Below are 70,748 nucleotides of genomic sequence, written 5' to 3'. Positions count from 1 at the left end.
CCTGTTCAATTTTCTCAAGATTTTGGCAGAGAAGAAGCAGCTGAGACCTTTGATTGAGAAGGCTCGTCAGAAAACTTGAGAGTCGTAATGCTTACATGAGCTGTAGATCTTTGGAAGATTTTTACACTCTCGTTTTTCAAGGTGTTATATTTCTTCTGTTTATTGTTCAGTTTCGGCAAATAATTTGTTTTGATTTTTGACGAGTGATCATAGCTACCTGAATGCTTCTTTTGGAACATGAGTCCTCATGACAACGGGTTTTAGTGATCAGATAACGCTGTTTCAGATATGCTCTCTAAATGGTCCTAGTTTTAGCTTGTTTATTGTAAGTGATTCAAAACAAGTTCATTGGATGGATGTCTTTCCTTTCAGTTTCGGTTTTTAGACGGGGAGGTTTAAAACTGGCCACTTTCGTTGGAAGTTGATGTCTTGATTGCATGCAAATCTGTGGGCTTTCAAAACATGTGACAAGTTTAATGGGCGGTGGTATGCGATTTCTACAACTTTGTCTAGATATAATATCAATTCTAGCAAGCAGAGACATGGTTGGAAAAAAACCTGAAAGTATCATACTTTTGAGATAAACACATGCCTTGTTACGAGCTCTTGAAATCAGTTTTTGGTCATTAAACCCCTGGATTAGAACTTTGCTACAATGACGAAGTTTTAAGGCGTTTCAACATTTGACACAACATTTGACATCAAATCAAGATAGAAACAACCACAAACTTCAAAGAAATGGTCTGCAGTCATTGGGGACTACGAAGATATCCAAGACCTGATTCACGTTTTCTTGTGTAATGTTGCATGGCATTTGATTCTTGCACGAAAGATTTTTAACTACCGAGACGAAAACATGCTTTGATACCGCTCGAGTAAAAACAGATGTTTAATTTTGTATTAGTAGAAGCACAAACTCAATCATGAATAAAACTAAGTTATCTTTCCGAATTAGTTGCGACAGAATGAGCACCCCTAAAACTTACATTTTCTAATTGTCAATCAACCACCAACTAATCACAGATTCTCCGTTTGGTACAATGAAACCTTAATGTCGTATCAAGGTACATTGAAAAATGTATATATATTTTTTACATATGCGTGTGTGTGGGTGTAAAGCAATTTGAACGAATAAGAAAGTACAAAGATACACATACATTTTTTGTGTGGAAAGGAGTTATTATATGATGCAAACAGTTGTCTCTGTTTCTGATGTCTGATAAAAGCACAATAATAATTAATGTGATTCAATATCCAAAATGCACTGACTCGCTGCAGATGGAGCATGGCTGTCTGCTGTTTCACCAAGTTTGTGTGAGACCTCCGGTGCAAGGCTGGTGGAAATAACACAAACACTTAAATTCAACACGGTGGGATGCACAGCCGATCGTCGAGCCATTTGTCGCAGAGAGTTGCCAGACTGTAGTTCCTGTATCAATCTAGTTTCACAGACAATGATTTGTTGAGGACCTTCCAGTTGTATCACCCAGCCCGATCAAATCGAAATCCGTGAGTCCACCCATCCAAGAGCAGCTAGCTCCTGTCCAAATGCAACTCTCTCTTGAATCCATCAGTAAGCAATCACGATGGGAAGGGTAATCTCGATTCAACTCTTCAAGTTTGAAGCAAGCTTTTGATAGATCGGAAGGCTTCCATGATGTGAAAACAGATGAAACGCCTCGATGTTGGGCTACAAAATCGCAGGAGCGTTGAATTCGTAGCACGTCCAGGAGCAAACGCCGCCATGGTCCGACGAAAGTCGAACACGCTGCCGTAGGGTTTCCGGACTCTTCTGTAACAGATTCACGAATAAAAGATAGGTGCAGCTTTAGAGCTAACCAGAGTACTGCACTTCGCACGGTTGCGACAGTTGCGACATCTGCTCGAAAACGTGAATCGGGCGACGAGAATGTGGAACGACTGGCGCGGAGCTAATCTTAGGGTTTTGAGAACGTTTGTCGAAGAGTTTCGAGAAAGTATCTAGTGTGTGTAAAAGTATATCTGCATTGATAATGGGTTCGTGTGGAAAGTTAAGGAAAAGCTAAGGAAAACAAAGTTACTTGGAAAAGTAAGAAGTTTAGAGCATGTGCTTTAGTGCTTTAGAAATGCTTCTATTGGGTTTCAATCATTAAACATCATTTTTCTTTTTTGTGTGAATCTTTCATATATATATATATATATATATATATATGATAATAAATTAATTTTGATTTTATTTAGCACTAATCAAAATTATTTATTAAAATAAATATTTAATAAAAAAGATATTATATAATAAATTAAACAAAAATAAAAAAATGTAAAACTTTGCATTAAAGAATTATTGTAACAAACATACATATTTATTCCAATAACATAACTAAGTAGAAGTAGGTAAAAGTAGATTAATTTAATAATATCTTATAAAAAAGCTTTCTAAAAGCTTCATAGACGTAGTTTCACCTTTACATGTGTCTATAGATGATTAACAAGTTGAACACTTGGCTAATAAGTTAGTCATGTGTTGCACATGTTCATAGCTTGTATTACAAGTTAACCATGTAATGCACATGTAAGAAACTTGCCTTGTAAGTTAAGATACATATCTTGTAAATTGGACATATGTCGGAGGTCCTATAGAATGTCGCCACATAGCTCCTAGTTAGATAGTATATATGGAGGCAAGAATAAAGCCTTCTTCCCTCTTATCAATGTCTTTTTAGTCTAGTCTTATTTCAAGATTTTATTTATTTATTTATTTATTTATTTATTTATTTATTTTGCAATAGCTATTTTAGTTTCAATATTATATAAATTTTGAGTGAATATCTATTCTTTTCGAGTGATGCAAGAAAATATTGAATTTTACTTTATTTGAAATTTATGTCCTTGACATTTTGACAAGAATGATAATTCATTATTCTTATTTTGTCTTTAGAAATGAGTAGATTATTCCACTTCTATTGTTGTGTTTTGAAGGTTGTGAACTACTTATCTTTAAATAATAGTTTAATTTTCTAATAGTGATTTTTTTCTTAAAGATAATAGACTATCTATTTTTATAAAAAAATCATTTGCTATTAGAAGTTATAAATTATTCTCCTCTAGTTTGACTTGTGAATAGATTGGAGTCATCTATAGAAAGAAAAATTATGGATGTTTCTCTTGGTGGAAGTAATAATAGATTTGTAATTGCTCAAGATCTTCATAAGCTTGTCAACATTTTTAAGATCAAAGTTTCATGTATTTTTACTATAAACCATAATAGTACTATTTGTATGCTTATGGAAGAAGTCAACAATCAGGTTCAAATTCTATACCAAGAAGTTGTATAATTGAGAGAAGCAAATAAATCAAGTTTACAATTGAATTAAAAAATCTTGCTATTACAAATTTGAAGGATGCAAGGATAAATATGCCAAAGACGTTTGACAAAACAAGATCAAAGTTTTGAAGGTTTCTACAACAAGTGAAGTTCTATCTAAAGTTGAATCATTTCCAATATCCTAACGGATTTACTCAAGCTAGATTCATAGGTGCACTTTTATTTGAAAGTACTCTCTCTTAGTTTGAATCTTTGATAGAAAATGATTCATGAATATTTTATATTTTAAATTAATTTTTAGAAATATTTATAGCTATAATAAGAAAAATTAATTTAAAAAATTAATAAAAAAAACTTCTATTTTTATAATAAAAATCATATTATTATATTATAATTATTTATAGTATATAAAATTAATTATAATATATAATATGTTTATAAGTCTTGATGTATATTATAATGTTTAGTAGCTTAATTTAAAGAGAGTTAATGCAAGAAAATTTATTTTAAGATTTATCTATTTTAATCATAGTATTTAAATTATATAGAATTTAAATATTTAGATAAAGTTTTAAGAAAAGATTTGAGCTCAAAGATGAAGATCCAAATTACTAAGAAGCTTATTGGGAGGAATGAAAGCAAGGTATAGACAAATGAAGGAAAGGGGTGAAGGCCTTTATTTCTATTGGTCAAAGGTCATAATCAATATGATTTCAACAGACTATCCGCGACCATAACAAGGATTATGGCTACTTCAAAGGAACATTTGAGAACAACAACAAAGATTGTAAGGTTTAGGATTTGGATTGCAATTTGTGTATAAAATTTAAAGGGTTTGGAGTTAGGATGAAGAAGTTATAGTCATTTGAAGTAGATAGATCTTTTAAGACATATTGTTGCTCTTTTGAGGATATGAGGATTTGAAGATTTATAATGAATTTGCAGTTGAAATTTATTTTGATAGTTCTTTAAAGTGCATCAACACTTTATATAAAAAAATTGAGTCTATTTGGATGGTCCAATTGTGACATATGAATTGTTGAAGTTTAGAGAGAAATTTCCTTAAGAATATATAAGATTTTAAAATATTTTTATCATATTTTGGATGATCTTTGGCACTTAAGGCTCATGTATTGATGTAATTGCTTTTATAGGGATAATTTTATATATAAATTTGGTGCTTTCTTATATTGAGACTTGATTGAGTAATTAGTGACAACTAAAAGCTAAGCGCTTTTTTGAAGCAAATTCTTTCTACTTCAACAATGTTTAGCTATCATATATGTTGTAGAATTTCAAAACTTTCTTTGCAACATTGATTAAAATGATAAAGCTCTTATCAATTAATTTTTAAATAAATTGAAAGATAATACCAAAGATTTATTGTTGACAATATCAAGAGCATATTTATTAGAGTAATTTATTGCTCAAGTCATTTTATGCACTAATTAATTTTTTCAAAGATGCCAAGAATAAAGGTTGTTTGAAGAGGTAAAAATCAAGTCATGGCAATACTTTCTAAGTTTTCAAAAGCTTATTTATGAAGGCCAGTACCTATGCAAATTATCACAATACATTTCAAATCTCTTATTTAAGAAAAAAAGATTTAATGTTGTCAAAAAAGATTGTACATATATTATAGAAAATCTAACGACACTACTCAACATTGTCTAAAGAAGCAACATAATCACAAGATGAGAAGTATGATTGCCAAAGAAGATAATGTATTGAAAAACAAGTTTTTTTTAATTATAATAAGGAGCAAGCAGCTAGAATCTTATATAACACCTAGTAAAGATTTTATTTTTTCTTTATATTTCTTAGTTTGTTTTACAATAGATGTTTATTTAGGACCAAAAAATCAAAAAAAAATTATCTTATTAAATTCAAAAGCCTCAGCTTGTTTTATAAACAAAGCCTCTCTTTAAAAATAAGAAATATTCTTAATCAAGAAAATTAAACATATGCATGTAGAAGTCATAGATAATTCTATGTTATCTTTTAGAGATAGTATCCATAAAATACTTCTTTTAGATTTAAAAACTAAAGATCATAATAATTTAGTAATATTTAATGTGATTTAATTTTCTTTTAATTTAATTATTTTAGGATTTTTGTGGCTAAAGAAGTATAACCTTGATTTTTTCTATGGTTTAATTTAGAATTCTACTAATCAAGTGAAAATCTATTAGTCCAATATAATTAAACAATTATTAGTAGGTACAAGAACTTTCATGCATGCAACAAAAAAAATCAACTTTTGCTATATATACTACATCTATTTTTGATGGAAAAAAAACTTTAAGTGGTATTTTAAGCCAATATCAAGATTATCAAGATATTTTTGATAAAAAAAATGTAGATATTCTTCTAAAATATTGTTCCATTGATTGTTCCATTGATCTTCAAAAAGATACACAACTACCATTTAAATCCATCTCTAGTTTATTGCAAAATAAGTTAGTTGCACTTAAGAAATATATTAATGAGAACTTGGCTAAGAACTTTATGTGTCATTCTAAATCTCTAGCATGAACTTCTAACTTATTTATGAAGAGAAAAGATAAATCTTTGTAAATATTTGTAAACTATTGAGGACTCAATAAGAACACCATCAAAAATTGATATCTTTTATCTTTGATTTTAAGACTTCTTAATCAACTAAATCAAGCAAAGGTCTATACAAAAATAGATCTAAAAAGAGCATACAATGTGATAAGCATTAAAAAAATAAAAAAATAAAAAAATATATTTTGAATCAAATATAGATATTTTGAATATAATGTCATACCTTTTGGATTTATAAATGTACTAAGTCCTTTTCAACATCTAATAAATGATGTATTTTGTAAATTTTTCAATGGTTTTATTTTATTTTTATCTAAATAATATTTTAATCTACTCTAACAATATATAAGAATATAAACTTCATGTTCATAGTATATTACAAAAATTAAAAGATTTATGATTATATGCCAAAATAAAAAAAGTATATATTTTACACTACTTAAGTTGGATCCTATAAAGGTTCAATCTATCGTGGATTGGATGATCTAAAAAAATAATTAGAGATGTATATGGTTTTTTTGGAAATTGCCAATTATTACTAAATCTTTATCAAGAATTTTTCATAAGTTGCAGTTCTTCTTACACGTTTGACATGTTAAGACAAACTTGAGTAGAACAAAGAAGCTAAAGCATCTTTTAAAAGCTTTGAAGAAAACATTTATTTCTACACCAATCTTATATTACATTAATTTTTTTAAGGTATTTTGTATAAAAATTAATACATCAAATTTTACTTTGGGTGTTGTGTTGTCATAAATGGAAGCAAATTACAAATTCTACATAGTAGTTTTCTATTTTAAGAAGGTTTTAGCAATCAAGATCAATTATAAGATCCACAACTAAGAGCTTCTTATAATCATGGATTCATTTCAAGAATGACATTATTATCTAAAAGATGCTTCTAATCCAATGATTATATATACAATGTCGTATAGTAACATGACTATATAGTGTAAAATAAAAATATGGATGTTATTGTAGAAGAGCCTAATAGAAATATGTAACAAAAAAATAAGAATAAATGATAGAAAGATAGTAAAAGATTTAATCTTAATGCTGCCAATTATAGAAGGAACTTTTATTTATTTTGTAGAAGTATAAATGAGCCAAACCAAAAAAAATAAGACAAGAAATTAATATATACAGGTTTTAAAAAGAATTAATAATAGGTTAAATTAAAACTCACCTCAAATTATGAAAGATTGATACCTCAAAAAGATTGGTTGTCAACCACACTCAAAATGAAATTCCAAAATACAAAACCATATCTATATGGTAATTTTGGGATTTTTTTGTAAATCAAAGAATGACATTTGAGAGGAGACTTGATTAATTATTTTTAAGAATTAGATTTATATCATTAGAATTAATACTAAAATTTTGAAATATTTTCAAATTTAGTGATGTTCTTCATTGATTTATATTTTAAAAAATAAAAATTTATTTACAAATTTAAAGTTTTTTAAATTTTTTTAATGTAAGTATAGGTGAAATTTAGGCAATATATTGATGTGCTAGTTGTAAATATGTATGAAAATTTTGAGATCAATCAAACAATTAGATTGAAGTACATGAGGGTTTGTATGGATTGAGGTCTCAGAAATTGGAGTTTGAGGATCAATGAGTATTTCTAAGATCTTCAACAATTTGTTATTTGGATTAAAATGTTTTATTTATTTATTTATTTATTTTTATAGATATTAAACTTTTTTTTAAATATTTGGGTGAAATTTGAGAGCAATTCAATAGTTTAAGAAGGAGATATTGGTACTAGAAGTTTAGTATTAAGGTTGAATTAGGAGGCTGCCTAATATCCAATTTGATTATCTTGCATTTTTTTCAATTGATAAATGCAATCAATTTCATCTTTCTTGTACTTTTTTTTAACTAAGTTATTAAAAAATGTACAAAGTTTGAATTAATATCAACAGTTTGATCATTAGTTGTTGAGATTTTAATTTTCTACAAAATTTATTAAGAGTTTGTTTAAGATTTAGAGTTTGATTAAGGTTTGTTTAGGATTTGGTTTGGAATTTTTCTAAGATTTAGGATTTTATTTGGATTTCATTAGGATTTGACCTAAAATTTGATTAAGATTCAATTAGGATTTAATTAAAATTTGACCTAAAATTTGATTGACGTTAATTAGGTTTTAATTAATATTTAATTAAAATTTGATTAAAAAAATTTAAAGATTTTTATTTTTAATATTTTTTAAATATTTTTTATTATTTTACTTTAAAATTAATTTAGAACTACTTTGTGTGTCTTTTATAACTTCTTTTAAATTTATTTTTGATTAATCAAAATTTGATTAGAATTACTAAGATTTACTTAAAGTTTATTTAAGATTCTATTAGACTTGATAGGATTGTTGCTGCATTTTTATTTAGCTTTGTTAGCTAGGTACTTGATGCATTCTCAAGTAAGAACGCATGTAATACAACATAAGTGGTGAACTTGGTGTGAACACTTGAGGTGAAAGATATTGGAGTTGCTTATTTTATTTATTTATTTAATAAATAACAAGAATAAGAATTTTAAAGGAATTACAAAAAGACCTTCAAATAGAGCTATTAGCAAAGTTTTTATTTTAAAATAAGGTATGTATATAGACCCAATCATTGCAAGCATGTTCAAAGCTTTTATATTATTTATGAAACACTAGCAAATCAATAATCACAAAGAAGTTTTGGCAATTAAAGCATTACAAGCATTAGTTAACAAGATCAATTAATTTGATGGAAGAGACATCTCAAAATATTTAACATGTTATGTATGGAAAATGGAATTAAATTGGATTTTTGAGAAAAAGTTGATTGAGCTATTTGAAATTATCATAGTACCAAAGATATGAAAACATGTTATATCAATTATGAAGCATTATAGGAGTTCATGAGAGATATTTTTACATACACTAAAAGACAAATATTTCTTGGAAGACGGTGATCGAGTCTCTAAGAAATTATTTCTAGAATGGATTAAATGGCCTAACAAGAATTTACATGATGCAAAGCTATTAAGGGAGTTTGAAAGGTAATATTTTCAATTATTAAAGATCAAAAAGTTAATATTGGAATGAAAGAAGATTGAGACATTTTTTCAAGTAGCTAATAGAAAATTACAAGAAAAATTAGAATTGCTTCTTAAAGACAAAAAAAAAGATGAAGAATTAACAATGAAGTTGAAAAATGTTGAAGATGTTTTAGATTTGCTTGCAAAATAAGAGAGGATGAAGGACAAGATTAATATTCCAAAAAAAGTATAAGCACCAAAAACTCAAGTGCATATAATACAACTAATAATGCATATTATTCAATCTCTAGTATCTACATCAAAGTAAGAAGATATGTGAGTTAAAGAAATTATACATGGTTTGTGGGATCTTCAAATCAAATTAGTAAGACTTGAAGAAAAATCTTCTACAACCCATTTAAAAGCTATTTCTAAATAAGAATATATACAAAGATGAATTTAGTGTAATAATTTCTTTCATACTAGGAAATATTGCAATGAATTTAATAATATGATATAATAAAGAATTATTTTTTAAAAAGATAGAAAGATGGCATTAAAAGATACAAGGGACCTCTTTCAAATCAATTTTGGCAAGAAAAGAATGAGAGTATTGATTCAAGACTACTTGATAGTACATGGAGTAGTAACATGAGAAAGTGTAAGATATAGTATTAGGGTAGATGATGGCTTTGTGTCAAGGACAAAGACTCGATGAGGGAAAATATACACAAAAAGGCTATCTCGATATAATAAGTCAAAATATAAACAAGTAGGTATATTAAAAGGAAACTGGAATGGCTATTGCCACAAGACAAGAAACTAAAGACTCTTGAACCTGGACTAGAAGCAAGAAAGGAGTTGACAAGAGTGAAGAAGCCTTCACTCTTGTCTCTATATATACTATCTAACTAGGGGCTACGTGGCGACGTTCTATAGGACCTCCAATATGTGTTGACTTTGTAGGACACATGCCTTGACTTACAAGGCAAGTTTTTCTACGTGTGGGCCACATAGTTAGCTTGATCTTCAAGCTAACAACATGTGTGGCACATGGCCAACTTGTTGACCACGTTTCTAATCCAAAAAGTCAATTAAAGACACCTATGAAGTCAAAGTAGCGTCTACGAAGTTTCTAGGAAGCTTCTATATTAAATATTATAGAATTAGCTTACTTTTATCTACTTTTACTTACTTCTACCTATTTCTATATGTAATTATTAGCTTACATGATTATGGCCGTGACATTACCCCCCCTTCTAGAGACGAGTTCCATGAGGAGCGGTCATCATATGTTGAGGAAATCTATGATGCGACGAATTGTATTCGCCACATACTCTGATCTCTGTTCTCTTCGAAGATGATTGATAGGGCCTCTCAACCATCGGTAGTGTCCCATACCAGGGCGGGAAGACCACCCAGTTATTTGATCATTATTGAGGCCTTCATAACTTCCTTCAAATAGAATATTCGGAACACCATCAGGAGTTGTTCCTACCTCTAGCAAAATCACCAAACATCGGGAGTCCCTTCCCAAATCGTGATACCAAACGCGTTGTATCTCACCATCTATTCGAGGAAGAACATGTCGTTCTTGAAGATCTTCATCTCGATTGCGTCGTCTTGAAGGTTGTGACAATCGTAATGTCTCGTCCGGCAGGTCAGCAAACGAAGGTTCTTGAGTTGAATCTGCTGGTTGTTGGCTCTCCATCTAATTAGCGTCACAAATGCAAAGAAGTTACAAACAAGGATAGGAAATTGAATGTTATCTTGCCTCAATCTTGTCTCTTTTATAAGAGAGATTTTCATCTTGGTTTTGATGGATGTCGTTGATGAAAAACTTTGACTTTAGTTGATGCATTTGCTAGATTCCTGGATGGCTCCCATGTGCGTTCACTAATATCATATCCGCGCCAATGAACAAGATATTCCAGCTTATTTCGGCGCCGCCTTGAGTCTAATATCTCTTCCACCTCAAATTCTTCATTATTATCTACTTCTATAGGAGGCGGTGGCATTTGTCTTCTTCCTTGTATATCCACTGTCTTATATGGTTCAAGAAGAGATACGTGGAATATAGGATGGATCTTCATTGACTCTGGTAGATGTAACCGATATGCAACTGGATTGATCTGTTCAGAAACAGAAAAGGGGCCAAGCCTACGATAGTCCAACTTGTCACAAGGTCGAGTAGTCTTGATATTGCGACAAAGTAGCCATACCTTATCACCAACGTTGATCTGTGGTTGCTCCTTACGATATAGATCTGCGTTTATCTTTTGTCGTTCTTGAACTTCCTTCAATTGTGTCTTCATTATTGCATGTAACTCTGACAACCGATTTGCCATATCTTCTGCTGCAGGATTATCAACTTTTGAAAAATCAAAAGTATCAAGTCGTGGATGATAGCCATAATTGGCAAAGAAAGGTGTTTGTTGCGTGGAAGAATGTACCGTATTATTATAAGCAAACTCTGCCAATGGCAGAAGGGTTGTCCAATCATCTTGTTGGTAGTTGATAGTACACCTTAAATATTGCTCCAAGACTTGGTTTACGCACTCTGTTTGTCCATCAGTTTGAGGATGGAAAGCCGAAGATAGTTTTATGTCCACTTTTAAAATCTTGAAAAGGGTCCTCCAAAATCTTGACACAAATTGAGTTCCCCTATCCGATATGATATATTTAGGTAATCCATGATAGCGATAGATATTATCAATGAAAAGCTTAGCTATTTCTTCACCTGTGATAGATTTTGTACATGGCACAAAATGTGCCATCTTGGTGAAACGATCTACTATCACAAATATAGAATCATAAGATCTTGAGCTTGGAAGATCTGTGATGAAATCCATAGAAACAGAAGACCATGGTTGTTCTGGTATAGGTAATGGCTGAAGAAGTCCGTAAGGTCGATGACGAGGAATTTTTGATCTTGAACAAATATCACATGATTGTACAAAGTCTTTGACTGACTTCCACATTTGTGGCCACCAAAAATCTCTTGATATGAGTTCCAAAGTCTTATTATATCCAAAGTGCCCTGCTGCTGGAAAGTCATGACGTGCTTGAAGAACACGTAAACATGCTTCTCCTTCTGGAACATATAGGCGTCCTTCAAAATATAATAGATTATTCTTGAACTCGAACTTAGAAGGATCATGAGACTTGGAAGAATTATTCTCAATATCATGAACAAGAGGGTCTGAGGACATACTGGACTGGATTTGCTTGAGAAAAGTTGAATCAACAGTCAATGTTGATTTCATTACTCGGAGATGAAATTGCTCCGGTTTCAAGAGGACCGTTCTTTGTTGCTCAAAAGCTACATCTCCTTCTTTTGGTACAAAATAAGAACGTCTAGATAGGGCATCGGACAAACCTTGTTGTTTTCCTGGCCGATAAGTGATAATGAACTCGAATCTTGACAAAGACATACTCCAACGAGCTTGACAACGATTCAACATGCGTGCTGACATCAAATACTCGAGGTTCTTGTGATCTGTATACACAATGACTGGACTAGAAGCGCCTTCTAGATAATGACGCCATTCTTGAAAGGAATCCATGATCGCAAGAAGTTCTTTATCGTGGATCTCATAATTGATCTCGGCTGCTGAGAATTTTCTTGAATGAAAAGCTATCGGATGAAGTTTGTCATCTGTTCCCATTTGTGATAAAACTGCACCCAAGGCAAAATCTGATGCATCTGTTTCCATAAAAAATGCCTTGGAAAAGTCAACACGATATAAGACTGATGCAGAGACAAACGATATCTTCAAGGCTTCAAATGCTGCTTCCGCTTCTTGATTCCATTGAAATTTATCTTTACTAGTTAAGCGTATAAGTGGAGCTGCAACTCGTGAGAAATCTTTGATGAAGATCCGATAGTAATTGGCAAATCCCAAGAAACATTGGACATCTCTTACCGTCCTTGGAAGCTTCCAATCCATGATTGTTTGGACTTTCTTAGAATCCATCATGAGACCATCATTTGAAATGATGTATCCTAAAAAGTCAACTTGAGTAGTGTAAAATACACACTTTTCCATCTTGGCGTACAATCCTGCATCTCTAAGTTTTTGTAATACTTGACGAACATGTATTTCATGTTCTTCGACGTTCTTAGAATAGATCAGGATATCGTCTAGATAGCAGACGACAAAATTGTCTAAGAATTTACGAAATACATCATTCATGAGATGTTGAAAAGCAGCTAGTGCATTCGTGAGTCCAAAGGGCATGACATTATATTCGAAATGTCCATACCTGGTTCGAAACGCAGTCTTCCATTCATCTCTTTCTTTGATCCGTACTAGATTATATACTCCTCTTAGATCTATTTCTGTATAGATCTTAGCTTGATTCAACTGGTCAAGGAGTCCTGATATCAAAGGTAATAGATACCTGTTCTTGATTGTGATCTTGTTGAGTCCTCGATAATCAACACACATTCGTAAAGATCCATCTTTTTTCTTTACGAATAGAATTGGAGCTCCTGCTGGAGATTTTGAATGGCGTATGAAATTCTTCGCTAAATTCTCGTCAATATATGTCTTGAGTTCAGCCATCTCATCTTGCGATAAACTGTAAATTGGTCCAAATGGTGGCTGAGTTCCTTCCTTGAGGTCGATTGAACAATCATATGGACGATGCTCAGGAAGAATATCTGCATTTTTTTTCTCAAAAACGTCTTGATACTCTTGATATTGACTTGGAATGCCACTTGAAGTCTTTACGTTTTCAGAAATAGGTGCAGCATAAATAGCAAAAGTTGATCCTTCTTTTGCTGCGTGTATAAATGCTTTTGTACCTATCAGTACAGGTTTTACTATACTAGACTTATAATTTTTTACTTGATTGGTAGAACTATTAATAACGCTCTGGGAAAAGTCAAGTTTACGTGAATTCCAATCTATTCGAGGGTTATATTTTTCTAGCCAGGATAAACCTAAAATAACTGGATTCGACGGGGATTTAATTATGTTAAAAGCTATGTAGCTATCATGACCGTCTATTGTTACTTTTATAGGATGAGTTTCATGAGTGACATCTCCAGAAGACAAGGGACGACCATCTATGACTTCTACATGTACTGGTTTAGGTTTCTGTACAAAGGATATTTTACGACTTTTAACAAATTGTTCATCTAAAAAACATGCTGAGGCTCCCGAATCTAATAAAGCAGAGGCTTTGTAATTCTTACGTCCTAAATATAAGTCTATTATAAAACAAGGAGAGGGTTCTGAAGAGAGGATAGGACCTTCATTAGGAATTGTACAAGGTTCCAACTGCACGGTCCCTATTGTAGCTGGACGAATCCGTTTTCTGACATGTTGTCTTCTTTGACCGTCGTACCCCTCATTTTATAGTTGCGTCGTTTCTTTGAACAATGTTGAGCAGTGTGCTTAGGTTCTCCGCAATATAAACATAATCCTTCTTGACGACGACAAATCTTTTCTTGCTCAGTTAGGGGTTTAAAACGTACCGCGTCAATTTGCATGTCTTCTACTTTCGAATGTACGTTTGGCAAAGATGTTGATGTTGCCATTGAGTAATAACGTTGAGGTTCCCGTGAATGATTCTCAGATCGAAATTCGAAAAGTCGATTATCACATTTTATCGCAAAATCGATTGCTTGACTCAAAGTTTGAGGATCAGGTAAGTTGAGCATCAATTTCTTTACTTCGTATTGCAATCCATAAAGAAATTGACTAATGAGTGCAGCATCATCCCACTTGATGTCAATTGCAAGTTGTCGAAATTGTGAAGCATACACTGTTACTGAGCGATTTCTTTGTCGTAGAATTCGGATCTTATTTGTTGCAACACGAGTTGCATCGTGTTTATCATACATAGATCGAAACTCCGCCAAAAAAGCTTCCAAATTGTCCAATATTGGATTTCGTTGTTCAAGAAAAGATGAAAACCACAATAATGCAAAACCAGAAAGTAGAGTGACAATAAACCTAACTTGTGATCCTGGAGTTGGATAGCTTTGCGGTTGAAGTTCAATTGCCAATTGTACTTCATTGATGAACCCTCGAAACTTAGATCTCGTACCATCAAATTTCTCGGGTAAGGCAATTCTTGGTTCTCTAGTGCTTATAGGGTGTTGTACAATTGGAGAAGGAACGTGATTTGTTGTAGATGTTGAAGCAGCTCCGATCATCTCTATATCCCCACTTTTTGCTATTCTTGTTCTTTCATGTGTTGGTGAATTGAGTTGATGCATCGCAAGCATTAACTCCCTCATTTGCTCTTGCATTTGTGCCATTGCACTCTTTATTTCAACAAGCTCTGCCATAATGATACTAAGAAGAAAAATTTGTTTGATACTGCTCAAGACAAAAGAAAAGAAAGACTTCATAACAAAGAAGATACTAAGAACAATATCAGTTTAGAAGTGGGTAATCCGCAAACTTCTAATACGCTTATGTCTGGTCAAGAGAAAGGGGTAATCCATTCTCACTCAAGAAAAACAAAGCTCTGATATTGTAAGTGTACTCTTGTCAATCTGTCAAGGACAAAGACTCGATGAGGGAAAATATACACAAAAAGGCTATTTCGATATAATAAGTCAAAATATAAACAAGTAGGTATATTAAAAGGAAACTGGAATGGCTATTGCTACAAGACAAGAAACTAAAGACTCTTGAACCTGGACTAGAAGCAAGAAAGGAGTTGACAAGAGTGAAGAAGCCTTCACTCTTGTCTCTATATATACTATCTAACTAGGGGCTACGTGGCGACGTTCTATAGGACCTCCAATATGTGTTGACTTTGTAGGACACATGCCTTGACTTACAAGGCAAGTTTTTCTACGTGTGGGCCACATAGTTAGCTTGATCTTCAAGCTAACAACATGTGTGGCACATGGCCAACTTGTTGACCACGTTTCTAATCCAAAAAGTCAATTAAAGACACCTATGAAGTCAAAGCAGCGTCTAGGAAGTTTCTAGGAAGCTTCTATATTAAATATTATAGAATTAGCTTACTTTTATCTACTTTTACTTACTTCTACCTATTTCTATATGTAATTATTAGCTTACATGATTATGGCCGTGACACTTTGACAGAAATGTAGAGACAAGTAGATTCTAGACTTTGGCTATTTCTATAATACAAAATAGAAATACATCTTAAAAAGAATTATTAAAAATTACAGCTATAATACAAAGTGCAAAAAATTAGGAAGATCATATAGAAGCTCTTTTATTTCATGTATATATTACTAAGAGCCAATATGAAGTCTTGATGGAAGAAACGAAAAGAAGAAATTTTGACAATATAAGAGAAGGAAATTCTTTCAAGAAGCAAACTTGAGGAGACAAAGCCTGTGAGGTGGCTTCATAAGAATTACTTACAAAAGATATTTTAATAATATTAGAAAAAAAAACAAAGGAAATAAAAGATAAAGGTAAATCAATAACTTATAAACTACTCTTTAATATTAAAGCAATAATAGATTTAAAAGAGGTGTTGAAAGAAAGTATACTAAAAATTAAAGTAGAATTCATATTGAAAGAGATTTTAGAAATTACAAAAAAAATATTTCATGATGTTATTATTGACAACATTAAAAAGAAGAGACAATTAATGGATGATGCTAGAATGAATCATGTTATTGATAGAAAAATACACAAGGATGAAGAGAAGGTGAATAATTGTTACTAGCAATTATCAAGTGAAAAGAATGGTTATAATCAATAAATACATTTTGAAGATTATAGTGACAAGAAAATAGAAGCTTCAAGCCATCATACTCAAAAATATTTGCCAAGAGCAACTACATAAGTATTGGTGAAGATGGAAGATATAGAAGTACCAATTATTTCTTTAATTGACTATGGTTTTGACATAAATCTTATGTCTAAGAATCTTTATAAAAAGCGGTGTCATATTATGTAAAGCCTGACTTGAAAATGTATCAAGCACCTAGTTGTAGAAAATAGATAGAATATTGCAACAAAAAGATTTTGATTTTAATAGAAACTTAAATAAATCCAATTAAATTTTAATAATTCTAATCAAGCTTTAATCAATGCAAAGAAACCTCAAAGAAATTACAAAAGTAGCATGAAAAAATCTTAAAGAAATTTAAAAGAAGTATTAAAATAAAATCTAAAATATATCTTAAATTAATCCCAACCAAATCTTACTTTAATCCTTATTGAAATCCTAATAAAATTTATTTAAACCCTAAGTCAAATCTTAACTAAATTCTAAAAAAACCTTAAATTTTAATAAAATTCTAAATCTTAAATCAAATCCTAATCAAATTAATCTAACCTTGGAACAGTTTAGAACCTCAATATCTATCAATTATACCATTGATCTTTCTTAAGATTTTATACAACTTTTAACATCTAAATATATAAAATTTGTAACAAGTACATAAAATTTGAAGAAGATCGAACTTAATAAATAGAAGATCAATCCTAAATTCTGCTCGGGTATTCGCTAGCCTCCTACTCCAATCTAAATATTGAAATTCTAGTACCAATATCTCATTCTTAAATCATTGAATTTCCTCCAAAATACACTTAAATTATGGAAAAATAAGTCTAGTCTCTATACAAAAAAATTCAATTCAATCCAATCAATAGATTGCTAAAGATCTAAAAAATACTCATTAACCTTTAAATTCCAATTTTTGAGACCTTAACCCATAAAAACCTTCACGCACTTTGATCTAACCATTTAATTGACTTAAAAAATTTGCAAACATACTAACAACTAAAATACCAACACACTGTCCAAAATTCATCTATATATACACTATAAAATTTAAGAGACCTTTAATTTTGTAAACATAATTTAATCTTCCAAAAATTGAGTATTAACTTGATTGACATAAAATTAATGCTAAAAAATCTCTTTGCCAATTTGCTCTCAAATCCTCTCTCTTTGATCTACCAAAGAATCCTAGAATCATTGTAGGTATAAGGTTTTATACCTTAAGGTTTGATTTTGATCCAAGTTAATAACTAGTACTCTTTGGATATCAATATTTAGTAATTTGAGATAATTTTTACTTGAACCTATTAGTAACTCCCTTCTAAACATGTCTTTATTAATTATAAATCTCATTTACTTTGATTTGAGGCAATTATGCCCCTACAAAGTAAATAGAAGTCTCATCTCTAAAAGGCACTATTAAGACTAAACTTTTTATTATCTTCCTATCATTTTTTTTATTTTTTTATTTTTTTTTCTATGACATCTTTCTATTAGGTTATTCTATAACAACATCCATGTTTTCTTTTTTTTTACCATATAGTCGTGTTACTACATGATTGCAAATGTAGCTAATTGATATAGAGCATGGATATGTAATAAAAGTAGCTAATAATATACAAGGTAAATTAAATGGAACTTGTTCAAATGTTAAAATCTGGATTGAAGGTGTTGTAATAGAGAAATATTTTTTTGTTTAAGATACAACATCGTATCCATTGATTTTAGAACAACCATATAGTATGACAACACGGATAGAAACAAAATAGTTTAATGATAGTTTAGCCTATAGACAGATACATAATGAAGATGGAAAGAAAGCAATATAATTTCTAATTGTGCATCTTAATCATGAAAAAAAATGAAATAAGTTGAAAGAAAAGCCATTGCCAAGAATTGTTGAAGGATTTAAAGATTTTGGAGAAGTACTACTATGCAGTGGGATTATAGAAGTATAAAAGAAAGTATACTTTTGTAAGATATAGGTACCTTTGATGCAAGTTTTATTGACATTCTTGAATATGGAAATAATATATATATAAAAATAATATATATATATATATATATATATATATATATATATATATATATATATATATAAAAATAAAATATATATAATATTAAAAAAAATTATGTAAGTTAAAAAAATTAAAAGATGAAAGTATTTTAGATGTTTATACAGAAAATAGATTAGAAGATTCTTTAGATTTAATTGCATCTATTGGATTAAGAAATGATGATAAAGTTGTAAAACTTTATTTAAAAGAGATTAATTCTATATTTAAATCTTTTCAAGTACTTGAAGTTATTATTGAGACAAAATATAAAATTATAGATAAGAAGATAAAATCAATTACTTGACCTTTTTTATAAGATTCTATAAAATAAATAAATAAAAAAACATCAAAAGAAGAGAATTTAAAAAATCTAAAGAATATTAGACATCAATTTATAAATAAGACTTTTGAAGAATTGAAGGTTGAATGTAATAATTCTTTGTTACCAATAAAAATTGAATATTTTAAAAAAATGCCTATAAAGCAAGATAAAACTTTTGCCTTTGGAATTTATAAAATATGAAATATGGATCCTTATATTATTGCTCCTATGATTATCTTTGCAATACCACATGTGCTTTAGAATTTAAGTTCAATTTTTGTGCCAACAAAATACTTATCTAAATTAGTGGAGTTATTGAAGGAGAAGATGCAAATAAAGATTTTGAAGCCTTTTTTTGCTCCATATTCTAATAATTGGTTTAAAATGCCATAAAAAAATAGATCATTATATTTTATTCAAAATATATAGCTAGTTAATGCAGTTACTATTAAAAATATAAGTATAGGATCTTTAGTAGATGAATTTATAAAAATATTTGTAAGAAGGTCAATTTATTCAATAGAGGATTTATATTCAAACTATAATCAATTTCAATTTACACATGGAAGTAGAGATTTAACAAAAATAAGAACACAACTTTGACTATTTAAAATGTATATTCTTTCACAAGATACTACTAACTCAATTGCATATATGATGAATGAAATGAACAAGGTATTAAGAGACTTCATTCTTGAAAAAACTATGTCTTTTTTAGATGATGTTCCTATCAAAGAATATAAAAAAAGAAAAAAAAATAAGAATTTAGATAAAAAGGGATATCATAAGTATGTTTTTGATTGTATATAAGATTGTAAAAAGATTTTAACTCCACTTGAAGAAATTCATCTCACACTTTTAGGAACAAATTCTATATTTGAAATATAAGAAGTTGTCATTGTCAAACATTTGTATAGATTTCATGAAAGAAAATCGGATCCAAGCAAAGTTGATGCAATTGGAAGGATGATGGATACATGTGACTCTTTAATAAAAGTATGTAAGTTTTTAAAAGCTTGTGTGTTTTATTATATATGGATTCTTGATTATGCTCAAATAATGAAATGTTTTGTTTATACCAATAATGAAGAGATGTAGAATATTTACCAATGATAAAGAGCTACTTGAATTATTCACTAAAAAAATCTAGTAAGATCAATTACAACAAGCAACTTAACATTTACACACACTATCAAAAGTACCATCTCTTAGCAAATACACCAGAATGTCGTGTTAAATTTTACTTCTCAACTAAAATTGTAAGATAGCCTTAATTAAGAGTTTTTTATAATTGGTAGTATAAAGTGGAAGTAGAAAAAATAAAAAAAAGGAAGTACAATACAAAATAAGTGAAACAAGTGCAATCAAACAATTGTACACTATAAAACTAATCACAATCTATTTATTAGATTTTTATCTTATAAAAAATAAAAATGAAAAATATATTTTTAGATAGATAATATTTTTATCTTTTTAATGACATAAAAAACATATAAATCCAAGTTATTATGAATAAGTTATAATAGGTTAAAGATAGAGATAAATATTAAAAAAGTTAAGTAAATAATTTTTATCTCAAAGATAACTTGCTTAAGAAATCAAGAATTCGAGTCTCATCAAGGCTCACAAATAGTGTATATGGATCTCTAAGAGAGGCCACAAGGCCTTAGTCTTATCCTCCTAACTATCTTCAAGGTGCTACAATCCATATGGAATTTGTGCATCTCCTTTCTTACAAAGACTAGACTAGCAATTGGTCCTCCTATTTTCTACTAATAGATCCAATGTTTTTATATTTTTGACTTCATTATGGTGTTTAAAAATACCTAATAAGTCTAAAAACCTTATGTGGCCTTCAATTCTTGCTCCATTTCTTTATAATGGCTTCCAAAATAGTAAAACTCATTTTTACCAAAGTCTTAAAAATTAATCTAAAAATTCTAAATAAATTCTAAATAAATTCTAAATGAAATAAAAGATATAAAAAAATTCTTAAAATAATACTATAATATTAATATCAATTTAAACCTATAATTTCCTATCTTAATATTTTTTTATAATAAAAAAATTAATTTAAATATACTATAAATCCTAATTTTTATATAAATAAGTAAAAAGACATGAGGTTCTTTTTCATACTTCTTTTAATTATTAATTAATATTTAAAAAAATTATAAATAATACATATATATATATATTAGACCAATATAAATATTTATCCTAATAAATAATCTTTAATACTCAATAATAAATAAAAATATTAAATCTACTAAGATAATTACCTCCAAGACTTATTAAGACTCCATTTCTACAATTAACATTCTAATTTTTTATTTTTCTAAGGATTTTTATACTACTCACCATATATTATGATTTTAAGCATTCTAAATGCATCTTTTTGTTTTAAAATAACTAGTGAGTCGAATTAATGACTCACATATGTATTGCAAGTATTGATAGTTTATATAAAAAATTAACCATATGAGAAACTTACCTTATAAGTTAAAATATGTGTCTTGCAAATTGGACATATGTTGGAGGTCTTATAGAATATTGTTATATAGCTCCTAATTAGATAGTATATATAGAGGCAAGAATGAAGCCTTCACTCTTATTAATACCTTTCTAGTCCTTAGTCTTATTTCAAAAATTTCTAGTCTTCTTGTTTTTTGGCAATAGTTATTATAGTTTCAACACTAAATTAGTTTTGAGTAAATATCTAATTTTTTTGGGTGACACAAGAGTGTATTTATTTTTATTGTTTTTTGAAATTCATGTGCTTGATAATTATTTATATTCTATTATCATTGAATATTAAAATTTGATGCTTTTACGTATTTAATTAGGATCAATCTAAATTTATAATTCAAATATATGAGGATATCTTCTTCAAGCTAATATTTTATAATAGATCTATATTTTTTTGGATCAAAATACAAAATAAAAAATATCTTTAGATTAATATTTAATAATTTTAATTAATTCAAGATGTTTTCTAAAGTAATATACACATTTAAAGAAAACCTACAAAAAATTATTGATTGAAACACTTTGACACTAGATGCACACAAAAATATGTTAAAAAAAGTAATCAATTTTTTTTGTTATCATTTGATTTATGATGATCATATTTGTATTATTCTATATCTTTTGTAGATTAATAATAAAAAGACGTTAAAATTTGGTTGTTTCATACAAATTATTCTCAAGTTTAGATCATCTTAAAGATATTATCAATACATTTTGTTAAAATCTCTTACTTGTTATTCTTATTAATGTCAATTTAAACGAATCTTTTTTCAAGGTGCTTGTTAATAATGTTGTTTATATCAAGTTTGTAGAAAACAAATTGCTCCTATGAATAGGTGAGTAGGTTTAAAATATCCATAGGATTGAAATATAATGAATTTTAAAATTTATGGTTTTAAGTCCTACATGGCATCATTATCCAAGAAGTCATCATTCCTAAGGTCTTCAACAACTTTCTCTAAGTGCATATCTTATAGTAGAAGAAATAATTTTTTTTAAAAAAATAGTTTTTTATCACATTTTTATGTCAAGGCTACTATTTGGATTATATGAAGAATATCATTTTTTTCAAAGTTTTTGAAATTGTCTTAAAAGGACTAAAAAATGAGACAATTAAAGTAGTGATAATAGTATACTTAAAGATTACACATCGTGCCATCTTTTATAAGGCTAAATTTTAAAAATTATATTTGTTGAAGATAAAGGATTGTCGTTTTTCATACTTGAATGTGGTTTAAAAGATGTTCAAGAGAAATATTATCTTTGTAGTTATTTAGAATTAAAAAAAGAATACTTTAATCTATTTTTAAAAGATAATTTTAGTTTTTAATAATACTTTAATATTGAATCCAAAAATATTGATATTAAAATCTATTAAGTAATATATATTTTTGTATTTTTTTTTACCATACAAAACATATGTTTATGACTTCCATTGCTATTATATTAACTAAAAAGTTTTTTTTTTTTTTTTTTTTTTTTTTACTTGGAGCCTTTAAGTTATATAGACATTAGTTAATTCTCTCTTTACAAGAAATTAATGGAATCGAAAAAATAAATAAATAAATAAAGAGACTAAAACAGTAAATTTACTTATAAAAAAACTAATTCTATTTATATTGTTGATGTGACTTCAAGCATAATTCTTAAAAAGCTTCTAAACAAAAATAATATTATATGTAATAAGACTTGGATTCATTATATTGCACTTGTAAAAGAGGTAAAAATAACAAATGATTTTTTTTTCTTTAAATAACTTAAATCAACTATCATAGGACTCAAACACATCTCATTTAAGACAAAATTGATCTTGAATCTTTATAATATTTTTTTAGTAAATTTTATCTAAATATAGAAATTTAAAAATTAATCTTAAACTTATTAATAAATATATACATTCTATTATTGGATTTTTAATAATAATATCTTTCAAATTTTAGATATTATGGCATGAGTGACCTTAATATTGTGAATTACTTTTAGTCATTTAGTTAGTCAATTTTATGAAATTTAAAAATGATTTTTTCTAAATCAATAAAAAAGAATTTCAATTTTTTATATTATTATCATGTGTTGAATTTCTTTTATAGCATCTTTGCTATGTCACACTTTTTCACGACATGTTAGCTAAATATAATCTTTTAATTTAAAATAGATTGGCTATAGTATAATCTTAAATGTTGATTTAGGGTAACTATGTCTATAAAATGAATGAATAAATTTTTTGAGTTGTAAAAATTCTCCCTGGAAACAAAGTATACCGTGTACATTGAGTGCTGTTCTGTATGACAACAAAAAAAAAAAAAAAAAAAAAAAAAAAAAATCTTTGAAGCAAGAGTGATGGTTGAACAAGCCGTTATCCGAGAATGTCATAATATAGTAAAAAATTGTTATTACAAAAGTTTGAAACTTTAGCAAAGAGAGTTCATCCCTTAAAACAAGAGTAGGAAAAGGAAGCCAAAATTAATTAATTAATCAAAACAGAAACAGAGAAAATTGTGTGCTATGCAACACATGATAGAGCAGATTTTTCCCTAGGCGGTGGTGGTGGTGGGAATAATGCCTGTAAAAGCTAGTGTGTTATAGAAATTTTGGAGGTAATTTGTGAAAGGATTTTGGGAGTTAATTTGTTAAAGGAATTTGGGGGGCATACATATCATTCGGGAATTGAAGGATTTGGGATTGAGAGACAAGCCCCCCTGAACAAACTTCAGCATACATCCAGACAGCCCCTTGGGGGTTTAAACTTGGAAACTCGTTCCCAACCTGCCCGATCCCGCTGGTTCCCCTACGTTCCAAACATACGTTCCCATACATTGGATCGTAGGTTCGGATTGAATCCGATCGGTATCTACGATCCGACGGCCCACGATGGCGGAGCCAGTTGTAGGGCCACATCGAGGGCCCAATGCCGAGAGAGAGAGTACAGCGAGGCCGGTAAAAGTACCGCCATGCTCCTCCACGCATTCTTCGCGACCCTCTCTCCCTCTCCGTGGTCCCGGAATCCGTGCCGGCCCGCGTGCGATCGCATTCCTTCGCACCCCAGGTCCCGCAATCCCCTTCCTTCCCTTACCGCCCTTCGCTGATTCGTCTCACTCTTTCCTTCTCTCCCAATCACTCTGTGCATTGTGGGGTGGGGAGAAGGACTGTGTAGCGATCTCGCTCTGTGTGCAGGATCGCTCGAGTGAATGCGTCGAGGTGACGTGAAGCTTGCCAGTGTGTTGCTGAAATCTGCGCACGAGACAAAGCGAGCGTCAGTGCAATGTCTCTATTCAGTGTTGTCTCGGATCCAGGTGTGGGTTTCTTTCCCCTCTCGCTCTCGAATGCGCGAATTGAACCATAATGGTTTATTAGGCCTCGTGATCATGATGGGTTTCTTTTGTCCTTGGAGAGGGGCTTGGTTAGTCTGGTTGTGTGCAATGTGGGTTGTGAGTGAATTCTGGGTTTAAAGAATCCTTTTGATAATACCCCATTCGAGAGGGAAAAAGAAGCAAGGATTTCTCTTGCATGGCGGAGTCATCTGACTCGTTTGTGTGAGTTTTGCTGTGAAAGCTTGACTCGTGTACTTTCTCTGCTGTCGTCTTCTTGTAGATTGTGCGGTGATTGTCGTACCGTATCCCGATGAAGTCGGGCTCTTAGTTGGACTTGAATATGGCTGCATGTAGTAAACTCGTGAGATTCTGACGTATGCAGGGGCATTCATGGAGCTGTATCAACCATTGAAAGTTGATGGTGTTGAGGTACATTCCTTCTGGATTTAGGTTGATCGTTCGTTTGTTTTGTGATCTTTGAATGTATCTAATTGGGACGGGATACGTGGGAGTGTGTACAGTTAGTTGTGTTGATGAGCGTGGTGTTGGGCTATCTTGGTATACTAGCGCTCTTGGGCGCTGTCTTGCCGGGGCAAACGATCGCTGGCACACTCTTAGCGGACAAAACGAGGGTCTATTATAAATGCAATGGTGATGGTTTTCTCTTGATATCGACAAATTGTAGTTGTTTGCTATGACGTAGAGGATATTCCCCTTTCATTTGTATGAAGTGTCATGTGTTTTGCAAATTGGCTAAAGGCTGCAATTTGATCTGGAACTTGATGACAATCTCCACAAGGGTGTGAGAAAATGTACCTGATATGGCTTTTCTGATCACGGATTCAGGGTTGGCTTCGTTGGTGGTGATGCTTGCTGGACTTGGTATCGCAATCAAATTTGATTACATTTCACCTACCGTAATTCTCTATCCATCACTTGAATCATAGCGGTACTTTGTTTGCGAATACAGTGCACTTGATCGCGTGCTCTTCATTTTATAGGTTAGAATCCACAGTTTTCGGGATTGAGATGTCATAGCTTGTACATCTGATCATCATTACATTAAGTTGGCGTGTCCTTGTTTAGAGCACATACAGCATTATCTAACAATTTTTACATGCCCATAAAAGATTATTGCAGATAGAGGGGGGAAAATGTGCACTGCCACGTTTGTGCTTTGTTTGATGGTGAGCAAAGTCCATTGAGGGACTAAGGTTTTCGAATTTGTTATTGGTGCTGTCATTTGGTAACTGATGTGTTGTTTGAGCATAGTTAACAGTTGTGAGCAATGCTAGTATCTAGTCCTTGAGTATCAAATTGAAGTTGAAAGGGAACTGTTTGTCTTCTTCCAGGATAATTGATGTTTTGCTGTCACTTTTTTTTATTTGAAATAGATGTCTGTGTGGCTGACCTTGAGGGGATATTTCACCAAAGAAAACTCAGAATCTCTTAAATCCCACGCGACTGGCAATATAATTGAGGACTGGTATACTTTCTTGAACTTCGTTACGTTTTTATCTCATTTCGGTCTTTGTGTATGATGCATAGTGGCTAGATCTATCCATGCACGTTTTAACGCCTGGTTTTCGTTGTGGAATATATCTTAGAGCCATTTTCTTTGTGGCATCCTGAATCTACTCGAGAGTGTATGTTTTGACCATTAATGTTTATTTCTTTTATATTGATCACTCTACTGTACTGCGTATAGGTGGCTTGGAGTGCAATTGAACCCAAACTTTCTGGGCCTTGACCTCAAGTAAGTTTTAAATCTACGCTAGTTGAATCATTATCTCGAAATCAGAAAATGTATCACGTCATGATCTCATTAAGGTATTTTAGGGCTGATTTGTTCAACTCTTGATATTTTCCGTTGGTTCACACAGGTTTTTCTGGATTCGAGCTGGTATGATGGGTTGGCTGCTGATTGATTTTTCAGTGGCTGCTAAGCAGTACATAGAACAAGGCTCACTGTCTCCATCAATGGCACTCTTTCAATTATTCTGCACGGTATGGTTGTGTTGTCCTTACATTTTTTTGACGCATTATGCTGATTCGTCCACTGCTTCTAACCTGTAAAGTAACCATTCTTGCACTTCTGCGCCTACCAGTTATACATTTTTGATTATTTCTGGCATGAGGAGTACATGACATCAACGTGAGTATTTCAACCTTGGACTTGTAGCTTGTGCATGACGGTTCATTTTAATTTGTCGATCCTAAGTCAAAGTTCTTAGGGTATGGCATGCTGCATCATTGTATTTATGCGCAAAATCTGTGCCATCCTTGGTTCAGGTACTGAGTGAGGACACCAGATGTTTCTGACATCAGTATATCTTTAGAGTTGCTTAAAAAACGGACGGAATTGGCCCCTGTGTCTAGCACTCTGATCAGTACCGAGTTCGATGTAATGTAATGCGTAGGTGGGACATCATAGCTGAAAATTTCGGATTTATGCTCATCTTTGGAGACTTAGTCTTCATTCCTTTCACATTCAGTATCCAGGTACGACTGAATTTATCTTTCATGTGATAGCGTATGTTCGTTTCAAGCAAAAATGCTGAAAGCGCTACAATATTATGTCTTAGGAACTGTAGCTATAGTCCGATCATTATAGTGAAGATTGCACTTTCTTCTCCTACTGTCGTCGACATGTTTCTAACCGTGGTTTGTTTAGCACATGTCAACAAAGTAGGCCTGGTGGTTGTTATCGCACTCCGTGGATATTACTCCGACAGCTGCAGCAATGAACGTCCTGGTCTTCCTTATTGGGTGTGTTTTCTCTCTTGCTTTCTATTGCAACTCTTCTATGTCTAGGTCTAGTCCATTTAATTTTCCTGTTGGTCCGAAGAGGTGCTTCTGATAAAAGGGTTAAATCCAGGAAGTTTTGACGTGCCATTCTCATTGACTTTTGGATATTGGACTTTTAATTGTTTGGGGGCAGATTTGCAGTGTTCAGGAGTGCAAACACGCAGAAACACAAGTTCAAACAAGACCCAAAGGTTAAAATATGGGGCAAACCTGCCAAAGCTATTGGAGGGCGACTGCTCGTCTCTGGTTGTTGGTGAGCAGCTTGTATTCGGATACTAACATGCATTTACAGTTCAACACGTTGCAAGTTCTTAAGGTTGATGAAGCTAGAAAGCACCAGTACTGAGCTAATCTTAAGAATTTTATGGAGAACCACAATTCTAGAATATGTTCATTACTCAGGCTCTGCTTCTACAGGGGAATCTCGAGACATTGCAACTATCTTGGAGACATCTTGGTGGCTTTCTCCTTCAGTTTGCCGTGTGGCATAAGGTGCGTGATCTTTGACGTTGTTTTTCTTGCAGTAGTATCTGCAAAATATACATTCTTATAGTTTAGAATTTACTGCAAATTGTTTGGGTCTACTAAAATATTTGCATTTATTGTATCAATTTGAGGTACAGCACCCGTCTCGTCACGGTCAAACTAAAACACAGGAAGTAATATTACTTAATCCTAGGAACTGGAAGAAGAAAGGGGAAACCATGCACTGTGCGAAAGAAATCTATTTTTTTCCGTATGTTCTTGCAGTGATTTTTCACGTCCTTGCAGCTCGCCAGTGCCGTATTTCTATCCAACATATCTGTTCATCCTTCTACTGTGGAGGGAGCGAAGAGATGAAGCGAGGTGTTCGACCAAGTATAAGGAGCTTTGGAAGGAGTATTGCAAAGCTGTTCCATGGAGAATTTTTCCATACATATATTAGGCAATCATCATCGGTTCTACTCTTCTCTCGTTACAATCTTTATCAGGTTTAGTCAACATGATAGAATATATCTACCACTTCAAACTCAGAGTTATCTATTGAAATGGAGAAAACATATCGTGTGCGAAACTGGTACATCCTGCGAAAACTCCAAACAATTATAGCTTCTTCAACAGTAGAAAGAATCTTACAAATGACTATCCAATATTGATAACCCTTTCAAAACATTTTGTAGACGAAACTGGTGGTGCAACTCAACCAAATGTAGGCAGTGAGTTTTCAAAAATGTGAATTGAGGTTGTGTTTGTTTCAATTCATTAATTTGTCCCACACTTCACATTTGGAGAGGTACATCCTGCGAGGATGAAAGAAGTTGAGATAAGTGATTTACTCCAAAAATAGACAGTTTAGTTCGAACGAGGTGTGAAGGTTTGTTGTGGTGCTGAATGAGTATCATTACATAAATTTGCTGTACAGTGTCTTTATTTATATCACTTCTCGGGTGAAACACTGAAGAAGACTACTGCAATCTCCATGCAATACATCGCACTCAGTTGGTCAGTTTTTCTAGAGGGAATTCCATGAGGTCGTTATTTGATTCTAGTTTCATCACCGACTCGGACAATGTCAGTAGGATTTTTATCACCTGATCGATAATTCCTACAGAAATAATTTCTTTACTAAGTCTCTAATCCGGCATCTATGATCTCAGTAACCAGATGTCGGAGAACTTTGCGGGGAGATGTCTGTTCTCAGAGCCCAAACATCACAGTGAAGTGCAGGTGATAGCATGACGTTGCACACAGCATTGATGTTTTGATTGCACACGAAATGCCGACGAACTCGGGAGGAGCCGTGGAGAAAGTAGCTGACGGTGACGATTGATGATTTTCTTCCCAGCCTAGAGGTTGAAACATATCTTAAGTGGACATGATTATCCTTACTGAATCAAAATTGTGCATGATCAAAACTTAATCCATCTTGAACGCCCCATTTCGTTGTAGAAGTGTCGTGACAATAATACCATGAACCCTCTCAAATTAAGTTCTTGCCCAAGATACAATCACGACAAAAGTTCATAATTGAATAGTGGAGAGAAATGCTACAAGTGCCACAAGCAGTAGTTGAGGGTGGAGAAAATGGCTTAGTTTGTAACGTGATATTGAGGGTGTAGTGCTATTGGTGAACCAATGTATCTCCTCCAATCCACTGAAGGGCCTAAATTCAAGCAGTTTTGTCCTCTTCAACTAGTTAGTAGTTAGTAGTTAGTAGACAGTCCGATCTACTTAATAAGCTCGGAGGAAATTTAAGTGATGCATTGAGCATTGTCAAACATGCTCGAGGTACTTACATAAAATGAATTAAAGCACAAGTGGATCTATTGTGAGAAAAGTTTCAGACCTCAGAATAATCTAAACTCTTCACTGCTACATCAGATTCTTCAGCAATTCTTTCAATAGACTCGGAGGGCCGAGTAGTTGGCCATTTCTTCATGAAAAATCGTTGTTTACGAAGTACCCAAGTCATTGCAAAATGTAACTTTTGTCCTGATTGACATCAGTCAGCAGAAGCTTTGACAGCAAGGTGGGAAATACATTACCTTTTCACTCTAAAGCATCGATTTAGATATTTTTCTTCTACAGAGCACACAAACTAATAAAATCCTTTGAAATCAACATGTTCAATGTATATATATATGTGTGTGTGTGTGTGTGTGTGTGAAGGAAAATTGATATGTTCTTTATTTTTAACTTCATCATCATTATTCTGTTTCATACTTCTGCAAGTCCCCAGAAAGAGTCACCGCCGTGACTCAACCACCAAAGGATTTTTAATAAAAAAATAATAAAAAATAAACATAATAAACAGATTATTTTTCTTCACTTATTTATTTATTTTCTGAAGAATAAGATCAAGGCACATGCCACAGTCAATGAGCGGTTTTAGAAGGTACTTCTATATCCGAGATTCCACGAGGAAATGGCCCTCATGCCCGTGCCGTGTGTAGTCTTGTCCACACGGAGGGAGGGGTTTATGAAACCCTAAACCCCTACAGGCAGTCGCTTTTGCTCTCCTCGAAGCCTCGCGTCGTGGCGACACTGCCTCATTCTCATCAAATTCTCCATTACGCATCCGCTTCGACTTGTGATTGTTTTGGGGAATTGTTCGTGCGAGACGGTGCATTGCGTTTTCCCAGAGTTATTGCGACAATGAGGCCTCCATTAACGAGAGGAGGAGGAGGAGGAGGCAGGGGCGGCTTCCGTGGAGGACGGGGAGGAGGGAGAGGCGATGGGGGAGGTCGCGGGGGCGGGCGGGGTTTCGGAGGAGGCCGTGGAGGGAGAGGAGGCGACAGAGGCGGGCGAGGAATGCGGGGCGGTGGTAGAGGAGGAGGAAGAGGTGGTGGTGGCATGAAGGGAGGAGCCAAGGTCATTATCGAGCCGCACAGACACGAGGGAGTGTTTGTTGCCAAGGCCAAGGAAGACGCGCTCGTGACGAAGAATCTGGTTCCTGGCGAGAGTGTGTATGGAGAAAAACGCATTTCGGTCGATAACGAGGACGGAACCAAGACGGAATATCGAGTGTGGAACCCCTTCCGGTCCAAGCTCGCGGCTGCTATTTTGGGAGGTGTGGACAACATCTGGATCAAGCCTGGTGCTCATGTCTTGTACCTCGGAGCTGCTTCGGGAACAACGGTTTCTCACGTTTCTGACGTAGTGGGACCTTCGGGCATAGTGTACGCGGTTGAATTCTCACACCGCAGTGGGCGAGACCTCGTGAACATGGCTAAGAAGCGAACTAATGTCATTCCTATTATTGAAGATGCTAGGCACCCGATGAAGTACCGTATGTTGGTCGGTATGGTAGATGTGATCTTTGCCGATGTTGCGCAGCCTGATCAAGCTCGAATTGTAGCAATCAATGCGCACAACTTTTTGAAGAACGGTGGTCACTTCGTCATCTCTATTAAGGCGAATTGTATCGACTCAACAGTGCCTGCCGAGGCTGTTTTCGCTTCGGAAGTGAAGAAGTTGCAGAAGGAGCAGTTCAAGCCTGCTGAGCAAGTTACTCTTGAGCCTTTTGAAAGGGACCATGCTTGTGTAGTTGGTACTTATCGTGCACCTAAGAAGGCTAAGCCAGCTTCCGGTGCATAGGTATGGCGTTACTCTTAGTTAGGTTTTAGTTTATACATGGTTATTCTCTTTGGAATAGAACCGATTTTCACCCAGAGAGCGCATGTCCTGTTACAGCTTCTGTCAAGACATCGTTTATAATTTTAGTCTCATTGGTGGTCATTGGTGCATACTCTCGTGGATTCTATTCCTATTTTTTTAAACTGGCGGCATAGTTAACACAGTTTCTTGAGCAGCATCACCACCACGATGAGATTGATCGTGCATGAGGATCACCCTTGCCAGATTGATGGTGTTGATGGTTAGTTGTGTTGTGGAGACATACGAGTACTGGAACGTTGTGCAACCTTCTGAGGAAACGGCTGTGGTTTGTTTTCTAGTCAAATGACATGCATTAATTTTTTTATTTTTTAATTAATTTTTTGTATCAAAGTTTTTAATTTTAATGACCTGTTCTCACGGTTGCAAGCAAATTTTTATAACGAACACTTAATGTGTCACCTCGTATCACAATCTAAGCAACCCACATAGGACAAATGGATATATGGTAGAAAGAACTGAGCCAGCTGAATCGCTGCGAAACGTATGTCGATTGCATACTACACAGCAAGTCCACTGAACAGCGAAGACTTCGCCATATTTCCAGTTGCAAGCAACCCATTGTTTTATGAATTTGTTTTTGTTATAGATCCCTGCTGCACATGAGGACCATACCACTTCTACTAACGTAAGCTGCAGTATTGATAAAATCTTGTACTGATTTTTGGAATGTTGAAAATAATCTGTGCACTTAAATGTAGAGATACGTAGTGTTCTATGGTGATCAGAATGGACTTCAAGAGTTACGGAATAGCTTGAGATTCTAACTGTGTTCAAGAGGCTCATTCTAAATACAATAATCATGTTATCTATTCGTGTGCTGAACTGATTTAAAATTTCCACTCTTTTATTTCTTTTTATTTCTTTATCGAGGTTACAATTCTATTTGACTTTTATCATTTTGCATCATTGAATAAAATATGATGGATCATCGTTTTGCATCGCTTCACTTCCATGATCAATATTATCCTATGATACATTGGACATCAACTTCTTGTACAGAACCTCCTATAAACAAGTACATGGGATCATTCTCTTATTTCGGTTCCAGTTTCATAAAATTTCTCCATATAGTTGAATCACCGTAAGAAAACTGTCCACAAGTATACCAAATTAATCAATGTTCACTTAAATTCTATTTACTTTTTATACCACATTCTATTTTTTTTTTATTCCTACCAAATAATAATGCAAAAAAACATTGCATTTTCACTCAAGTTTGAACTAGTTTTGGTAAACGACTTTTTATCATCCATTCAAGAATTTAATTATATATATCTATATATATATATATATATATATATATATATGTAACTTCTTTTAAAAATTTAATCCAATTGACCTCATATTATTATACAATGCCAAAGTATATTTATGTGAAGTAGTAATTTATAATTTTATTAAATTTATATCCAAATTTATATTTAATAATAATTTAACAATAGTCATAAATGTCTTAGAATATTTTTGGCCGTAAATACCTAGCCTTTATGATATTTTTAGTTATTATCTTTTTTAAAAGTGACTCTACATGCTCTATTGTGGCATGTTGTCAAGATTGGTTGAACCTTGTTATATACTATATACTGTTTGATTAAACATTTAATATTATTTCTTAACAATAATGGTTAAGTACCTACTATTAATCCTTATCTTACATTGTTTGTTCAAGATCAGTTCCTCTAAGAAATTTTGGGAGATATAAAACCTATTAATGTGGTTGTACTAAGTAAGATGTGTTTATATAATAAATAAGTTTTTGTACATTAAATATTTATTTTTAGAAGTACCACTTGCTATTTTTATTAATTTAAAAAGATAATTAACTTTCTAATTTTCTTTTCATGGTTTATATTCTATTTTATGATAAAACTCCTTTAACAATAAAACTCAACTAACTATCATCTTACTTAGTTTGGCCTTTTTTACTAAATATAACATTATCATATAGTTTGTATAAAAAATGACTGGATGTAACAAGTTAGATTTTTTCCACTAAAAATATTATAGTCAAATATTTTCTTTTGGTGGTAGATAATTCTTTCTATTATACTAATTTGCCTAATAGTAAATATAATTTGGTAGTTATTATTTTCTTTGCATAAAAGTTGATTTAATGAGCTTTTAACAGCTATCACTAAGGTATTACAATAGAATAGAATAATATGTTACAATTTGGTAGTTACAACATATGATATGTGTTTAATTTTTCTTTTAACTAGTCGTAGGATCCTTGAGATTCTAAAGTCTATTCAAATTGAAACAATTTTTGTTTGAGTGTGACCATAGATTGTTTCAATTTGAATAGACTTTAGAAGTTTTTATATCCAAATTTGTCTTTTTGGAATTAAGTACTATCTTTGTCTTTTTGTATTAATCAAAAGTTTGTCTTATATAAGCTAAATAGTCATCAATATTAAATTAGATGCTAAAGTCATTAATAAAGACAATTATAGATTTATATGATAAATTTGAGAAAGAAAAGATCATTGTTCATAGAAAGGTAGAAAGTGCATCTCATAGTCTAAAAGGCATCACCAAAAAGATGAAGGTATTCTAAGGCATGACAAACATGGTTCTATACCAATCTTTAAGAGCTATCATTATTTAATTGTAGCCTAAGTAACCATTTATAAAAGTTTATAACTTGTATCCTACAACTTTGTCTAAAAGGATGTTGAAAAAAGATAGAGAGAAGTAATCTTTTTTAGTATTTTAATTAAATTTTCATAATCAATGCATATTCTTAATTTTCTATTTTTTTTCTTTTTAACTAGTACTATAGAAGATATCCAATCAATTATTTTTACAAGTGAAATACAATCAGCTTGTGGGAAAAAAATTAAACTTAATTTTGATAATGAATTATTATTGAGGGTTTATACTATAACAAATAGCCATATTCATTAGTATACTTGCTTAGATAAATAGAACTATGTAGAAATAAATAAATTTAGGTTAAATTATTAATATCTTCTTAGAATTTTTTTAAGAAGCTTTGTAGACTTTACATGTATTTGTGAGTAATTGGTAGGTTGACAACTTAGCCAGTAAGTTGGCTCTATGTCATACATTTAGCCACTTGTATTACAAATTGGCCATGTCGTGCACATTTTGAAAACTCACACTACAAATTAGTCATGTGTTACATGATCTATAAGACATTGCCATATTGTTCTTTAATACTTAGTATAAATGGAGGCAAACGTAAAGTCTCCATTATTCTTGTAAATATCTTTATTGTGATCTATCTTGGTTCAAGACTTTCTAGTCTTTTTGCATTTAGAAATAGCCATTTTAGTCTAAATTTTTTTTCTATATATATATAATATAAGATTGCATTATTATTTTTAAATTTTTTTTATAATTTATATCTTAGATACTTTGATAAGAGTCCTAAATTTTTATACTTTTTTATTTTGGAAGTAAATAGATTATATTATTTTCTTGTTGTATGTTAAAGGTTGCGGACTATCCACTTTTATACTAATATTTTTTAAGAAAAATAAGAAAGTGTATAAAAAGCTTCTAAAACAAGTCATGTCTCTTTATATATAAAATAATGTCTTAATATACCATCAATTTTCCAACAATACAATTTCTTGGCTATAAGAGCAAAATAGATGTTATTCACTATAATCTTCTTTTGTTTGTTTTTTCATAAGGCATTGAGTAGTTGTTGAATACTCAAAAATTTGGCAATATATTAGTACCATATAAGTGCCACTATGATATCAAAAAAATGGCCAAAAATAGTTTATTGTTTATATCTTAGGTACCTATGGTTATAGATAATTGTGAAAGTTAATTGACTTCTTTGTATTATTTTCTTGATTTGTATTACATTATATAATCAAAATATATAGAAAGTAACATCTATCTTGCTAATCTATTTTTTAAATCTAATTTTCTTAAAATATAATTAAAGAGTATGTGAACTACAAAATAATAATAATAATAATAATAATAATAATAAATGAATTTTTTTATTAAAATATAACAAAAAAATATTTTAATACTAAAGACCATGAATAAACATTTCAATTCTGTATTTGTTTAATTGCATTCAAGAATTTTCAATTCTTTACTAAAAAAGACAATATGATAGATCACACCCTTATCATTTGGTTGACATAAGATATTATCTATTGCCAAATTAAATTCATTATAATGGGCATAAAAAGGATAATTCTAATTAGACAATAATACACAAGAAAAGGATAGCAATTTGTCTTTAATTACATCAAAATCAACTTGATATTCAAATTTCCATTCAGATTTTGTGGTCTTTTTTAATAATTTAATTGATTGTAAAGTATAAATAAAATATAAATCAACAAAGTTGCAATACTACTCTCTGTCTCAAATCTTTTTTAATTTTTTTTATTTCATTTGAGGGTAGTAGGTTTATACTAACCTTTGTTTTTTTAGGATCATATTTTTATCCCTATTTTGAACTAATATATCCTAATAAAACTTTCTTCTTAATTAGTAAGTAAATTTTTCTAAATTAAGATAATTTCTTAATTTCTAAAAATTTAGAAATATAATTGAAGGTTTTTAAGGTGATCATTCTTTAATAATTGACAACTAAAGTTACTAATAAAAACATATATGGATTTTTAAAGAAGGTATGAGAATACATAAGTCATGACCCATTAAAAAGCTAAAGGATCATTATATAATCCAAAAGGAATTTTTACATATATAGAATTTTTCTAAGGTGACATAAATGCAAACTTGTGCCAATTATACAGAATTATTGATACTTAATTATAATCAAAGTATCCATCTATAAAATTGTATAAGTCATGACCTACCACATTATCTACTATAGAAGTAATCAAAGATAATAAGAAATGGTCCTTTTGAGTGTACTTATTTAAATCTTAATAATCCACACATACCTTAAGTTTATTTCCTCTCTTTTTCTTTATCATGACAATATGAGACAACCAAACCATGATTTCCATAGGATTTATAAACTCCCCTTGAAGTAGCATTTTTAATTTTGCTTTTGCAATGAATTGCATCCTAGAATTAAATCTATTATATTTTTTTCTAATAAGCAAGGTGTTTGGAAGAAGTGAAATAGTGTATTAAAATTTTTTAAAAGAATAGCTCTTGAATTTTTATAAGATCATCCAAAAAATTTGCAATACTCTATTACCAATAAATTTTACTTCTCCAAATAATATACTACCATATTTAGACATCTTATTATTATAATAAAAATCAATATCCTTGAAATGAAACATCTAATCAAGCAAACTTAAAATCGTATTAGGATTCTAAAACTAGAAGCAATAATGTTCTAAATTTTTATTTTTATTTATTTTTTTGTAGTAATTTTTTATTTCAAATTTTTATGATTTCTACCTAATGTAAGAAAATATTATTAATTTTTATAGAGAAGCTTCAGATAAAGAAACAACTAGATTTTTCAAGTCTTATTTAATGTTATTTTATTTAATTTTAGTAATTCATGTTTGATAATTTAAATGCTTTCAAGTCTATAATGGTTAGAATAATTTATTATTTTAGATAATTCACCTTAATATTCTATAAAGAATTAGATGGATGCAAGTAGTAGGCATAAGTAGGAAACAACTTAGTTTTTATTTAAGTATGTTGTCAATTTTTTTGGTTTTTTTTATTGATTTTTAATATGTAGTATGCTGGAAAACAAGATATGGAGTGTATTTTAGTCACTACATTTAAACAAAGACATTGATATAAATCATATATATATATATATATACATATTTTTTGTTTAAGATTTAGAATTAAGATTAACAAAGATGTCACAAGTTTCAAGTTTAGAGTTTAAAACTTTAATGTTAAGGTTTTAGAATCATGTACATATGTCCAATCTTACACTCCTTTATTTTTTTAATTTTAAATATATATATATATATATATATATATATATATATATATAAAATTCAAAGAAAAAAAAATATGTTCTATAAGTTTAGACATATAAATATATACAATTTAACTTTATACTTTTTAACTTAATTTTGTAATAAGGATTTCTTTCTTTTATAAGTTTTGGATTCTTAATTTACAATTGTATTATCAAATTGTTTTAGGATTTTTTAGATTGGTAGATATTAGAAATTTAATCAAATGATTTTTGAGTTAATATTATAATTATATAGTGTTTTAAGTTTTAATTTGATACACATCTTTATTTTTAGAATTTACTAATTTAATAGTATATTTATAATATTTTATAAGTTTTTGATTTTTAAATATTTATGCTTTTACTTGTTGAATTTTTAATTGATTTTTTTATTTACAATGATTTTTTATATCAATAAATTCTATTAATTTAAATATTAATAATTATAACAATATAGTTATAATCCTAAATATTTTTATAGCTTAAAAAATATGAGATGTTTAAAATAATAAAATAAATTATTTTCTACTATTAGGTATATAAATTAAAACTAATAATTCTTTTAAAATTGTCATAACTTTTACATAAAATATTTATTTCACATTAGAATCTATTAGAAGTAGGATTTAGGTTTAAAAATACAATAATATTTTAAAAGAATTTGACATTTTTGACTTTTAGTCTTAAATTGACCTAACTTTTATTTTTTTAATGTTTGCATTTCTAATGGTTTAGTTACTTGATTAAATATGTTTTTATTATAATAGTTATTAGGTTTATAAAGTATAGATTAACCTTTTTAGATTAATATTTCCATAAAGATAATTTTCTTGATTTTGGACTTGATTACACTATACATACAAGACAATTAAATTAAAGTGATTTCATATTACATATTGAATATTTAATTTGGAATAGTATATGTTTATATTATATAGAAATTAGCTTATTCAAAGATCTATTTGTTTACATAAGATTTAATCTTTATGGTATAATAATACAAATGTATGCTAAAAGGTTTTGATGGGATTTTCTTTACTTTTGAGTTGACTTGCCTTACTATTTCAATGCTTGCAATTCCAACAGTATAATTAGGAACTTAAATTACATAGATATTTCAAAAAAAAATTCATTTTTAATTTTTATTTTAAACTAGAGCTACATTTTTATTATTATAATTTAGAGTTTTAGTGATCCAAGTAGGTAGGTAGAATTGTCCAAGACATAACATGATTTAAAAATTGACAAGATTTGTAAAATCAAAAGACTAATGAGAACTTAAATAAGTTAGAATATAAGGTGGTGTTTTTTATTATTATTAAAAGAAAATTTTACCAAATTTAAAAGATCTAGCTTATTTTTTATTATTAATCTAGAAAAATATGTAATTATAATATTTATATTTATATAGATATTTTATTAGATTTAAAATATCTAAATTCTAAAAGAAACGTAAAGTTTAATTAAGATATATATATACATATATATATACATATATATATATATATATATATATATATAGAACAACCAAATTTACATGAGACTTATGAACTTCATGATAAAAGGCAATATATGAAGGATCACAAGAATTCTTTTCTAATGACATAAGAATGTAGTGACACAAGAGTGTATTGACTCTTTGGTTGTTTGTGATTTATGTCCTTGATATATGTCTCCAAAACCTCAAGTAATTACATGTAATATTGTGGACAAGAATATTTGTAATCAACTCAAGAAAAATTAAATATAAAATCAAGGTTAGTTTTTTAATTACATAAAATGTCCCAAATATTTATTTATATGTATTTGTAGTCTTCTTAGCCTTAATACATTATATTTCGTTTATTGTAATCACTTGAAAATTGTGATTTGTATAATTTTCAATTTATCAACATAGTTATAAATGTTCATTTCAAATACTACTCTTAAATTGTAAGAAAGATGAAGGATAAACATGAGAGTACTTTTTTGGTTGAAAGTACAAAATGTAAATATTAGTATATGTCAAATCATGATTTTGATATTATTATGTTAGATGTTATTGGTTACCTTCACACATTGATTTCATGTTCTATGATTTATCAACTTTTGCCATATCTATGCATTAATATTCCTTAGTCTTTTTAATTGACAGGTAGCAATGAACCTTTATCAAATTTAATACTATACTACTGCATTGAAGTTAGGGTATGTCTCTGTTGTCATTTAGAAATTATTGAGACTATTGTCTTCCAATAACAGATTAATTTTTGCAATGTAATGGCGATTTCTTCTTGTATTCTAGTATATAATTCTGCTCCTGAACAAGATCATTATGGTCTTTCCTGGTTGATATTCTTCTACATTTAAACAGGCCAGAGAACAAACACATTTCCAACCGTAGTTCTATTTTGAAACAGTAATTTGCAGAATTCTGACCTTTGTACGTAAATTCCTCGACCCCATCAGCATCCTACGGAAGTGGCATTTTCTCCTGTTAATTCTGGGTTCGAATATCAGCTATAGGTACAGTCAACACACGATTAATTAGCGACATCTAAATCAAAGCTTCTTCCTGTTCTCGTGATGAAAACATGTTAAACATGTGATTGGTATTCATTTCATTGGGGTGAACAAAGTCAAGACGATGATTTAACGGTTCCACCGTTTTTTGGTTCAAAACTTCAACTCAAATTATTGTTTTTGCTAGGTGGTAGGAGCCACTAAAAATCGTAAACAGTACCATTGCAAACAACTGATACACGGGCGAGCGTGGACCAAAATCACTGCAGAATTTAGTGAAATTAAAAGCAGTGATGATGAGTGGTGAGTTTTGGTCTGTTGTATACAGTGCAAAACTTATATGGCCACCTCTGCTGCTCTGAAGCCAAACCGCCAAAGACTACAATTTTATAGAGCACTGCTAAGGAAGCTAAAATAAAATTTTGGTAGGGACCAAAGTCAGAAACCTCAAGTTATGTCCTCAGATACATGTATGCTTTCTAATCCAACATCTCTTCTTAACAAAAATGAATAGCGGCTCTATGAGGACCCAGTGAGCCAATTCTTCCCCTCTCAAAGTGACTTCATCACTTCCTTAGCGGCAGCAATGGTGAAGTCGATGTCCTCGTCTGTGTGAGCTAGGCTTGTGAAGCCAGCCTCAAATTGTGAAGGTGCAAGATAAACGCCTCTTTCAAGCATGCCCCTGCTCGTGCACAGAAAAAGCCACAACTTTTCATCAGCATTCGTGAATCAGATACATTTCTACAAATCCAGAAAACATCTCCCTACCGTGTGCACATGCTACTGACTCTGTCACTGATTACAATCAAAATTCACCAAATACCTGTGAAAGGCGGCGAACTTGGCAGTGTCACTCTTCTTGGCATCTTCAAAGTTGTTTACAGGACCGGCACAGAAGAAGAATCCGAACATTCCACTGATGTGCCCACCGCAAACCTCATGCCCAGCCTCTCGCCCAGCGTCGAGGATTCCCTGAATGAGCTTCCCGGTAACCCTGTCCAATTGCTCGTACGAGCCAGACTGTTGCAGCCTGCGGAGAGTGTGGATTCCAGCCGTCATTGCGAGCGGGTTGCCACTTAGGGTACCGGCCTGATACATTGGTCCGGCGGGAGCAACCATCTCCATGATCTCCCTCTTTCCTCCATAGGCACCCACAGGGAGTCCTCCACCAATGATCTTCCCCAGGGTAGTGATATCAGGCGTGATTCCGAAGTACTCTTGGGCACCTCCATATGAGATGCGGAACCCAGTCATGACCTCGTCGAAGACAAGACAGGCTCCATCTTCACTGGTGAGGTCCCGGAGCCCTTGCAGGAACTCCTTCTTGGGGATAATGAAACCAGCATTTCCCACGACGGGCTCTAACACCACGGCAGCAATTTCTCCTTTGTACTTGGCAAAGATCTCCTTCACTGCCTCGAGGTCGTTGTAAGCTGCTGTCAGTGTAGATGCTGTGGAAGAGGAGGGAACACCAGGAGAGTCTGGGAGACCCAAAGTGGCGACACCACTGCCGGCTTTTACCAGAAAAGAATCCGCATGTCCGTGGTAACATCCCTCGAACTTAAGAACCTTCTCGCGTCCAGTGTATGCACGAGCAAGACGGAGCATGCCCATGCAAGCCTCGGTTCCAGAGTTCACGAACCGCACCATCTCGACGCTGGGAACTGCGTCAATCACCATTTGTGCTAACACATTCTCCAAAACGCATGGAGCACCGAAACTGGTACCCTTCTGGAGCGTTTTGACGAGCTCCTCATTCACCTGGTATGTGTCCAGAAAGAAGTCAGAATGCGACCCAAAATCACATGCGGTATTAAAACAACGTCGGAGTCGCTACTTCTACAGAGACGGTTAGTCTTGTACCTGATCGTCGCAAGCACCAATGATAGCGGGACCCCATGAGCCGACGTAATCGACGTATTCATTGCCGTCGATATCCCAGGCCTTGGAACCTTTCACTCGGTCAAAGACAATTGGTTGCCCTCCAACCGATTTGAATGCTCTCACAGGAGAGTTAACACCTCCGGGCATCAGCTCCTGTCCGTCCAACACAAAAGCAATGTAAGGGATTCTTTGATTGCGGCAAAGAATGTGGATAACTTACGAAACGCACAGACTCCGACCAAGAGTCACTAAAATTTCAATCCTAGAAGATGCGGTAACAAGGAGTAATCTACCAATAAGAAATGGCTTCTAGGCAAGAATCCGGCCACTGGCAACAGCAACAAGATTTCGCAGCAGTCGTGAACCCTGTTCAAGGACTAAATGAACAATTCTAAAATGCAGAACATCGGAGATAGTCAACCACATGGTGCCATTGGCAAGAAAATTCACGTGGGCTTGTATACAGAAATACCGACTGGGGTATTCGAGGACTTACCTTGGCAGCGTTGAATGTCTCTTCAGACTTTTGTGTCGTAAATTGCTTCTTCTCTACGGAGAGTGTCATTTGCACCACATGACCCTTCCTCGAGAAAGCAATGTGGCTATCACCTCGGGCAACTGGGGTGGCCTTAAGTTGGTCGGCAGGTCTCAATCCTGACCACTCACGGGCACGGACAGCGGAGCCCGTCATTACACCCTGTGCTGCCATGGCTCAACGCCCTGCTCTTCGCCGCTCACTCAAACGAGCTGCACAGATTTTAAAAAAAACGCAAGTCTTAGACAACCCACTATAAAATTTGCAGGCATTATCCACCAAAGAAGTTCCAACACAAAAACGCTTCCAAAATTAAGAGCGCTTCATAATCCTCCTGCGAGAAAACGGAGTGCAATCCAAGCACCATCCTTAGCTCCTCTGCTCGTAAACTACCATAAACCATAAAACCCCTTCCGAGGACTAAAACTCTAACCCCCCTTTACAAATGCTCTTCACACCACCAAGTTCAGCCGCAAAACCTCACCTTGGACCACGATGGGTGAACGAGACTGCTTGGAATGCGGAGACGAATGCAGGAAGCCTGCACCCACAGAACCAGCAACGACGGAATTCGGGTGAGCGAGGAATAAGAGCTAGGGTGATGGTGAAGCGGAGGGTGAAGGGGGCGAAAACAAGGGGTCCTCGCCTAGAATACCAAGGTGTTCAAGAGCCCTCCGATGGGGCGCCTGGTGGAACGGACGGCTGTGAGGAGAGGGGCATCTTATCTGATGCAATCCTGAGTTGATCCACAGAAGTCACTTGGGCACCGAAAATCTCTGCGGTGAGGGATGGACTCCTTGCTGACACCTCTCCCTCCTCTCCCACTTCACGTGTTGCCCTTTTTGAAGGGTGTTCTGATATTCCTACGTAGGGTTTTGAATGTCTTTGTAAGCACACATTTTGATGTCTTCTCTAATAGGTATTCACTAATAAGAACCCACTCCCAAATTAGGACCTTTGGAGTGCAAAGTTTTGGAATTGTTGATTATCCAATTGAAGAGTTTGGGCATGTTTTAAAAAAAAATTCTGCATGGTTTTGATTGTATTTGTAAGCACAAATTTTCATGTCTTCTCTAATAGGTATCCACTAATAAGAATCCACTCCCAAATTAGGTCCTTTTGGGTGTAAGGTTTTGGAATTGATGATTTCCCAATTGAAGAGTTTGGTCATGTTTAAAAACTTTTATGTAGTTGTGTAGTTGATTTGATGATCTATAATGTAAGAGTGATGAAAGAGGCCTAAGAGGAAGTTGTCTAAGGTGGTAGTTGTTCAAGGTGAAGATGGAATTTTTAGAGTAATTTATCTTGAATTGGTGAATTAACCCATGGACTAATACAAAGTTTGCACCACCACTTCATATCAAAATCTAGAGAGTCTCTTGGATCTAGAAAACCATCCTCACTATGTATAAAGGTATTTGAGATATATATTATTTGTGTCAAATGTAGAAACATTTATTAGTTAGAGGGTTATATTCCTTATCCATTACTTGCCCAATACCCACAAGTTCAAGGGTAGCAAACAAGCAACATATAGAACTCTTTGTGTTCGACTCAAATTTGAAAATGATAGCATGTTGGGTGGTATTCATCCACAAGTTGATTCAATGCATTCATTCTTAAAATCCTTGTTTGGAGACCTTTTATAAGATCTTTTCATTATTGAATACAAAAAATAAATACAAAGCAAAACAATTTATACTTAATTTCCAACTAATGAAGGATAATAAAAAAAAATGATATTTCCTATTTATAATGAAAGTGCATTTTTTTTGTGGATATTGTTTATGTGTGTGTGTGTGTATGTATGTATGTATTAAATTTTGATATTTGTATAAACCTCTTTCCATCCCAATATCCATCAAATGAAAAACCCGTCGTAACCAGTGATCTAGTGATACATGTTCTTTACTTTCATCACCGTGTTGTCATGTAGCAGCCGAATTTTAATAAAACCAGATATCACACAGTAAGCAAAAAGATACTTTGCAAAACATTTGAAGTAGAGTACCTATGCATGAGGTTGCAGGAAGCGCAGATCGTTCTCCAAATCATGTCTGGTTGTGGTCCACATCTCCACGTCGATTTATATACAAACTTCGTGTGAAGCAGACCATGATGTTTTAAGACAGAGCCGAAGATTTGATTTGCCACTAAAAAGGCTAAAGCTCAGATCTGTTCGGTTTTTTACAAAGAAAGTGAGTGTTTCTTCTGCAATACTTTTGCTGCTGTTAAGCGTCGAATACCGTCATGGTGCTTGTGACGATCTGCCTGCAGACAGGACAGCGGGGATCGGCTCCTTGCTGGACCCTTCGGGCACAAACGATGCAGCACACGCGGTGGCCGCAATGGATGAACGCGGACCGCCGCCTCCTCAACAAGCACACCACACAAAGCTCCCCTTCAGGAACATCCACCAAGTTCTCCACCTCTTCCTCGTCCATCAGCCTCTGTTGCCTTCTCTCTTCATTCACTCGCTGTTGCTCCTCCAACTGGCGATGCTGCTTCCACCTCAGCCAGTTCCTTGTGACCCACAACACCATTCCTCGTCACAGTGAGGATTGCGGCTTGTTCAAGGATTTGTAATACAAAAAATATACAATGAAATGAGGGTAGCGCATTGTGAATGCTTGACGCTACTGGTTCTGATGATGGGATGTTGACAAAGTCGCACTTTCGAATAAAGAAAAGCACATGTGAACTTGGCGTTTAGGGTTTAGGGTTTAGGGTTTATTGCACATTATAAAACTGACAATACATTTTTGGTATATCATTTTATTTTTTGTTAGGAGGCAACAGTAAGACTTCTGTTTTTCTTCTGTTTAAATAGTAATGATGAGTAACATACTTGATGACAGCGTAGGTCAACACTCCGGCAGAGAAAGTGGTGGCAATAACCCCTAGCCAGAGCAACATCTTTGTCCCCCTTGCCAGCTCCATCAGCAACTGCTCCCGGGTGCACTCTGTCAAGAAGATGGGCAGCCCACTGCAAGGTTTGATCACTGGCTTGCCATCTGGCGTCGAGTCCAGAATGCCAACCGCCGTGATCTCGCGACCCATTTGGAGTATTCTCTCTTCATCTAACAGCCCCACCTACAAGTTCGAAGTTCAGATGAGAAATTGCCCTTGTAACAAAAGAAATCTGTGAAGATTGAGAGGGTTCTAGAAGAAGGCAAAGTATTTATTTTTTGGTGTGCAAGATTCATTTACGATGTTTAGGGGGGAGATTGATCCAAACCGGGTAGCGGCGCCCAAATATGGCCTGGAGTAGTGTGTAAGAAGAAGATGACACAGGGTGGAACTGATGGTGCACTGTCAACAATGGAATGGGGTGCTTTGGCACATCCATGTTCACGTGGATGTAGGCAATGGGCTCTGAGGAGCATTCTTCACTGTTGCTGGCTAGTACGAATGCCACCTGCACTTTACCACCACCTGAAAATTAAGGTTGGATCCTTGGCCACCTCACGGGGACTTCCTCAGCGCTCACCAGACTCGAAGAATCCTTTCACGTGCTACTTGGAGTAAGAAGTTACCAACACCATCTTGTTTTAATAAAATATTTACTAAGGAATTTAACAAATTATGGCGATTGTATACCTTGCGCCTCGCCACAACAAATTGCTCTTTCACGGAACCCCACCCCACGAGTCCCCGCCACTCAGAGCCCCACCCAAACAGGCTTCTTGATCCATTGTATAAACACTGACTCCATCATCAACCATGGCCAAGCCGGAGCGAGCGAGCGAGCGAGAGAGAGAGAGAGAGAGAGAGAGAGAGAGATGGAAGTAAAACAGGGAGAGGAATAGAAAATCAGAAAAACACACTTCACATGAGAGCGATAATTACCCCTCCAACAAATTCAACACTTACCATTTTTTGAGTGAACTTCACGAGGTCTCTTTGTTTGATCCATCCCAACATGCAATTCATCTCAAAGTGCACATACTGAGCATGCCACGACAAAAAAGAAAACCGAGGAGCTTGGATCATGAATAATGAAATTTAATGGACTCCCCTACACTACATGAAAAAGCTGGCATCTCAAAATTCACACATGAGAAAAGACTGGTAACGAGGCAGACGGGAAGGGGAGAAGAGGATCCTTACAGTTTGAATCCTTTCCAGGTACACAGCTTTCGTGTCCGACTGAGAGGGTGTGATTCCCTGGAGGTCTTCGGCATTAAGGACTGCACTGGGCTCGACCGAAGCCTTGGTTTGAATCTTGCCCCTCACCATCACGATTCTCTCTTGTTTGATGAGATCCGCGTCAAGTTTGCGCCACATACGGAATCCAAATCGTGCTGGCTGTTTACTTGCCAGGGCTTCTGTCATTTGAATGGACCTCGGCTGCAGATTTCGAATGTTACAACAAATCGATTCAATCTAGAGGAAACACATGATCGCACCATTGTAGGATTTTTGTGTGACATGTTCAAAGATTTCTGACTGAATGGAAGAAATTTGCAGAAAGAAAATTCTTGCTCAAGCACTACCATCAATGATTGAAACCATGAGACCTCAGTTAGGTAAAGGAAAAAGCAGGAATTAGATTACTGGATGTGATTCCACCATATTCCAAACCAAACCTCTCCCATTCTTTCCTTGCAGTGGTCCAAAACCCAGAAGTGTGACAAATCGTACTTTTGGCTCCTTGTCCCTATTTTACATGTTGTTCGCACAAAGGTCTCTCGAATTCATTTCTGGAGTTAAACTAATAGAGGGGAGGGGATTTTATGAATGTGGTTTCGAATAGGCCATACGTATTGATTGGAGATGACGATTTCAGGGTCAGAGTTGAGCGTTTGGCGTTGAAGCAAGATCCGGAGGTCGGCGATGTGCGACAACGGAGTGTTTTTGATGGCCACGAGGGCTTGTTCGTGGGTGCGATACTTGAGCCATGCTTTCACGGCCAAGCATGCCATGCCCAACCCTAGCACCACTCCGTCCCCCGCAAGGGCGATGCGCGTGAGGGCCACACAAATCTCCTCGTCATGGCTGCCCATTTCCACCCAACCTAACCCTACATGCTTCGATATGCTGTGAAATACACAAACAACCACATCCGCTACTCAAGATTCACAACTTGTAAAGCTACTTCGTCGAACTCAACCCTAATTGCTCAAAAACAAAAACAAAAAACCAAACAAATCCCCTCCCTCGAATGATGACTTGAACGAAAACATCGGTTTCCTTCAAATCTGAGCCCTACAAGCAATGACACTTGACTTAGTTGGTTTGTTAAAGGTTAGACTTGGGCATTGATGATGCAAGTGGAGTGGCAATAGGGCTTCCTTAGAAACATTACTACTGGTCAACGAAGACAGAATATTGTAATGAAGAAGGAAAAAAATAAAAATGAGAAGGATGTGGGAAGAAAATTTAAATTAAACTGAAATAATTAATTGAACCACCCCTGTTTCTGAGCCATGGCTTCACAGAATGCCAACTTTCCTCTAATCTGTGATGCATGGGCCATCTAAATATTTCCTGCTGGCATAGTGGGTGTCTTCTACAAATATATCAATGAAAGATATTTGTATTGTTTTCTTTTTTCAAAAAAATATTCCTTTTTAGAATACAATTTTGCAAAGCATCTCAATAATGCTAGAAAAATCCTTGGCTTGTGTGTACCAATATTGCCACAATTTGTGAGTTGTAGTATGTGAAAAGAGTTCTACCAATGTTTGGCTCTTAAAAATGTTATTTTTGACACATTCTACTTAAATTTGGACACTACAGTTTAGATCACAGCCACCAAACAAGCATTGTAATGGCAATTCAAACATAGATTGGTCAAATGGGAAACCAGCCAACTCCAACACAAGCTAATAAGCTATGCATTACCACATCAAAAGCAACATACCTACTGTAAGGAAAAAAACAAAATTCATGTGGCACCCTTTATTTCCATGTGTACAACCACTTCCTTCACAAACATTGATCTAATTTGTGAAAGCCTATTCCATTCTCTTCATGGCCTACACCAAGACTTAAAAACATCAAATTTAACAGCATGAATAGTGGAGTAGATGCCAAAATCATCTAACCCATTCATTCCATTCAGAAGTATTGCTTGCAAGAGAAACCATCAGAAGTCATGTGCATCAGAAGCCCTGGATCACACATTCTATGTGAGGCACAACCCCAAATGCACACATGTGGTTTAAATCAGCATTCTATGCAAAGGTAGAGAATGGAATACAAAACAAGGCTAGTGGATGCTCCACAACTTAGCAACAAATCCACCAAGAAAACAAGCTCTCCTATCACGCACCCATATGTGATTAAATTCTTCTTTCTTTGAGATTTCAGACTGGGTTTCACTGGAAAGATCCACACTCTTCACATCGTTCTGCCATTTTTTTCCACTTGTAGTAAAACAAGTACCATTTTATGTCTCCCCTACAGGATTGTTGTAGAGAACCCAAGTGTGAGGTGAGAACAGGTAGAGAGGTTCTGGAGGCAGTGGATGGGGTGATTGGATGTGTTTTTAGGGTGTGTTTTTATGGTGATATGTGTTGCATTATATTATGCCAAAGGAGAAAGATGAGTAATTAGTGCTGGGTATTGGAGGGAGGGGGTGGGGGGCATGGACTGCCTTAGTCTTTTGGAGCAAAAATGTTGACTTGCATGGTCCAACTTTAGAAACCCTCCTGGGACCTTTTTGAAACCCACCTCTTTTGACTCTGATCACTGGCTCCCACTCCCCTCTCTTCTCCCTCTTTCCTAGTACACAGTTTCAACCATTGTCAGTCCTGACATCTGCATTTAAGGGTGAATTTCAGTGCCATAGATGCAGGAATGTGCTCCCATGCACATGCGCTCCTCAGGTCCCAAACCCTAAACCCATCTATTTTTGGTCAAATCCAACCAACCAACGCACTGTTTAATGCATAGAACACAAAAACTAATCCCCCATTCAATGACAATAACAAAGCATAAGTCAAGGATGTAAAACAAACCACAAACTTTATCTTTGGTTTAAATAAAAAAATGCTTTCAAGGATGGTAATAAGGATCCACATTTGTGGTAGAGACAAGCGTCCACCACAATTTAGCCCCCCTTTGAATGGTGGAGTAAGAGGAAGCGCACAAAAGGGGAAGTTGAGCTCAAGCAAGCAAAAGACAAGAATAGTGACACAAAGGACTCAGAGGGCACAGAAGGGGGAGGAGGAGTCAGGGCCAGGGCCCTTTGGCAGGGGGGGGGGGGGGAGACTACCAAGCCATGGAGTAGAAGAGTAGTTGCTCTCTTTAACCAGGTTGACTGACCGAAGCAAAGGAGCGGATTCTCCAAGTCTCCCAGCTCCAGTTTGTTGCTCTTTCCCCGATTCCTTTTCAACTCTCAGAGTCAGTCATCGCGCGCGTCCTGCCCTTCCCTGTCGCGTCCAGGCATGGCCATGGCCATGGAAACGACCTCCTCCCGAGGCCGGCGTCTACGCCTTCGCGTTCTTCTTCTCTCCCCTAGCTATGGCTGATGAGCCAAGATCGGAGCGCTGCTGCTGCTGCTGGATTTTAGTTGATTTGTTTTTATCGTTTTTCCGGTTTTTTTCTTATTGTTGTTGATTTTTTATTTCTTTAGAGCGTGTGGGGGTTATTGTTGGTGTTGACGTTGAAAGTTGAGAGTTCGGTGCGAGAGGGAGGGGGCGAGAGGAAGGTGGATGAGGCGTGGACTAGTCATGGTGGTGGCCATTGAGGGACGGAGCCGCGTGGGTTAGCGGAGTCGTGGGAGTGCGGTAGGCGGGTAGTGGTGGTGGAAGTGGTATAGGTGAGGGTCTGGAGCGTGGGAGGGTTTCAGGAAGCGTTCCGTCGCAGTGTCTGGTAGCTGCCGGGGAGGGGTGGTTGGATGCCGAGTTGAAGGGGGAGCGGGTGTGGTTGGACCGACAGAGCAGCGGGAGGGAATGAAGGATATTTTGTAGTTTTTGGATGCTAGATTAGTTTGTCAGGGTTGTGAATTTTGCGTGGTGGTGGTAGAGAGTGAGTGATTGTATTTCTGTGGTGGATTAGGGGGTGGCTCTTGTTCGGAGGTGTAGGGCGAGAGTTGAAATTTGGTAATCGACAGTGACGATTGAGTTGGAGGTTTATAAAGACGGATTCGCTTGTTTTTGGCGCGGAAGGCGTTTGTGGAGCGGATTGGAGCGGAGCACGAGTCCGTGTTTTTTTTTTTTTTTTTTTTTTTTTTTCTCTTCCCCCCCCCCCCCCCGCTGGAAATGAGTTAGTGAGGGTTAGAAGAAGCGTTCGAGTTGGATGTCTTGGGACATGCCTGGAGTAGGAGGGAAGGGGTTGAGAATGTTCATGTGCGAGTGAGGGGAGAGGCAGGAACTGCAAGCCATCAGGTGGTTGTTCTGCCGGAAAAAATGAAGAGGCAAGGGTCGTACGATGAGGCATTAGTGAAAGTGGAGAGTGCAGCCGGGGGCGGACAGGAGGCTGCTGTGGCTTCGGGAAAGGAGGGACGGCATGACACTCCTCGCGTGAAGCGAAGAGACGGGGGTTCAGGTTCTCATGGAATAGAGCGAGATTTTACAAAGGGCGTAGAAGATGTAAGACGGCGAGATAGTGCTGTTTCAGGACAGAGGAAGAGCGCAATTGAACGGGAGCCTGATGGGAAAGACGATAGTTCTAAAGCAAGAAGTTCCAAAGGAGCAGCAACTGGATCTACGGCAACCGAAAACGGGGGCCAGAGTCACATTGGACGGTTGGGAACCAAGTCCGGAAGCTCCAAACCTACAGTTCCCTCGGGTAGAGACGAAAAGGAGGGAGAGGAAGTGGACACTAATACACAGAGCTCTCCAATCGAGAATGAGAACGAGGGTCGCAAGGCATTGGTAGGAACCAAGAGGGCGAATGTAAGGAGAGAAGAGGACGAGGCAGGGTTGGATAAAAACCGTGAAAGAGAAGAGGGTGAACTGGAGCCAGAAGTTGAGGCATCGCCTGATAATGGCCACAAGCACGAACAGGCTCAAGACCTTGTCAAAGAAAAAACCAAAGAAAACGATGTTGTTGAGAAGTCCGAGCATGACCGCGCGGAGGGATTGGCAGACGAGCCAATGAGAATAGATAAGAAGGATGCGCCAACCACGGTGAATATGGAAGTGTCGGAGACTGAGGCTCGTATTCAGGTCAGAGAAAGCCCAGAACAGCAAGTAACTGAGCCCGTGGCTGCTCAGGAAGTTTTAGAAAAAGCACACTGGGATCTAAAGCTCTCTGTAGAACAAGATCAAATAGAAACAGAGAGTAAAGAGTTTCTAGACGAAGGGAATTCGGAAAGACTGCGGCGAGCAAGTGTACACGACAGAGACTTCACACTGGGATCCTCCAATGAAGAAAACCCTTCACGACGAGAAAGTAGTGAGCAAGCAGGAACGAATCCTGCTGGAATTTTTTTTATGAGATTAAGCGGAAGTGGACGGGACAGAGAGGAAGCAAAAGGAGAGGAGAAGCAGGTAGAGAAAAAGCAGCGGGTAGAGGATGGTGCACACCTTTCGCTTGCCCTGCCTGACACTTCTCTTTCCCTCTCTTCTGGGGACCCCCGCAGCCGATCCTACAAGCAGCGTCGAGCTCATTCGCATCCTTCCCAACAGGCACCCACCCAGACATATTCTAGGGGTTTTACTGAATCTCTTTCCCTCTCGCATTCACAGCCTTTCCATCACAACCCAAGCTGCTCGCTTACTCAAACATCTATGGAGAAGACGGAGCTTTCAAGCGGTAGCCAGCAAATCTCCGTCGGAAAGGAGCAAGCGTCATATGGTAGCTGGAGGAATTCCCATGGCAGTCAGGGAAACGAAGCGGGGTTAGCAGCAGGAGGTTATGACAGGCGAAAATCAAAGCCATTGTATCATACAGTGCTTAAGAACCCCCAAATCCTGCAAGGTGCTCTTGGTAGTGAGCGCTCTAGGGGACAGGGTAGAGAACGAGGGTACGAGAGTGTCGATAACTCTCAAGGTAGTCATCAAGTTCCCGCGTCAGACCGTGAAATGCATGCCACACAGTCCCACGATGCAAGGCGTGCAATGCGAAGGGAACACAAACACAAAAGTCGGCATGTAGAGGCCGGGGAAGTCTGGTCCTCGCCATCACGTAGTGGAGACTCCAGGGAGCCTCAACCTCATTCAAAAGGGGAAAGGAATTCTTTCGGACAGAGAGAGAGAGAAGTAGCAGGAGTAGACAGGGAGTTTACGAGCATAGAAATGCAAGATATCGTGTCAGAGCCCATTCCATCCATGGCCCTCAAGCTGCAGGAGCTTCCCGACAGCTTCCTGGCTGGGTTGAAGGAAAGCTTGCGGGACATGCTGAACAGCATTGAGAAGCGAGAGCAATTTGTTCAACTGCAGCAAGCGCTTGCAGCTCGGACAGACCTAACCACCGACGTCCTATTGCTAGCTCATCGGATCCAACTGGAGTTGTTAGTTGCTGTGAAGACGGGGATATTGGCCTTCTTACATTCTGACATTCCTATGACCCACTCAGCATTGGTTGAAGTTTTCCTACAACAACGATGCCGCAATTTCGCCTGTCAAAATCAGTTGCCCGCAGATGAGTGTGATTGTAAGCTGTGTGCTCAAAAGGCAGGGTTTTGCAACTCCTGTATGTGCGTAGTCTGCTCTAAGTTCGACTTTGATGCCAATACATGCCGTTGGATTGGTTGTGATTTCTGTCTCCATTGGTGCCACACGGATTGCGGAATCCGCATGTCGTACATAACTCCGGGCCCCAGCATTCGGGGTGCAGCTGGGACCACAGAGATGCAATTTCACTGCATTGCATGTGGTCATACAAGTGAGCTCTATGGGTTTGTGAAGGATGTATTTTGCACGTGTGCTCCGGAGTGGGGCAGGGATGTCCTGGCTAGGGAGTTGGATTGCGTGCGTCGTATTTTCCATGGAAGCACTGATACACGAGGAAAGCAATTGTGCTCCAAAGCTGAAATGATACTGCAGCAACTCAATTCTCAGGTGGACACTGCAGTTGCCTGTCGCAGCATGATCAAGTTCTTTGATGGTAAGCGGCTGTCAAGGAGCTCTTCTATTTGTAACACAACGCTATACCTTGAATTTCTCCAACTCGTTTTTTTTTTTTTTTTTTTTTTTTTTTTCAAGAAAAGAAGTTTGTTTTTGCTAATACCACTTCTCTTCTAGGATATTCTATTATTGATATTTGGTTGGTCAAGCAGTGCTGTTTTTCCTGTTTTGGTACAGCAGTGTTTCACATTGTTGCGAAGCTTTTAACTAAACCACGATTTGTGTTGGATTGTGTTTTTCTTTTTCTTTTTTCTTTCAGAGAGTGCTGCTTATGGGTCGACATCGAGCCAAGCACAATCGACACCGTTGTCTGTGGAAACAAAGAAGTTGCCTTCATCATCATTTGATAATAAGCAGACGAGCACACAAACAACGCTTGAAATAGCCAAGGAAGCCTTGGCAACATATGACAGTGAACTGGAACAGAAGAGACAAGAAGCATCAGAGCTCCAGCAGGAAAGGGAGCGCAAGAAGGCTCAGATAGAAGAGTTGGAGAGCATCGTTCGAATCAAGCAGGCAGAAGCGAAGATGTTTGCACTGCGAGCGGATGAGGCACGGCGTGAAGCTGAAGGTTTGCATCGTATTATGTTGGCTAAAGCTGATAAGATTGAAAAGGAATATGATGGAAAGCTTTCGAAGTTGGGGATAGAAGATGCCGAAGAGCGTTGTCGCAAACATCATGACACAGTTCAAGTGTTAAATCAAGCCCAGATGGACTTCCATGCCATGAATTTTCCGTTGTTAAATGAGCTCCATGAGCTTTTAAAGCAACTTGAGGCATCTAAACGGCACAATTGGAAATAGAAATTGTGTAGCTGGTACACATTCAAGAATTTGGGAGGGGACATCGGAATGAGATGTTACAGTATCAAACAAACCCTATCAACTGCATTCTCATGTATCTAGGATTACCCTGTACAGTAGAGGTTGTTCATACTCGTCAACGCTTATTGAAAGGTGCGCAATGAACGACAAGATCGAAGCCTTTCATCTTGACAGCATGTGTCGGACGTCAAAATTGAAGGGCTGGACTCGTCTCGCTAATTAGATGCACGCTGTTGCAAAATCTTCCTGTTCATGAATTCGAGTTGACTCTCTTTTTGTGAAATCTTATGGCGCATGGTGTTTAATTGCCACATGCTTGCGAATTGGATAGTGTGTTGTGCGCCTCATTATTGCTCAAGTGTACTAATATTGTATGAATTTTAACATTATCTCAAGCAGCAAACTTAATGGGTAGGTCTGAACTACGATCACGAAGAAAGCTCGTAGAGCGCTCAATATTACATGGCAAGTAAATAATTAGCGTATGTCTAGAGAGTACTAATTTGATTGCTGATAAGACTACTATCGAAGTCGAATGATATTAAAACCAATTTACTGCAACAGCACTGCCTAGGGTTTCCCTTCTTACCAGTAATCCATTATGTCCCAAACAGCTTTCTTTTCCAGGCGACGAGAAACATGCACTTCGCAGAAATATGAAGCGGATCAATTTTTTACGGAGGTCTGCTGTCAAATTTGCAAAATGACAATCAATAATTCACGAATGCGACTACGAAGCAATGCGCTAGAATTGAATACGAAGCCAGCCAGCAAAATCTGGTGCAGTTCACCAACTTCATTCTGACTGGATCTGGAATCCTGTGACAAAACTGGAAACGAGTCCAGGAACTCGAAATAATCAGCACCGCCCTCCGAACTTGCTCGTGTGGACTACCGAAGGCGCTGCAATTTCGGTAATGCCGCATTAGTAATAACGAGTTTGAGCCCAGATTGTAGTAAGAAGCGGAGTACAATGACGTGTAAATCTAATTTGCACAATGTCCACAGTGGAGAGCTTCAATTCTTGAATGTTGATTTCCAAATCTTCCATTTTCTCACCGATCAAGCCTTCCTACGGCTGATGCGCAGAACAGGTGATCCTGACTCGCAACCAATTTAACTTGGCCTGCGAAAGGGACCAATACGTTGATCTATATCGCAACCCATTCAGTCAGATCTATGTCTTAGGGCAGGAGCTCGAAATTTATGGAAAGGGTTTAGTGGAGATTTAGGAAAAACAGACCTGGATATCCGGCGACTCTACCAACATCATTCTGCTCTCGCCACCGCCAATTGTCGGAGATGATCTCTCCATATCATCATCGTGTACTTGAGGGATAGAATCACGAGGTAAATGATAAGACTGCGAGGAGAACTCCAGAATACGAAAATCTGAGGAGGTTGCAGTCCTTGGTAAGACAGCTGCAGACTAAACTGACATACTTATCTTGGAAATGGCTGGCACGGACGCAGAAAATACCGCGGTCTCAAATGGTTGTCTATAAAAGTCACAGTCTACGACTATCAACACGTTCAGCAGAAACGTGAGATTACAATGTCGCTTAATCCCATACGTCCCGCAAAGCTTAGAGGCAAAGTTCGCAGGGGGTGGAGAAAGTGTGAACCGTAAAAAATCGGAAAAATTCTGCAATACGTTCGATCTCAGTCGGACGAAAACCTCCAGGAAAAGATGTGGGAAAAGCAGGACATTCCCGGCACGCGGATCCGATGAGCTAGCAATAGGACGTCGGTGGTTAGGTCTGTCCGAGCTGCAAGTGCTTGCTGCAGTTGAACAAATTGCTCTCGCTTCTCAATGCTGTTCAGCATGTCCCGCAAGATTTCCTTCAACCTAGCCAGGAAGCTGTCGGGAAGCTTGCTCCGACTTTTGTGTTTGTGTCCTCTCCGCATTGCATGTCATGAGGATGCTGTGGATATCCATCCACGTAGAACTTCATCCATAAATGGATGTGAAGTGACAAAGACTACTTTAGTTGATGATTGTTCCAACATGCCCCCTTGCTGCAAACGTTGTGTTGACTGTGAATGGCATTATTTTATTTTTGATGAGTGTTCTAATCACCCACGTTTCTTGCATTACTTGGTACCGTTGTAGATACACGTAGTATAAATACATTATGTGGATATCTACGTCATCCTCATGTTGATATCCTAATCTTACAAATGCTGTGAAGCAACTTTTCCTTGGTGTAGATAGAGTGGCTCAAGTTTCTATTGTGAATATATATATATATATATTTTTTTAGATATGTATTATTTGTGTTGTATAGAGCAGCTTCTTTTTGCATTTCGTTGAGTACTCTGGCTACAAATTCTTGGATGCTCTTACTTTATTTGAGTGTAACCCTTGGTGTTGAGAAGCGGAAGGTTTGCAAGGTAAAGATTTTTGTTCATCAAAAGAGGTCAAAGAAATAGTGAGGAGAAAGTTGAGGATTTTGATTTTTGTGATGTTGCTTCTCAGGAGTCTTGCTCGATTTCTTGTCTTCATGACCATGATCAAGACATGGATTTCTTGGTTGTTGATGAAATTGTCCTAGAGTTGATAGGATGTTCTTGTTGTATTGTTGTAGCTGCGCATCTTGTGTTGGAGCATGGAAAGGCGTCGAGCACAAATGGTGTATACAATTCACAAGGGTTTTTGAGTGACGAGGTGGTCCAACTGTTTTAAAAAGAATTATTGCCAAATTACTCAAGAGATGAGCAATGGTGTGAGCTTGCATCTTCATCACATTTGAGTGGTGGTACATGCATGATCAATTTTAGAGCAGAATGAGGAGAGAAAGTTAAGAAAGAAGTGAAGGTAAAGGGGTTGACATTGTTGAACGCAATTGAGGAGTTGAGAGCGGCAGCCCAATTTTTGTTTGCAATGCCAAAGGTGGCAATGACAAGGTTGATGCTTCTTGGTTTGATGAAGATGCTTAAGGTTGGTGATGATGTGCTAAAATTGTTGCGCCTATTGCAAGCAATGTGTGAAAATTGGAGAGGATGGCTGGTTGAGGAAGGTGGTAACTAGGTAGTTAAGGAGATTAACAAGGAAGAGTTGTTGTCATGTACTGCCCTAGTAGTTGCCAATGAGTGGGACAATTTGATCAAAGCTTTTTAATTGCAACAACAAATAGATGTAGAGTATTAGGCAGAAGGTGAAGATTCTAGTTATTTCTAAGATGCTTAAGGTGATAGGTGAGGCATTTCAGGTTGTGAGGTTTGAACTGTAGAGCTTTAGTGTAGGACATAAGGTTTAGAGTTGCTCTATGGTTTTTGAAGAGTCCTTTTCTCACAAACTTTGTAAAGATATTGGTTTTTGGTTGTAAAGATCTTTTCAACAATATGCGTACATGACTGGCTGAGGATTTACCAAATTCAATGGTTTTGTGACGAAAATCACCTAGCACAGAAGTAGATAACAACACTAATCCTTTACTACCACTACGGAGCCCACACAAGCTTGTAAATATTTTTGCTGATATTAGCACTGATGGTCTTATTCTTGTTGCGTATTGGTATGTCCTTTAACAGTTGTTCTTGCGCTTGAACATCACCCTCCTTAACACACAGAATTAAAACATCAATGATCAAAAAATGATCCCCACCTTGACAAGAATCAAAATAATGAAGTCCTATGTCAATGTAAAAGAACTGTGCAGATTTTTAGGTACATGCATACATACAAATACATGCGATCGATGAGTGGGCTGTTTAGCAAGCGAACTTACAAGTTCTGTGTAAGCAAGGGCTAAAGAATGTAAAGTCGGATATCTCTCCAGGATCGATAGTGCCATGTCTTCAGTAACATTCCGCACCTGTACAGCCCACACATAGATAAAGAAATAATTAACATGGAGAACCTTGAGCTTTTGAAAAAGTAAGAAATACATTAGGATAAAAAAAACAAAATTTACCTGCATCAACTGGACGCCGAACACATCAGTGACACGTTCCATTTCTACATCCTTGCAGAAATTCACGAACTCCACATATCGCATACAATAACCTCCAGGGTGTCGGCCAGGTTTCCCGACTTCTAAGGAATACCGATCAATTATTGCAGTAGTCAGCTGACCGTACTTCTGAACTGTCTCACTTGTGTCACGAGTTCGCTGCACGTCAAACCCTTCTAAGATCTCGGTTGTGAACGTCCTGGCAGAGTTAAAAACAACGCATAATAGAGGCAACTTATAAGCTTCTATACAAGAAAAATGTGCCATAGGAATGAAAGTAGCTTCATCAATTTAAGAAACTGTTGTAAAACGCTGTTCAGCAAATATACAAATACATAAGAATTTTCTATTCCTAAGTTGTAAGGAACCATGCGAGAAAGTATAGAGAAGCTCTTACGCTGTCTTCAAACTCTCTGATGCATCAGTCAAGTTTGGATCTCCTTCAATCAAGTAAACAAGTCTCTTTATTCCACATCTCTGCATCCATATTACAAGGCTATAAGTTGACCATTGATCATCAACGTTGCAGAACCTACCGATTCCGGAAATCTAAAGTAATTTACAATAACACGAAAAAAACAGCGAGAGCTACGAATATATCATACAACACGATCATAGTGCCTGAAGGAAGATACTCGAGAGAGGATAGGAAAGAAACTTTACCTGAAGCCGTAATTTCTGCTGCTTGTACCGATTGTCCTTAATAGATGCCCAAAGGTCCTCAACGCGCTTTCTTTCCACTATAAAATCAAGCACGTACTCATGCCTCAAGACCTTGTGTCTTGCAATCCAAAGTGCATCCCCAACCGGCAACTGCCTTGTCTGCAAGGTTGGGGACCAAATGGTTTCAGTGGCGGGAAATCGAAAGATGCCATAAAATTTCATTAACGTCATCACGCCACTTTTTTGGAGGTAATAAGTGCGTGAATGATGTTGAAGAGCACATGCATATCTAATACAGCCTGACTGAACAAATAACGTCCACAAGTTATTATGGTGCACACGCTTAATCACCGACCTCGACTTGAACTTGGAATTGCACGCCGATTCGATCAGCAAACTTCTGTAGTGCTGCACCCCTGAATGCACAAAAGAAGAGAATATAAGGAGATGGCACAAAAACACACTAAAAATATGTTTACTCCCTTCGCATGAGGACCTAAATTCCTCAATTAAGTCCATGTATATGATTTTAAACATCTGCAGAGACGAACGAAATTGTCCTCCACCAAGACAACGACATAATCCAGGCACTACGTCTTAGAGGTAAAAAAATCGAAAACCAAAGTCAAGGTATCAGTACCTACCCTCTTGCATCGCGGCGAAATTGCTCTCGCGAGTCCAAAACAAGGAACACTTCGTATACCTGTCCGAAGCCTTGACCGACCTCTAAAGGAGGAACAGCCACTTCATTGTATCCTGTCTGATGCACATCCATGGTCTGTGCACTTGTGCTTAAACGGCCTGAAGGAGCTGCAGAACAAGAATAGCACGTAGAAATCACGTAATGCAACTGTAACTTGGTATTCTAAAAAATGGTTAAGCACCTATTAAAGCTACAAACGAAAAGTAGGATACACAACAAATGTAGAGCAAGAAATTAAGCACCTGTGCTTGTAGAAGGCACAGCCGCTTCCACGGTGACTACTGGAGCTGAGTGATACCAAGAGCTGTTTGTTGGCATGGTCCCTACCAAATACATGTGCACCAGAAAATTATGTAAGACACTACAAGCATGTTGTGCTCAAGTACAGAGTGAGTCAACTGGGCAATGGACCGATGCTTGTTACCTCTCTCCACAAAAGGTTGTACGGCAGGCTGTGAGACGGGTCCAATTGCTGCTGCAGTTTTTTCTTTCCCTCCTCTGGATAGGATGCCCAATACAAATCCCCAAACATCACTGTCTTGTAGACCATCTGTGGATGTCGCTTCGTTCAGAGCTAGTTGAATATCTTGTTCACCATATCCCATTGCTTTAAGCTGCACAGTTCAAAAACCAACCTCGGAGCTTATTGGAGATTACCAATGAGGTAAAAGTTCATAGTTAACTACAAGCAGTCATCAATCTTTAATGAGTTTCAAAGCAGAGGAACAAAAAGTGTCATCTACAAGAACTCAACTGAGCAAGAAGGGCAAAAAGAAAAAACACAAAAAACAATAAAAACAAAACAAAAGAGCAGCCTGTCCTTGACTTTACTTTATTAACATCAAGAGTAGATGCTTTTCCTACTGCACCATTTGATTTGGATTTCGATGCGCGGGGTCGAGTGGTGGTGGCCTTTTCTGCCCTTCCAGGAGCTGGTCTGGCATTGACTGGAGGAATTTCGTCTGAAACTGGAGGCCGGGTATGATCCGCAGGACCCAACCCTGCTCTGCCTTGGCATTCCTCTGCAGTTTTGTGGCCCTCCTCCGTGAGCATGTATCTACATTGCATAGTGACACCTCACATATTGTAAGAGTAGATGTAATTTAAAATCATAAAAAGAACATCGCTGCAGCTCATGATCATTATAAACGAATCAAACTTTCAATTTAAGCCGATACTAAGCTGGAATACAGTGTAAGAAAAGAACATGCCAATAAGTGAACTTACTTGGCCGGATTGCTCTTCTTTACCACCAAGCCTTTCTCTAATAGGGTCTTCATGGAGCTCCACCCGGAGTAGGAATAGTGAGGTCCACCTCCAAACCTCGGGGGTAACGTCCCCTTATTTGACCTGCCCACGAGTAGTTCATACGACGCTCAATGTGAGGAATCCTACGTTACTTTTTGAATATCAAACTTGACTAACTGTCGGATAATGGAGCAGAAGCACGAACAGCGCAGAAGTGAATGAGTACGTACTCGATAGGCATAGAAGCCAGGCCACTTGCTTCAGCTGCATCAATTAGCTCTTGCCGCATCATGAACTCTTTGCCTAACATGTGAGCTCTGCAGATATGCTACATCACCACTATCGAATCATCGACGCGATTCAATTGCCGACAATATCCTATCATTAAAAACAATAATCCAATTAACGCATTCGTAACATGTCGGGCCAAGGGACCAAGACGATGTACCTGTACAAGGTGATTAAAATAGCATAAGGAGCCGAGCTCTTTTTAGGCAGATATCTACGTGTAGCCTTCTTTGCTGCACAACCACGATGCATTATAAATCAGACAATTGAAGGCATCTCGAACATCTAAACTCTCGATCCTTGAAAGGTGAATTACGTCAGTCAGAATTAGGAATCCGAAAGCAATGTCGGTCAGTTTCAGTTTCAGGTACTGAGCAAACCTCTTTGTGATCCACTAGGTTGCTCTTCGTCCTCGTCGTCAGCCTCATCCTCGTCGACATTGAAGAACTCCGCGAGAATCTTCAACAACCATTTGCCAATTCCTCTACAAAAGCAGGAATTAAAGTCATTATTACTGATTCAAAACCAGGGTAGGAATTTGTGAGAAACTGTTCCAGGATTCCTGCGAGAGTAATGGTCTACGCATAAATTCCAGGGAACTTCTTTACTCATCTTCTGTTATCTTCTTCATACATTGTCCACACCCAACAATAATTTTGCAAAAAACCACATAGTGTCTCCATAGCCTTGATCATCCCGTATCGCCTTCCTTAAAAGCTAGACAAGTTCACTCACTTCACTTTGCTAGCTGCTCGCAAGCTATGCAGCGGCACAGTGGATTCGCAGACACTTTTGTGCGCTCCAATAAATACGGAATCGAGATTGTCACTGCGCTGCTTCAAAAACCACTCCTCGCGCTTCTCAACCAAGAAAGCAGCCAGGGCTTCATTGGCAGGACATTGCACAATCGCAGTATCCATTGTAACCACACAAATACCCTGCGTCTCCGACCTCTCATCACTTGTCTTCAGAAAGGACAATGCCACCCATCGCGACTTGAATACAACCCTAAATGATCCATGAAACAAAATGAAATGCAGAAAACCACAGTCCAGGCCCACGTCGAGGATCGGAGCGCACCGAATCTCTATCTACTTCAGCCATACGTCAATCCAAATCGCAACATGATGTTGGCAATTGTCTATTAGTGATTAGCGAAACCATGAGGTAGACTTCTGTATACAGAGAATCTTACAAACAGAGCTAATATAGAATGTGTAAGCAATTCCAAGGGGAGCACTACCAGGTGAGGGATCGACACCACGAAAACTTTGCACTGTAAGATTACATAACTTCATAAAACCTCACCTTAACTGATCCCGCCAAACAGATATTCAAACTGGGCGTCGCAGGGTCATTTTTAAGTAGAAAAACCTCGAATGAAGCCAAACAGGACTCATAATTTTTTTAAACCGCGCCGTTCATTACTGGCAGAGGCTTGAACCGCATGATTCATACCATGAGCCGTTGGGAGGAATTCGAGATCGGTTCGAGTGCCTGAGACATTTGAATTTCTCAGAAAGCTTCTCGAAGATGCCCTCGAATTCACATCCTCCATGACGATGTGTATCTTATTGTAAAACTTAGACCTAATTGGGAACAAGCACTAACATATAATTTGAAGCTCTGCTCCATCACAAGTTCCATTAAGACACTCCATGATTTGCGAGTACAATTTTGGGCTAGGTCAGCAGTTTTTTTTCATAGACCTTGACGGACTTTCCTATGAAAATTATCACACGGTATATGACGTACTTTGAACATTAATAAAGTTTTATTTTATTTTTGAATAAATAATAATTTGATCTAAATGTAAGATTGCCAGCAAAACGAAACTTGCATATTAATATAGTTAGATTTGATGTTTAAATATATAATTATCAATATATAGAATTAAAAATAGAATTGAATTTACCTCTAAAATTTTAATATTTAAATTAATAAAATATTCAATATAATTTTAAAACTTAAATTATAAAATATAATTAAAAAATGTATCTATTAATTAACAAAAACAAGTACTTGTATAACAAACTATCTAATGTTGTTTGTTATTTTTATAATTTATAATCTCAAATTATTAATATGTTATTTTTAATAGATGATAATAATTACTGGGAGGATAACTTTATTTTGCATTTAATTTTTAAGGATATTTTTAATTAAAATCCATTACATTTTATGTCATCTTACATTTATATAAAAAATTAGCAAACACCATTTTTTTTTTTCTTTTAATGATCTTTGTAATTTCTTTTGATTTCTTAATTTGGATTTGATATGTTCTAAAATAGTAGCCATTATTAAAAATAAATTATTTTTTTTCTAATTTATAAATATATCCTAAAGATAAAGAAAAAAAATTAATAGAAAAAAATTAAAAAACATATTTTTCTTGCTTTTATTTTTATTGAACTCAGTTAATACATCTATCTTTGATGATTTTTAAGTTGATAATTTTTCTAAAAAGATTATTTTTAATACTCAAGATTATAAATAAAATTTTAAATGAATTCTATTTTTATATATTTTATAAATTTAAGTTTGATAGAAATTATTATCTTAATTAATCTAAGTCTTATTTTTTAAAGATTCTTTGCAAATTTATAATCAAAGAAATTGAATATTTAAGATTTTTTAAATTATTTTAGTTAAAATATAGAAAGAAATATTTTTATATAATTTACTTTATATATCTAAAATAATATCTTTGTCTTGAATTTGACTTTCTTCAATTCTTTCAATATTTTTCATTGAGTTTTTTTTAAAATTTATGTACTATAGATTATTGCTAATTATGATATATTTAAGAAAATATCAAATTAATTTATCTAAAACTTAAATTAATCCACTTTAATCTTGAATCAATCCTCCACATCATTGCTAGTGCAATTCTTTCTATTAAAATCTGATGTATTATATATTAGATATTGAAGACATATCCAAAAATCATATATACACATTCCACATTAAGGTTTCTAGTACATTGAGACTTTAAATTGAACAACATATTGGCTTGGCTATTAATGCCTCAAGACTCATTCTAACTTACTTTAGTTCTTTTATAATAATAAATTTTCTAATATAATTGATTTATCCATTAATTCAAGGAAATAATTTTAAACGTCTTTTTGCTCAATATATACATACATACATGTTAATATAGGCTGTAGGTATAACATAAGTTTTTGATAGATAGAACTCTAATAAATGTTATGTAGTGTATTAATTTTAGATTTAAATAGATTAATTATTCTTTTCATAGAATCATTAATTTTTTAAATATATATAATTTTTATGGATAAATAAATTAAATTCTATATTTAACATTATAATTATTTTAAATCAAATATTTATATATATATATATATATATATATATATATATATATATATATATATATAATACTTATTTTTACTTATATAAAAGTTTAAGCGATTTATAAATATCATGATTGAATTAGAAGTGAATGTAGCTTTGATATTATGTTATTCATGTTTTTTCAATTACATAACTATAAGAGAATTATTTGTTTGGAAATTATTTAATTGACTCATCTAAATCTTAAATGAGCCTATCTAAATATGGTGTTATTTATCTCATCAAGAATTTACCTCTTGTTAGTACAAACTATCTTATTACTTTTGATTTTATTTATTGCTTTTTTAATATACTACCTTTAAAAGCCTCAAAGAAGAGGTTTTTTACCTTAGTTATTTTTGCTTCTAAAATTTCTTCTATATAGAAATTAAAAAGAATATATGTTTATTTTTTGCCATTCTAAGAATTATAGAAAAATAATTATCAATCATTTTAATTAATACATTGCACTCCTTATACTAAATAAGAATATAAACCCTATAAAAAATAGCATAGAAAACCAAAAATATTGTATCTTATAACAAATCAATAGTTTCAAATCCATGTATATCAATTTAAAATTTATATAGGCTAATTTAATATATCTATATATATATATATATATATATATATATATATATATATATATCTACTTAATAGATATTAATATAATAAATTATTACAAATATCAATCAAACTTCAAATACATATAAATTAATTACTTGTTGTTTTTTAAAAATTATATATATATTTTAAATCATAAGCAATATTAAAAACTCTCTAACATATGTTTACATAATGTATATTCTTTTTTCTTTCATAATCAATTTATAATTAACTACAAAGTATTCTTATATAATTTTTATAAGTTTATATTTATTAATTGATATTATAAATAAAAAGATTAATCTAATTTTATTGGAATCATCATCATCATATTAGAGTATCTATTTTAATTAATAAATTTAAAGATATTTTTTTAATATACAAAAGATATTATTTGTATATTTGTCTCTAAATAAGTAGAAATATATTTTAAAATTTTAATAATTCAAGTTTAAATTGATTATATTAATTTAGATTTGATTTTTTCATCTTGATTGTATTTAGTTTTGTTCATGTTAACGAATATAAATAATTTATAAGATAGATAAATTAGATTATTTCAAAAGATGATATGAATTTTGAAGTTTTTTTAAATTTAATTAATAAATTAGATTATATTTTAATAATATCATTTTATTTTATTCTAACAAAAAAAATCTTAAAAAATAATATGTATTATTTTTTTTGCAGAATAATTTATTATTAAAGATAAAATTAAGATAAGGCCATATGCTTATCAAAAATATTATTGATAAATTAATTTAATACCAATATTTATTTTGTAAGTAGTTTATAACAAAAAAGAATAACCAAAATATTTACTTATAGACCATAAATTACATGATGTAAATTAGGATAATAAAATTTAATTTATATTTAGGTTAAAAAAATTAGAAAAGAATCAATTGTTATGTTTTTTTTTACATATTTATAAGTTATTTGAGTTATATATATTTTTTGAAATAGACTTAATGCTATCTTAGATATAAGTATCACAAAAATACATATTTATTATAATAATTATTTAGATAATATAAATAAGTAGAAGTAGATAAAAATAGGTTAGTTTGATGATATCTTGTAGAAAAGCTTCTTAGAAGCTTGATAGATGTGATTTCACCTTTATATGTATCTATAGGTGATTGATAGGCTAAACACTTGGCTTTTAAGTTAGTCACTTATTGTATATATTGGTAGTATGTGGTACAAGCTAATGACATAGTATACATATAAAAACTTGCTTTACAAGTTAAGACATGTGTCTTCCAAATTAAACACATATTAGAAGTTCCATAGATTGTTGCAACATAGCTCCTAGGTAGATAGTATATATAGAGGCAAGAGTGAAGCCTTCTTCACTTATATCAATTTATTTTTTTGATTTTTGTCTACTTCTAAAGGTTTTTAGTTTTTTTTGTCTTTTGGTAATGGTTATTGAAGTTTCTTTCTTAATATATATATCTAATTCTTTCTATTTTTTCATCTTTCTTCGAAAAAAGTCTCACTTGTTTATTTGATTTTATAAAATATTTGTTCTTGATATATTGACAAGAATATACTTACAATATAATAACTTTGTCTTTTCTTGATTAAAAATTGATTACTCTTTTTTCTTAATAAGACATAAGTGTATTAAAAGTTATAGATTACCCTCTTCTAAACTAATATTTTTTTTAATATATTTTTTTTTAAGTCCTTTTTTCTATTTTTCATGAGCAATATTGAAAATCTTTTTTTTTCTAAGTGTTATCATAGCAAAACTATTTGAAATGAAGGATGCAATGGCACAAATTCAAGAGCAATTAAAAGAATTAATGCTTGCAATGCACTAATTCAATTTACCATCATAAGAAGCAATAAGAATAGTAAGCAATAAATATGTAGAAATCATTGGAGTTACTTCAACATCTATATCAAATCATGTCTCTTTTTTTTATGATAGAACACTCTTTTAGTATTAAAGAATTAAGAAGTGCCTTGCTTAAGAAGTTTGATGGCACAAGATATAAATTTTGAAGATTTATCAATCAGATGTAACTTATGATTGAACTTCAATTCTAAAGCTATCAAATTCTAAAATCACAAGTTAGATTTATTACTACACTTCTTTTAAGTTCACCATTATCATTTTTTCTAACAATGAGATCAAATATATAATAATCTAAAAAAAAAAATTAGATGGAGTTTTAATCCATCTATAGAAAATATAATGTAATTTGTATTACAACCAACAAGATTCGTATTTTACAATAAGATAATAAATTACTAAAATTATATAATTTATAATTTTAACAACTTATAATTAATATCATATAGAATGATTTTGCAGTTGTTAGCTAATTTTTCTATGAATTATAATATGAAGTAAAAAAATTTGATATTCAACTTACCTAATTCTCAAACATTAAATGAAGTAATCGACTTTGCTATAAAGTATAACAATTGGCTTTTTGAATTTTGATCTAAGAATTGTACAAATAGGCCTCAATATTATTATAATTTAATGGCAATATCAATATCTTCTCAACATATATATATACAGAAGTAGAAAATATGAAAATTAATATAGTACGTTTCAAATTTCTAATTGAGCCAAAAAAAGACTTATTGTCATTAGAAAGGATCATGCTTATATTGTGGAAAACCTAAGTACACTGCTCAACAATGTCTAAAGTAATAATGTAACTATAAAATAATGAATACAATTGTTAAAGAAGATAATATGTTAAAAAATAAATTTGTCCAGTTACAGTAGGAACCATGCAATTGCAACCTTGTACAATACCTAGTGAAGGTCTTATTCTCTCTTCAAAACCTTCTCTTTATTTTACAATAGATATTAGTTTATGACCTAAACATTACAAAGCCTCTGCCCTATTAGATTCAAAAGCCTCAGTTTCTCCCTTAGATAAAAAATTTGATCCTAAAATAGATTGGATTTTTCATAGTCTTAATTTTTTTGAAAATCTAACAAAGATTGTTATTAATCAAATAAAAAGTCATAAATCTAATATAACTAAAGTTATATTTGTAGATACAAGATTTTTTTTGCATGCTACAAAAAAAATATCACCTTATATTATTTATGCTATATCTATTTTTAACAATAAAAAGATTTCAAATGATATTTCAAGTTAATATCAAGATTTTAAAGATATTTTTGAAAAAAATAATGTAAATATTCTTTTGAAACATTGCCTTATATGATTGCTTAATTGACCTTTAAGAAAGAGCTCAACTGCCATTTGAACTAATTTATAACTTATCACAAAATAATTTTGATGAGCTTAAAGAATATATTGAAGAAAATCTGGTCAAGAATTTCATATTCCATTCCAAATATCTAGCAAGAGCTTTGATCTTATTTGAGAAGAACAAAGATAATTCATTACAGATGTTTATTGATTATCAAAGATTCAATAAGATCATTAGCAAAAATGAATACCTTCTATCTTTGATATCTAAATTTCATGATTACTTAAATCAACCTAAGATATATACAAAAATAGATCTATAGAGAGTATACAATTTAATATGCATCAAAGAAAGAGATAAATAAAAGAGTGCATTTTGAACCATGTATAGATATTTTTGATACAATATCATTCTTTTTGGACTTATAAATGCCCCAACAACTTTATACCATCTAATAAATGATGTTTTTTGAAAAAATTTGAATGATTTTATTTTTTTATTATTTAGATAATATTTTAATCTATTCTAAGAATATAGAAGAATATGAACTTTATGTTTGTCATGTATTAAAAAAATTAAAAGATGGATGATTCTATGCTCAAATAAAAAAAATATATTTTGAACTACTCAAGTTGATTTTTTAGGATGCATCATTTCAAATGATATACTCATGATAGATCTTAAGAAAATTTAAACCATTATAGATTAGAAGAACTCAAAAATAATAAAAAAATCTTCAATTTTTCTTAAAATTTATCAATTACAATTGAATCTTCATCAAGAAGTTCTTTCAAGTTGCAACTCTACTTATACATTTGATTTATAAAGACAAACTTCAATAGAATCAAATAATAGAAGTAACATTTAAAGTCTTAAAGACAACCTTTGTTTTTGCATCAAACTTATATCACGTCAATTTTTTTAAGCCATTCTTTATGGAAATTGATGTATCCAACTTTACTTTGAGTGTTATATTGTTATAAATAGAAATACATGATAAAATTCACATAATAGATTTTTATTCAAGAAATCTTTTAGCAACTAAGATTAACTACAAAATCTATAATAAAGAATTTTTTGTAATTGTGGATTCATTTGAACAATGGCATTATTATCTAAAAAGTGCTTCTGATCTAGTAATTGTATAAACAAACAATAAGAACCTTGAATATTTTATATCATTACATCTTTTGAATTATTGCTAATTCCATTGAAGCATGTTTTTATTAAGATTTGAATTCAAGTTTATTTATCAGGCAAGAAAACAATATGGTTTGTCAAATATTTTTTTCAGATAATCTTATCTTGCACCAAAAGAAAAAAAAAATATAACTTTTGATAAATAACTGATAATTTTCTTTAAGCCAAAATAATTTCATCTTTGAGCAATGAAATTAACACTAACTGTTAATTCAATTTTTTTAAGCAAATTTAATCAAGTATTTTCTTTGATCCTCTTATTTGTGATATTAAGAAAAAAAATCTTTAAAATCACATAATACTTCCAAATTTGAATTCAAAATCAATCTATTTTATTTGGAAGATCACTTATATATTTCAAAAAATGAAATACAATTATATGTTCTCTAAGCTTGTTATGACTTTTCAACAATAGAACATTTTTAGATACAATAAGACTTAAGAACTAATATCCAAAGATTCTTAATAGCGTCAAATGTAGAAGATAATTAAAGATTTTGTACAATCATATGACATTATTTTAAGATCAAAAACTCTTTCTCATCAATCTTAGAAACTTCTTCAGCCATTATCTATTTTAGAACAATCATAGTCTTTTGTTCCTATGGATTTTATTACAAATCTTTCAATCTTAAGTTCTTATGACTCCATATTTGTGATAGTAGATTATTTCACTAAGATCACACATTTTGTACTATATACAAAAACTATCATAGATGAAAAAATAGCTAAGTTTTTCCTTGACAATATCTATCACTATCATGGACTGTTCAAAGATATTATATCAAATAGAAGGACTCAATTTGTATTAAGTTTTTATAGAATGATTTTTAAGATTCTAAAGATTGATATCAAATTATCTTTGACTTTCTATCTTCAAATTGATGGAGAAATAGAGTACATAAATCAAGTTTTAGAATAATATTTGAAGAGTACCATCAATTATTAATAAGATGATTGGATAATTCTTTTATCATTGATATAATTTTTTTATAATAAAAAAAAATATTCTTTTACTTAATAAATATTTTTTTTTTACTAATTATGA

The 70,748-nt window shown here is 34.0% G+C and overlaps 7 protein-coding genes and 2 long non-coding RNA genes across 17 annotated transcripts in view; 5 read left to right on the top strand and 4 right to left on the bottom strand.

Annotated features, from left to right (window-relative positions):
• LOC112293868 (ubiquitin carboxyl-terminal hydrolase 2) overlaps window positions 1-200 on the top strand; it is a 3,263-nt gene extending 3,063 nt beyond the window's left edge. For all 4 annotated transcript variants that reach the window (XM_024543796.3, XM_024543798.3, XM_024543799.3 and 1 more), the window contains exon 6: window positions 1-200. This exon is cut by the window's left edge and continues 722 nt beyond it. In XM_024543796.3, the coding sequence (XP_024399564.1) occupies window positions 1-79 (79 nt within the window). In that variant the 3' untranslated portion in view covers window positions 80-200.
• A 24,441-nt stretch (window positions 201-24,641) lies between these two features.
• LOC112293662 (delta(14)-sterol reductase) lies at window positions 24,642-28,893 on the top strand. The gene is made up of 14 exons (XM_024543348.3): window positions 24,642-24,825; window positions 25,226-25,272; window positions 25,365-25,494; window positions 25,690-25,760; window positions 25,974-26,030; window positions 26,238-26,329; window positions 26,552-26,599; window positions 26,727-26,850; window positions 26,952-26,998; window positions 27,264-27,345; window positions 27,536-27,612; window positions 27,785-27,904; window positions 28,069-28,143; window positions 28,423-28,893. Exons 1-14 carry the CDS (start codon window positions 24,795-24,797, stop codon window positions 28,574-28,576), a joined length of 1,155 nt encoding a protein of 384 aa, XP_024399116.1. The 5' UTR covers window positions 24,642-24,794; the 3' UTR covers window positions 28,577-28,893.
• A 1,727-nt stretch (window positions 28,894-30,620) lies between these two features.
• LOC112293663 (rRNA 2'-O-methyltransferase fibrillarin 1) lies at window positions 30,621-31,930 on the top strand. Its single transcript, XM_024543349.3, has one exon. The coding sequence runs from the start codon at window positions 30,787-30,789 to the stop codon at window positions 31,726-31,728; it is 942 nt and encodes a 313-aa protein (XP_024399117.1). The 5' UTR covers window positions 30,621-30,786; the 3' UTR covers window positions 31,729-31,930.
• An 8,536-nt stretch (window positions 31,931-40,466) lies between these two features.
• Window positions 40,467-43,218, bottom strand: LOC112293572 (uncharacterized). Its single transcript, XM_024543164.3, has 5 exons — window positions 43,120-43,218; window positions 42,597-42,847; window positions 42,080-42,253; window positions 41,040-41,977; window positions 40,467-40,898 (listed from the first exon to the last, which is right to left on the bottom strand). Exons 2-5 carry the CDS (start codon window positions 42,807-42,809, stop codon window positions 40,769-40,771), a joined length of 1,455 nt encoding a protein of 484 aa, XP_024398932.1. The 5' UTR covers window positions 42,810-42,847; window positions 43,120-43,218; the 3' UTR covers window positions 40,467-40,768.
• Window positions 43,219-44,560: 1,342 nt separating this feature from the next.
• On the bottom strand, window positions 44,561-47,838 carry LOC112293262 (E3 ubiquitin-protein ligase SPL2). 4 transcript variants are annotated; one of them, XM_024542481.3, is made up of 7 exons: window positions 47,399-47,790; window positions 46,746-46,985; window positions 46,509-46,583; window positions 46,236-46,340; window positions 45,874-46,053; window positions 45,484-45,728; window positions 44,561-45,158 (listed from the first exon to the last, which is right to left on the bottom strand). In XM_024542481.3, exons 1-7 carry the CDS (start codon window positions 47,639-47,641, stop codon window positions 44,867-44,869), a joined length of 1,380 nt encoding a protein of 459 aa, XP_024398249.1. In that variant the 5' UTR covers window positions 47,642-47,790; the 3' UTR covers window positions 44,561-44,866. The 4 variants fall into 4 exon arrangements, with proteins under 4 accessions (XP_024398249.1, XP_024398251.1, XP_024398250.1 ...); XM_024542483.3 differs by lacking the exon at window positions 46,236-46,340 and having other exon boundaries at window positions 47,399-47,838; XM_024542482.3 differs by lacking the exon at window positions 46,509-46,583.
• Window positions 47,839-50,845: 3,007 nt separating this feature from the next.
• Window positions 50,846-54,764, top strand: LOC112293321 (uncharacterized). Its single transcript, XM_024542596.3, has 2 exons — window positions 50,846-53,636; window positions 53,916-54,764. Exons 1-2 carry the CDS (start codon window positions 50,993-50,995, stop codon window positions 54,458-54,460), a joined length of 3,189 nt encoding a protein of 1,062 aa, XP_024398364.1. The 5' UTR covers window positions 50,846-50,992; the 3' UTR covers window positions 54,461-54,764.
• Window positions 54,765-54,889: 125 nt separating this feature from the next.
• On the bottom strand, window positions 54,890-56,274 carry LOC149987663 (uncharacterized). The gene is made up of 2 exons (XR_016507165.1): window positions 55,725-56,274; window positions 54,890-55,632 (listed from the first exon to the last, which is right to left on the bottom strand). It is a non-coding gene; the product is annotated as an uncharacterized LOC149987663 (long non-coding RNA).
• Window positions 56,275-56,582: 308 nt separating this feature from the next.
• LOC149987662 (uncharacterized) lies at window positions 56,583-57,825 on the top strand. The gene is made up of 2 exons (XR_016507166.1): window positions 56,583-56,875; window positions 57,070-57,825. It is a non-coding gene; the product is annotated as an uncharacterized LOC149987662 (long non-coding RNA).
• Window positions 57,782-62,787, bottom strand: LOC112293322 (crossover junction endonuclease MUS81). Of its 3 annotated transcripts, none has more exons than XM_024542599.3 (16): window positions 62,648-62,787; window positions 62,075-62,347; window positions 61,720-61,823; window positions 61,500-61,572; window positions 61,282-61,368; window positions 61,031-61,153; window positions 60,635-60,860; window positions 60,228-60,417; window positions 60,046-60,126; window positions 59,745-59,910; window positions 59,456-59,516; window positions 59,101-59,259; window positions 58,835-58,914; window positions 58,399-58,636; window positions 58,213-58,299; window positions 57,782-58,042 (listed from the first exon to the last, which is right to left on the bottom strand). In XM_024542599.3, the coding sequence occupies exons 2-16, from the start codon at window positions 62,257-62,259 to the stop codon at window positions 57,926-57,928; spliced, it is 1,977 nt and encodes a 658-aa protein (XP_024398367.1). In that variant the 5' UTR covers window positions 62,260-62,347; window positions 62,648-62,787; the 3' UTR covers window positions 57,782-57,925. The 3 variants fall into 3 exon arrangements, with proteins under 3 accessions (XP_024398367.1, XP_024398368.1, XP_024398370.1); XM_024542600.3 differs by having other exon boundaries at window positions 62,075-62,277; window positions 62,648-62,745; XM_024542602.3 differs by lacking the exon at window positions 62,075-62,347.
• Between the last annotated feature and the right edge of the window lie 7,961 nt (window positions 62,788-70,748).

The sequence above is a fragment of the Physcomitrium patens genome, chromosome 16 (genome assembly GCF_059467195.1).
Source record: "Physcomitrium patens ecotype Gransden chromosome 16, ASM5946719v1, whole genome shotgun sequence".
NCBI classification, from domain to species: Eukaryota; Viridiplantae; Streptophyta; class Bryopsida; order Funariales; family Funariaceae; genus Physcomitrium; species Physcomitrium patens.
The sequence above is the reverse complement of the archived record's forward strand: the minus strand, read 5'-3'. Positions and strand labels throughout refer to the sequence as shown.

What these genes read in the sequence shown, in the direction of transcription:
- LOC112293662 (XM_024543348.3), top strand. Translation starts at nt 24,795, where the DNA reads ATGTCTCTATTCAGTGTTGTCTCGGATCCAG. An exon ending in TGAAAGTTGATGGTGTTGAG is followed by an intron (nt 25,273 to 25,364) that starts GTACATTCCTTC and finishes GAGTGTGTACAG; the next exon opens with TTAGTTGTGTTGATGAGCGT. An exon ending in TTTCTGGGCCTTGACCTCAA is followed by an intron (nt 26,600 to 26,726) that starts GTAAGTTTTAAA and finishes TGGTTCACACAG; the next exon opens with GTTTTTCTGGATTCGAGCTG.
- LOC112293663 (XM_024543349.3), top strand. Translation starts at nt 30,787, where the DNA reads ATGAGGCCTCCATTAACGAGAGGAGGAGGAGGAGGAGGCAGGGGCGGC.
- LOC112293572 (XM_024543164.3), bottom strand. Translation starts at nt 42,809, where the DNA reads ATGGCAGCACAGGGTGTAATGACGGGCTCCGCTGTCCGTGCCCGTGAG. An exon ending in TTGGTGCTTGCGACGATCAG is followed by an intron (nt 41,978 to 42,079) that starts GTACAAGACTAA and finishes GACACATACCAG; the next exon opens with GTGAATGAGGAGCTCGTCAA. An exon ending in AAGTTCGCCGCCTTTCACAG is followed by an intron (nt 40,899 to 41,039) that starts GTATTTGGTGAA and finishes GTGCACGAGCAG; the next exon opens with GGGCATGCTTGAAAGAGGCG.
- LOC112293262 (XM_024542481.3), bottom strand. Translation starts at nt 47,641, where the DNA reads ATGGGCAGCCATGACGAGGAGATTTGTGTGGCCCTCACGCGCATCGCC. An exon ending in TGAAGTTCACTCAAAAAATG is followed by an intron (nt 46,341 to 46,508) that starts GTAAGTGTTGAA and finishes TGATGGAGTCAG; the next exon opens with TGTTTATACAATGGATCAAG. An exon ending in TTGTTGTGGCGAGGCGCAAG is followed by an intron (nt 46,054 to 46,235) that starts GTATACAATCGC and finishes GGTAAAGTGCAG; the next exon opens with GTGGCATTCGTACTAGCCAG.
- LOC112293321 (XM_024542596.3), top strand. Translation starts at nt 50,993, where the DNA reads ATGAAGAGGCAAGGGTCGTACGATGAGGCATTAGTGAAAGTGGAGAGT. An exon ending in CATGATCAAGTTCTTTGATG is followed by an intron (nt 53,637 to 53,915) that starts GTAAGCGGCTGT and finishes TTTTTCTTTCAG; the next exon opens with AGAGTGCTGCTTATGGGTCG.
- LOC112293322 (XM_024542599.3), bottom strand. Translation starts at nt 62,259, where the DNA reads ATGGATACTGCGATTGTGCAATGTCCTGCCAATGAAGCCCTGGCTGCT. An exon ending in TGTGCCTTCTACAAGCACAG is followed by an intron (nt 59,911 to 60,045) that starts GTGCTTAATTTC and finishes CTTGTTCTGCAG; the next exon opens with CTCCTTCAGGCCGTTTAAGC. An exon ending in CCCTTGCTTACACAGAACTT is followed by an intron (nt 58,043 to 58,212) that starts GTAAGTTCGCTT and finishes CTGTGTGTTAAG; the next exon opens with GAGGGTGATGTTCAAGCGCA.